Source organism: Nicotiana tomentosiformis, chromosome 3 (genome assembly GCF_000390325.3).
Source record: "Nicotiana tomentosiformis chromosome 3, ASM39032v3, whole genome shotgun sequence".
Lineage (NCBI taxonomy): Eukaryota > Viridiplantae > Streptophyta > Magnoliopsida > Solanales > Solanaceae > Nicotiana > Nicotiana tomentosiformis.
This window is the reverse complement of record NC_090814.1, coordinates 19,044,752-19,116,840: the sequence shown is the minus strand read 5'-3', so window position 1 is coordinate 19,116,840 and position 72,089 is coordinate 19,044,752. Positions and strand designations below refer to the sequence as shown.

Below are 72,089 nucleotides of genomic sequence, written 5' to 3'. Positions count from 1 at the left end.
CGAAGGTTTTTTCACACGAGAAGGTCATTTTTGAGTATTGGTCTAGCTTCTTTGAGGTAAGTATATTGTCTAACTTTGTATGGGGAAATTACTCCGTAGGATTCGAGTCGTTGTGCTATTTGTGTCATGTGAAAGCCGTGTACACGATGTGACGAGTAGGTACTCGAGCTTATATATGAAAATTGACCGGTCTAGACTCTTAGGCATCTTTCATGTACTTATTTGGAATTGTGATCACATGTTATATCTTTTATTTGTCATGCCTGCTATTACATGATTTATTTGGGAAACTCGTTACATGTCACATTCTTTACTTGTCGAGTTTTCTCTTATATGCCTTATTTGGAGTTGATACCACTTTTACTATTACGTGATCTCTTTTATTGTTGAGTTACTCTTCGTTGAGATTATTGTTACATGATATCCCTTGTTGCCAGTTTATTCTCATGTCTTTAGACGTAGTGCTAGCTCATGTCATCCCTTTCAGAGTTAGCTTAATTCATATACTAGAATCCGGAGTTTTCTATATCATGGAGATACTTTCACCATTGAGATTATTCTTAAACAATTAATTGGAATTGAGGTTATCGAGAGTCATTAATCTATTTTAATGGAAGTTTTGTTTAAAGGAGGTGTTGTTCCTTGTTGAGTTACTTTTCCATTCATTTTATTGTTATTGAGATTCTATATATGTTGTATTGAGCCGTGGGCTATTTGTTGTGAAAATATTAATATCGTTGAATCCGTAGAATGGTTGTGGCCTACGAGCACTTGTGATACGAGTGATATGTTGCGTTGTAATGATAGCACGTGTGAATTGTTGTGTGATTTGGTTGTTGTTACGCGAAGTCTAAGGGTGGAATTTCACCGTTGATGTTATACGGGACATAAGGGTGGCATCTCACTATTGTTGAATGTACGAAGTGATTCGGGTGGCTATTGTGTTATTGTCAGGGCGGAGCGATAATAGTGGCTATTATACGTAGTGATATGGGTGGCTATAAGAGAGATAAGGGTGGCTAATGATAATGTCAGGGTAGAGCGATAAGGGTGGCTATTATACAAAGTGATACGGGTGGCTATAGAAGAGATAAGGGTGGCTAATGATAATGTTAGGGCAGAGTGATATGGGTGGCTATCAGAGAGATAAGGGTGGCAATGTCAGGGATGATGTGTGATGGTTGGAGACATTGTGTTGGTGGTTTTCGTGTGATGGTGTGCTTTTCCTTGTGTTTTTCATACACCTTGCGTGACTTGTTTTGCTGTTTCAATGAGTTATTTGATGTCTTTGATATTAGTTATTCACTGGGATTGAAGAAATACACTCGCACAAGCATATACCGTAGCATGCCACTTATACTAGTTCACGAGTATGAAATTTGGCATTTATTGATCATGCCCATGTGTTCTTGTAATATCCGTTTTCATGTTGCTATTAAGCCTGTGACCATGCCAGACGGACTGTGATTGTGAGCCTGTGATTATTCCGGACGGATATTGATTGTGAGCCTGTGATCATGCCAGACGGATTGTGATTGTGAGCCCGTGATCATGTCGGGTGGATTTGATTGCGAGCCTGTGACTATGCCTGGCGGATTGTGATTGTGAGCCTGCGACTATGCCGTACGGATTGTGATTTTGGCACGTGAGTTGTCCGTGTGGTTGTGATTCGAGACGTGGGCATGAGGTACCGTGAGTATATGATAGTGGGTTGAGGCTTGGGTCTTGTGACTATGACATGAGGTATCACAGAGTGATTTCGTTGTGAAACTTGTGAAACACAAGTTGATTTGTTGGTTGTCTTTTGTGTTTCTTACTTGGTTTGGACGATACTTTATGGTGTTCTTATTATTTTACTGTTTATATCACTTGTTGATTCTTGTAGCCATTTACTGATTTATGCTTTCCATTATTTGCTTTATACTTCTACACTGCACATGTTATTTTGTCTAGTGAGTGTCTTGACTTGTATCTCGTCAATGCTCCATCGAGGTTAGCCTTGATACTTACTGGGTACCGACTGTGGTGTACTCACACTTCACTTCTGCATATTTTTGTGTAGAGCTAGGAATTGGAGATATCGGACCCGACATAGTTAGTTTGTTGATCGCGAGGATTCAAGGTAGAGCTGCTTGGTCATCGCATTCCCTTGGAGTTCTTTCCTTCTTTATACTATCAGCTTGTATTTGAACAATATTGTATTTCGATCCTTGAGATCATTGCATGTATTTAACGAGAGTTCATGACTCTATATCACCAGTATTTGGAAGTTGTTATGATTATTGTCGCGTAGGCTTATTCCGCTTTTGTCTCGACACTTATATTAAACTATGTTTCAAGTTATCATTGTTAAGAATTGGCTTAATCGTTGTTAGTAACCGGCTAACCTAAACTTAGAGATTAGGTGCCATCACGACATCCTACATAGGGATGCCTGGATCGTGACAAAACACTACCCGATGATTGAGGGTTATTCCTATTTTGCGGAACCTCAATATTTCGAACGTCTTCAGAGTTGACGTACATTTCCAGTATTTTTATCACAAGAAGTTCCCGGTGTTCATCCGGAGTCCTCAAAAAATCTTTTAGAGTTTCATTATCATCGATGTTAAACTCAGCATAACAAGCAACCCATTGCGGAGTAAGAGAATATACATATCTTCCGGTTATTTTAATATTAACTGAACGTTTTCTCACACTCATTCTTTTACATATCAACGATACCAAACTATCGTACTCCAATGTAAGTAAAAATTTAACAATACACTGTGGAGATAGTATACTGAGTTATTCTCCACGACAACCTCACCTCCAATATAATGCAACCTTAATTTTTCGCTCTTCAGACATTATGGCAAAATGCAGAAAAAGTTAAGTAAATAAATATTTCGGAATGAGTAAAGAATAATAAAAAGGATGCAAAAGACTGACTTTTTCGGAATGGATTTTTGAAGAAAGGATGAAGCTCCTTAAATAAGCAAAAAACTTGTGCAGGAGTATAATAATTGCAGGGTATAACACATTTATCTCATATATATATATATATATATATATATATATATATATATATATATATATATATATATATATATATATATAGCAGTAAAGCCATGCGCTATACCCACCAATTATTGTAGGTCACTCAATTAAGAAGTATAGCGCATGATTTCTATGCGCTATACCTTAACAGACAAACGTGCCGTTAAGGTATAGCGCATGCAGTCCATGCGCTATATATAAAATGGTCATCAATTGTTTCTTTCACCTATTTTTATGCTTTAAGTCTAAAATAACCACACTTTAGTTCCGGACTCGACCCACGTATGGATGCACGACGTGGCTGTGGAGGATTTCAGAAGCTTGCTCCATGTAGCCTGATGCAATATTTTGAATTGCCACAATGTGTGGCACGTTGGCAGACATTTCATGTCATGCCAAAAAGTTAGAGAAGCAAATTTTGTGCTTTTGGTGGAATTTTGAGCAGCCACCTCACGTGGCTTATCGTGCATCATGCAATGATAGGCCACTTTATTAACTTTGAGCGTTTTTTTCCTTCCCTTTTTATATGCATACTCAATCCAGACTTCTGAGCTCGATCCCGATTTAATTCTCGAACTTTTACTCAGACTTAAAAGTTTTCTTTTCATTCAATTTAGCTTCAAAACTCGTCTTAACACAAAATTTTAACCTACACGATAGAAGATACATAATGGGCATAAATTATTCATAGTTTAGCTCAAATACAATTAAAGTTTAGCGAATAATAGGTGTAAAGTAACCAAAAACTCGTATTTCTAGCCTACCATCAACACCCCAAACTTAGACTATTGCTCGTCCTTGAGCAATACAAACTACACGTCAATTATGGACGACCTTTTCATGCAACTCTCCTAACTCATCATGCCAAGAATATTTAAAACATACAAAGCACCATGCCATAACATTCTAGCCTCACTACTCGACTCAAAAATACCTATTATTTTTCAAACTCGCTATCTTACTCTAACACAGAAGCCAAAGACATTACCTTTCCTTCGCAAGTCATGTTCCCTCATAATAATAGAGAGTAGTTCCACACCCAATAAATTCAAGAACAATTAGGAACTCAAGATCGAAAGAATTCGCTCACTCTCAGAACTAAAATTTATGCGGCACAAAAGATGTACCATAGGCTTGCGCATAGTATAATACTCTACTAATTTGAGCTCATTTAGTCAAGGATCAAGTAGGACATTATTTGATTGTAATGTAGGCTGCGGGACGAGTATGATATAATTTGGATAATAGTGACTACACCTCCCTAAATAATTTAATACATATATATTAGTATTTCAAACTCCACACTTATGTAAAACCAACTCCAACCTTCATAAAATAATAGCATCAACTCCCAATTTCTTTAAGCACAATTAATATAAGAGCTACCACCAATAAGGAATCAATTTTCTTTCTTTCTAATACATACACAAACTCTTTTTTTTTCCTTTCCAAAGTTCTGATTTTTTTCTTCTTTAAGCAACTACATTTTTTTTTTCTTTCAATTCCTTATAAGTAGCTTTCATAAATTTTCACATAGTACCTTTCTTCATTTTTTTCAGTTCCACTCAAAACTCAACCATACCTCCACATAACTTTTAACAAGCTCATAATAATTTCAAGTGCTCAAGAGAGATAATAAGTTCAAACAGATAGTCAATTCAAACAAAGGGGTCGGGCTTGTAGTGTGATTACTAAAGAAATAAGATTATAGGCTCAAAGGGGCTAACTAACATACATATAATTAGGTGGGTAAAAGGACATATATCTGGCTCAACAAAGAAATGTCTCTATCACTTTCTAGGCCGAATAAGACTACTATTTTGTGTTGCACCCTATTTTGCACAAGACAAAACAAACTACAACTTATAGTACTCTACAAGGTTACTTAAAGTTTAGAGTCGCCACCTAATATTTAAGGTATACTAGGACACCTAACTACACTATAATGTACATTTGATTATGGTGTGCGAAACCATTGAGATTCTAGATAAGAGTTCAAGTTATTTCGAGGAAAATGTGTTAGGCATCCCTCAAAATTCATAGAATATGGTTCCTGTGGACTCGATCAAATAAATGAGGGAAGGTTCAAAAGAATGATTAACAAATACTCACAACTATTGCAAAGAATAAAAGAATGATTAAAGTGTACCAGAATGAAAAATAATGATATTAAATCTGTGATGAATTATGTGCAGATGAAGTATGCAAGTATTTTTGGTATTTTTAAAATAAAATGATTAAAATATATTTATTTGTATGAAATATATGTAGAGTGGACAAGGGAATCGTATACCAAAAGATAAGATGAGTGCAAAGTGAGTTCTAGATAAAGAATAGTAGAATATTTGATAAAATATATATACAATAATATGTAGTATGTGAAAGAATAAAAGAGACATTAAAATGGTATTTTAGTGCAAATTGAATAATATAAAAATGAATTGTACCTAAAAAATGCATGTTAACTCAAAGTGTTTGAACAAAGTCTTGAACTTACAAGAATAAACATAAAGAGAAAACAACTCATAATTAGAGTCAACAAGTTTTTGATGGACAACTACAATAAGAGAAATTTTATACTAAATGATTGAGAAAAAAGAGAAAAGAATATTTATTTGCACATGGATAGATATTTAATAAGTATTTTGACCAAAGAGTGTTGAAGGAATTATCTCAATGTATAATGAGCAAAGTGAAAGAATTATTTTGACAAGTAAAGGATAATATATATTCATGGTAAGGCATAAAACTAGACATAAAATATGTAATTAAATATGCACAAAAAACTAGGCAAAATATATGAGAGAGAGTTGAAAAGCTTTGAAGAAGGCATGCTTTTTAATTATTGAAACACAAAATGCTATATTTTGACAAACAAAAATATTCAGATAGAGGTCTGAATTAAAGAATAAATCCATGACAGTTGACTCATGATTAACAACTTTGGGATATAATACGTGAAAGAATGTTTATGTTGGAATGGTCTTGAAAAGAATGGTAAATGAAGCTCTTAACAAATGCATGGCTAATGAAGAATTAGTCAAGAAATATAGACAAACACAATGGTTGTATTCACATGAATCTAATAGATGTACAATGTGTTCTGGGAAAATCTAACAAGAATACAACCTATTGTGTACAATTATATATGAACTAATCATATTAAATATCATTCAAAAATAAAAAAGTATTAACTATTATGAATTGTACCATACGTGTATTTACTTAAAGTGGAATGATTAAAGTAGGTAACTTTACAAATGGAGTGACCTAGAAATGTGACTAAATATAATAGCATACATGTGAGAAAAACATACAATTATCTTATTTAGAAAGAATATCATGCTTACGTAGTGAACAACTAGTTTAATTAATTAGGTTCATATCAATCCTAGTCAATTAATCAAGTTGTGAAAGTATATCTGATAATCTAATTATAAATGCAAGCTATGCATATATTTGGCATACATGTTGAATGTTTATTATTTAACTAGATATATTTTATCCTAGGTGTTGTCACATAGGGCTGTGTATTTGAATCGGATATCTGAAATCCGAACCGATCCGCTCAATTTCGGATTTCAAATTAGGTTTATTAAAATTTCAGATATCCGGATCAGATTCGGATTGGTATAATTTTAACCCAATTCGATCCGAAATCTAAAATTATTAGGGCATGTATAAATACTAAACTTTATTTTCGGATAGCCAGTACTTCCTTTGCATCTTCTTCCAAGTTATTACCTTTACAATTGCCGGATTTATCTACATTGACACCATAGTACCCTCATAATTGCAGAAACATAAATTTTTCTTGTTGTATTGCCTCTTTACAAAGAAAATATAAGTATGAGTTTTGCAACTTAGAGGCATAACAACTCGAACCTCCAGAGAAATATTTTCTTAGAGATGCAATACTGATAAAAGGGATGAAAAACAAAGAGATGTTTATATTAGCACATAACACAGAAGAAGCAGATAAGGTACATGCATTAGCCGATTAGATTAGCAATAGCCTTAATAATACGTATAATTCAATCCGAAATATTTATCCAATCCAAACTTTAAAATTCGATCCGATATTAATTCGGATCGGCTTCAAATTGCATTTTGTAGAATTCGAAATCCAAAATTTCAATCCGAAATATACTAAATCCGATTCGATTCGATCCATGGACAGTAATGTTACATATAAACAAATATTATGCAAGCATAAATAAATAATTAGATATGATATCTATCTACGATTTTACTATACTTATATTATGAGTACATCCGGGAACAGAAAGTACGAAGCGGGAAAGTTTGTCAAGGATTTTATCTTTTCATCTTTGAGTGTACCTCGCAAGACAAAAGAAGTGAAATTATGAGTAAAATAAGATAAGATAAAATAAATTAAACGACATATTTTTGAAATTGTTTTTGGTTTTAAAATTTTTTTGGAAGATTGCCTTTGAAAGTGTTTTTGAAAAATGTTATCGAAAGACTTTAGGAAAATAGTTAAAAATAATATAGGAAAATACTCTTTGAATAATTTGAAATGTTTTTGTTTTCGAAATATACTTAGGAAAATATATGTTTTTTGAGAAATTGTTTTTTTGGAAAATAATTTTAAAAATAATATAGGAGGCTCAGATACGTATTTTTAGATATCTGTCTAGACATGAGAACGGGAACGCGACTCCGGTGGCTAATTGTGTCGCCTTTCATAGGGTGTTGGTTCACGTTCTCGTCTTTTTCCCTTTCGATGATTATCATCATCGCCTCGTTATTTCGGGCCCAGTCCGAAGACCATTCGGGGCATCTGGCATGAGGGAGGACGTGGCCATGGCACAACGTCGGGCGTGACAGGGCGTGGCTATGGCCCGACGTTGGACGTGGCAGGATGGCATGGCACAACGTCGAGCGTGGCATGGCATGGCCATGGCCCGACATCGGACATGGAGATTCTACGAAGGGAGGACCGCAAATGCGAAACCTCTCGCTTTTGCGGCTTCATCAGTGCTTCTGCGCAGTCGCAAATGCGACAGAAATGTCTACTGATGCGGAACTTTGCCTGGCAGCCTGGCATTGCAAATGCGAGTCTTCCACGCCCGACGTCGTGCTATGGCCATGCACTGTCACGTCCGATGTAGGGCCATGGCCACGCCCTGCCATGACCGACGTCATGCCATGGCCACGTCCAGCCTCGTGCCATGGAGGCCTGCCACGCCCGACGTCGTGCCATGGCCATGCACTGCCATGTCCGACATCATGCCCTGTACTTCTCGAGACGTCGCGGGCAGCGAACCGCCCACATCGCCGCGATCTGAACATTTCACCGAATCATTCAATCGGTAGGAGCGACGGGCGGTGTGTACAAATGGCAAGGACGTAGTTAACACGAGCTGATTACTCGCCCTTTCTAGGAGTGCCCTCAATAACTCGGAAGTTATTTTCTCATCGGCCCTTGATTTAGCAAGGGTGGTATTTAACTTAAAAAATTTGAGTGGGAGAGCCCGGCAAAAGACTTCGTCAAAATGCGGTCAAACCAACGAAGAATTAATCAAATATCCCTAAGTCAAAGTAGCGGGGCGTAGATAGGCATCACCAGTAAAGAACAGAGTTCCACCATGAATGATCACACAACCAACAAGCCAAAATAAATGTCCCAAGTGCATTATCCAAAAGTAGGCAGAGAAAACCAACATTGTAAAAATATTAGTGTTTACCCGTAAAACGGTATAGTTGAATTTGTTTGTGATATCTAGACAGATGAATCAATTTGATCCCAAAGATAGTAAATTAATCGATTTAGATGTAAGATACTTAGCTCAAAATGTAGATGAAATGATAGATTCGAAGAGCCCGGGAACAAGATTTTCGGGCACAATGATGATAAAATTAACAAGCGAGAGAGAGAAAAAAGGTATCATATTACTGTGTAGAATATAGTCAATGTATTCTAGAAAAACCGTCCTTATCAATGATAGTTGAGCCTATTATTTATAGCTCAATGGGCATAATGGTCGGGCCCACCACTAATGACAATTATTGGAGTGTGATAATGGAAATCTAACGGTAAACATAAACGCTCAGATTTCTGTAATGAGCCATTACTCTTTAATGCTGTGGAATATGCTTCATTAAATGCCACCGGGCGCAGCATGCTTAATACCTTTATAAGTTTGCCTTTCTCGGTGACACACGAGGTCGTTGTGCCCGGTTTTCCATCCTCCTAATTTTAATTCCATGTGTCCCCCTCTTAGGTGGCCACATGTGGTAACGTATTTTACCCAATACAATTAGTGCTAGTAGTAAATAATAGGAACCCAAATCTAAAGCATCATGAACTAGAAACAATATACTTTTATGGAAGGCCCATTAAGAACACTCCAGCACTTCAGGAGGCACTTACTCGAACAGGTGCCTCCGGGTCTGCTTCAGGCACAAGCGTGTCTTTACGGATTCCTCGGCCAGAGAACAAGCAACCAAAAATAAAGCGTTCCTCTGCGGTCGGGAAAAAGAAAAAGAAGGCAAAGGTGGATGCTCCTGAGTCATCCCCGGTGGCAGCGATGGCTGGTCCTCCCTCCGGGCCGTTCATAGATACCGTAGTGATTGATGATGAAGAAGCTAGTGAAGAGGGAGCTTCTCTACATAGAAGACAATGATCCTTATCCTCTCAATAGGATGCTCAACCTGTTGATGTAGTCACATTCACCGAGGATGATGTCTCGACACTTTGGGCAGAGTTTGATTTGGTGAAAAATGCCAACTCCCGTTCTCGGGCCTCAATTACTGTACCCGATACTGTGAGGCAGAGTGTCGGGTCCTTGTCGTCCTCGGTTGGTGAGCACCCAACAATCAGTGCTGCCTTCGATGCATCTGTTTCCCGTTCTCCTTCTTTACCAGCTTTATCACCACCTTCTCTGCCACCAGTAGCTGCTACATCTTTTCCATCTTCATCCTTGCTTCCACCAACAACGTCATCTCCAACGGCCGCGCGTGACCGTGATGAAGGCGTTCCTCTTCCACAGTCCCCTGTTCATGGAAATTTGGGGCAAAATTATGTTGCCCTTTCTAAAGATCCTTAGAGGAGGAGGAACGTTATTTTTTCTGTCTCTACAAGGTGCAACCTTCTTTCCCGGCCGGTGGAGCTTGCAAATTATTAGAAGCCCTTGGCTTCAGAGAAGGATTGGGAAAAGATTCAGATATTCTCAAGAGAGTGTTTGTTGAACAATATCATGCATAATGCCGTTGCGGTATGGTTCTTTCTTCTTCTGTTATTTTCCAGCTTCTGAATGAGCGTATTTTAAGTTTTACCTCTTCTTATCTTGTAGGCCAATTTTCTTGCTTCCGAGGGCCTTCAAAGGTTAATCCGCGAGAAAGAGAAACTTTCTTCTAAAAGAGATCGGCTTTTGGCGGAATAGGACCAGACTGTTCTTCACCTCTCGTAACTGGAAACTAGGGCCACTGAGGCGGGCATTTTGGAAGCCTACCTGCAGCAAGGTGATCAGGAAGTAGAGATCCTTAGCCATGAAATTGGGCCGCTGAGTAATAGCTTTGATGAAGTCAAAGCTAAATGGGCTGAGGTTCAGGATGCCATTCTTGCTACCAATGACCGAGAGGCTACAGCTGCTGAAAGGGAAACTAACTTAGAAGCAGCCTTGAATTCTAAGGTCGAAGAGCTTACTGCCGTGGAGGCAAAGTATGCCCGGTTGGAGGAGAAGTATAAGAAAACTATCGAGCATAACAAACTATATAGTTCAACTGTCCGTGATCTCGATGTCAGTATTCGATCTGCTAGGTTCTCCCGGGACAATCTTTCTGCCGATATTACCGGGCTCAAAGAGGAACTCGAGCACCGAGAGGCTTCCTTCGTTGTGGAAAAAACTTACGCCATGTACGACATACAAAGAAAAACCTTGGAAGAAGCCAAAGCCCACTATCGATATTGATGCCAAAATTGCTAAGCTTGTAAGCTCGAGTTGACTGCAAAAAGTAGACTCCCGGTGCGGTCTGATGCTCCAGGTTCCTCTTATTCTGGTTTCGATAATTCAAACACTTAAGAGGAATCGGAAGGCGATGATGCCAAAGACCAAGCTGGGGGAGATGAGCCATCGATTGAGCCGTCTACTGCTCCCGGGGATATGGATACTTCTCTTCCTCCTGATTCCGGAGATGTTGCAGCTTAGCTTTTTCTTCTCCTCTTTTGTGTTTCTTTTGGCACATTTTTGTAAATGAAAACATTTTTTTGCTCAAATGTTTGATTGAGTCTTACTTTTGCTTAAATAACTGTGCATATTTTCATATATATGGTCCCAGATGCATTTTCTTCGATGCATATTCGTCCCGGAGAATTATCCCTTTTCACATGAGGGTTTCGATAAGTATTTGCGCAAGTTTAGTTTTTGTGTCCTATTCATATGTGGCTTCGGGTGATATTTTTCCCGATAGCATTTTTGGTTCTGGTCATATATTCTTCCGGAACCAGGGCCCTCTTATGTTTACGGTGCTCTTGAAGAGGACGTCTCTTGTTCATTACAAAACTAGCATTTGAAGTATTTGTTTAACATTCAAATGACAACGTTAGCTCATCGTTCAGACAGGAAACAAGATTATAGTAAAAAGGGTTTTACTTTATCCCTTCTTTTCTTTAGAACTTTATATAAGCATTTTGCTATGCAGAAAAGAAATTGCCATGACTTGTGGCTATATTGTACAACTTGTTTCCACGGGGCTGTCTGTGCAGTCCCCGGTCCCAGTGGTACATTTTGTAGCCGAATTTTCATTTCGGTAGACGTGGCATTCAGTGTTGCCGAGTATGCATTTTGTTGCCAGATTTTCGTTCCTAGTAGACGTGGCATTCAGTGTTGCAGAGTATTCTCATGCGGCTCCCCCCCCCCCCCCCCAGTGTTCTAATATGATAGGTAATCCCTCCATTTGATAACATATGTTGCTTCCCCTTAGGAGTCCATGCTATCGAGCAGAAGGATGCCTAGCAGCCTTTTAGTTGTCTATGCTTATGAATGATCGGGCAACATCTATCCAGCAACAGACTTAGCTTCCCGGTGGGAATATGCTATCGAAACAAAGATTATATTATCGTCCCCTAGAGAAAACTTGTTTACTTTCCTTATCATCGAAGGTCTCACCACTTCTATTTTCGTACTATGTTTTTCCGTTTGCTTGCTATTTGTAAGCAGTAATAGTTTTTGAGGTGAGACACGTTCCAGTTGCTAGGTAACTTGTCTCCATTGTGGTTTTTTAACTCCTATAACCCTTTATCGGTGATAGATGAAACCCGGTAAAGGCCTTCCCATGTAGAGACTAACTTACCGGTGTTGAGTTCTCGGGCGTTTTGAGTCACCTTCCTCAATACCAAGTCTTCTACTTTGAAGTAACGAAGGTTTGTTCTTTGATTGTAATACCACTCCATTCTCTTCTTTTGAGCTTCCATTCTGACATGTGCCAGGTCCCTGCGTTCCTCGAGCAGTTCTAAGTTGATTAGAATTGCCTCATTGTTTGATTCTTCATTTGCCTGGGAATACCTTAAAGTGGGCTCCCCTACTTCCACCGGTATCAAAGCTTTTGGCCAAACACAAGGGAAAAAGGAGTTTCTCCTGTGCTTGATTTGACAGTTGTTCGGTAGGCCAATAGTACCCCCCGGCAATTCTTCGGGCCAGCGGCCTTTTGCTTCTTCTAGCGTTTTCTTCAGATTTTGCACAATTGTTTTGTTTGTTGACTTTGCTTGTCCGTTTGCGCTTGGATGGTAAGGTGACGAGGTAATCCTTTTTATCTTCAAATCTTCAAGGAATTTTATAACTTTTGCGCCGATAAACTATGGCCCGTTATTGCATGCAATCTCCTTAGGTATTCCGAATATGCATATTATATTCTCTCCTAGGAATTCGACCACTTCGCGTTCTCCGATCTTTTGGTAAGGACCTGCTTCCTCCCATTTTGAAAAATAGTCAGTTAAAATTAAAAGAAATCTTACATTTCCTGGAGCCGGTGGTAGCGGTCCGACGATGTCCATTCCCCATTTCATGAATGGTCAGGGGGACAGAATTAAATGTAGTGGTTCTGCTGGTTGATGTACCAGTGGTGTGTGGCATTGGCACTTATCACATTTTCGTACAAAGTCCTTGGCATCTAGTTCCATACGGGGCCAATAATGCCCTGCCCGGACTAATTTCATCAGCAAAGAATCTGCGCTCGAGTGGTTTCCACAAATTCCTTCGTGGATTTCTCTCATGACATTGTTGGCTTCTGAAGCTCCTAAGCATCGGGCCAGCGGGCCTTGAAATAATTTTCTGTATATTTGGCCTTTCTCGAAGCTGTATCGCGTGGTTTTGGTGCGCAACGCTCTAGATGCTTTGGGGTCTTTGGGAAGTTTCCCGTGCTCGAGATAATCGATTATCTCATTTCTCCAGTCCTAGACCAGATTGGTCGAATTCACCTCATAATAACCATTTATGTCTAAGGCTGAGTTCATCAGTTGAACTATCGCCCCCCGATTCTGGTCCCTGAATCTCTGTTGATGAGCCCATATTTGTTAACGCATCTGCTTCCACATTTTCTTCCCTTGGGATGTGGGTTATTGACCACTCCCGGAATCGTGACAATAAGGCCTGAACCTTTATCACGTATTGTTACATTAGCTCATCTTTGGTGTCAAAAATTCCGTGGACCTGATTTACCACCAAGTGTGAGTCACATTTGATGTTGATTGCTTCGGAGTTGAGTCCCCGAGGCAATTCGAGCCCTGCAATCAAAGTTTCATATTTTGCTTCATTGTTAGGTAAAGTAACCGTCATGATGACCTGCCTTAAAGTTTCCACCAAAGGCGTGACCAGGACTATTCCGAGCCCGGACCCTTTCACATTTGAAGCTCCATCCATAAATAAGATCTAGACTCCCGATGCTGGCTCTGACACCATTATTGCCTCTTTGGCAGCCAAGGCCAATAACCCTGGGCTGAAATCGGCTACGAAGTCAGCCAAGACCTGCGACTTATTCGCAGTCCTTGGCTTATCCTCTATGTCAAACTCGCTCATTTGAATGGCCCATTTGGCCAATCTACCCGAGAGCTCGGGTTTATGGAGATATTCCTCAGAGAAAAAGTAGTCACCACCACTATCAGGTGGCAATGGAAGTAGGGCCTCAGCTTCCGGGCGGCTACCATGAGGGCTAAAGCAAATTTTTCCAGATGTGGGTAGCGAGTTTCTTCTCCCGATAAAATTTTGCTAACATAATATGTGGGGAATTGCGTACGTTTTTCCTCCCGGACTAAAACTACGCTTATCGCAACTTCTGAGACCACCAGGTAGACCAACAATGTTTCTCCCGCTTTAGGTTTCGATAACAATGGAGGGCTTGACAAGTATTTCTTCAATTCTTTCAAGGCTTGTCGACACTCCGGCTCCCACTCGAAGTTATTCTTCTTTTTGAGCAATGCGAAGAAGCGATGACACTTTTCTGATGATCGGGAAATGAATCTGCTCAAAGCCGCTAATCTACCTGCGAGTCTCTATACTTCCTTTACGTTGAATAGCTGATCCGGGATATCCTATATGGCCTTGATTTGTCGGGATTCACCTCGATTCCTCTTTGTGAGACCAGGAATCCTAAGAATTTACCTGAACTGACCTCGAACGCACACTTCTCGGGGTTAAGCTTCATATTATGCTCCCTCAGTGTGTCAAATGTTTCTTGCAGGTGTGTCAGGTGGTTACTTGCATCCAAATACTTAACGAGCATATCGTCTATAATATACTTCTATAGTTTTTCCTATCTATTTTTCGAACATCTTATTTACGAGCAGTTGGTAAGTGGCTCCGGCATTTTTTAGTCCGAAGGGCATTACGTTGTAATAGTATGTACCAAAATTTGTAATCGAAGTCTTTTGTCGATCTTCTGGGTTCATATTAATCTGATTGTACCCGGAATAGGTGTCGAGGAAACTCATTAACTCGTGCCCGGCCGTAGCGTTGATCATTTGATCGATATTTGGTAATGGTAATGCGTCCTTCGGGCATACCTTATTAAGATCTTTAGAATCTACGCACATGTGAAATTTATTCTTTTTCTTAGGAACTACTACCACATTAGCTAGCCAGTCCGGATATCTTACCACTCGGATTGAACCAATCTTAAGTAGACAGGTTACCTCTTCTCTAACGAATTTATTCATTGCTTCTGCAATATGGCGCTTCTTTTGCCTTACCGGAGGTATGCTCGGGTCCAAGCTTAACTTGTGCACGGCTATCTCTGTTGGGATTCCTGTCATATCCTCGTTCGACCATGCAAAACAATCGGCGTTAATTTTAAGGAATTCAATAAAATCTGACCTGAGCTCCGGGTGTAGTCCTGTTCCCAAATGGAATTTCCTTTTTGGGTATTTTTCAAATAGTGCAACCTGCTCTAGCTCTTCTGCCGTAGATTTCGTTGCGTCCGTTTCCTCTGATACCTGAAAATACCTTGGTATATGATATTGCTTCGACTCTCCTGCCCCCGGGGAAACTTCTTCTGGCTCGGGGTCGGAAGTCGGTTTCGGTAACTGCTATGCTTCAAGTTCCTTTCCCTTGCTATGGGAGACCGAGATCAAATTCATCTCTCTTGCTGCCGGTTGATCTCCCCTTATCTGCTTGATCCCCTCGTGTGTTGGCAATTTCAGCAATTGGTGTGTACGTCGAAGGCACAACTTTCATCTCGTGCAGCCAAGGTCTTCCTAGGATGATATTATATCCCATATCACCATCTACTACTTTGAAGAGAGCCGTCTTCGTTACGCCCTCGACATCCGTAAGTAGTAAAATTTCCCCTCGGGTTGTCACGCTTGCGAGGTTGAATCCAGCAATGAGCTTTGTTGTCGGGACAATGCTCCCGGTGAGTTTAGCTTGATCTAGAACTCTCTATTGTATGATATTGGAGGAACTTCCTGGATCCACTAAAACACGTTTAATTTTGAAATTTAACACATTTAAAGAGATTACCAGTGCGTCATTGTGCGACAGTAGTAATCCATCTGCGTCTTCATTCGTAAACGTGATATCATCCTCACGGAGCCTCTTACTATGGGTTGTCGATAGTTTTGTCTTCTTTGCGATCGAGAAGGTGATCCCATTAATCTCGTTCCCTCCGAAGATCATGTTGATCATTTGGTGTGGAGGTTCCTCTCCTGCTCTTGAGGTTTGCATGTCGCCCCTGTCACGACCGTAATTGTTTTTGGCTCTATCACTCAAGAATTCTATGAGGTGACCATTTATTAACAGCGTTGCCACTTCTTCACGGAGGTGACAGCAGTCCCCAGTCCTGTGGCCACTAGTGCCATAGTATTCACACTATATATTTGGGTCTCTCTGGCTGGGATCAGACCCCATCGGTCTCGTGAATCACACCTCTTTGATATCTCTCATGGCTGACACTAACTCCATCATACTGATGTTGAAGTTATATTCTGATAATTTTGGATGGGAAGGACCTCGTTGCCCCGGGGTCTCTCTATCCTACAGCGATCTGTTATTCCGCCCGCGATCAGTTCTCCTGTCATTGATAAACTTGTCCACCGACCGGAAGCTCCTGCCTTGACCTTCTGTCTGCACGTAGGGTAGAAATCGACCCCTTGAAACCCATCTATTTGAGTCGACATCATCTTTTATTTTTTCCTTGTTCTTCTCCAGTCCCTTTGCTGATGACGGGAAGTCAACCTGATCGTCTTCGATCCTTATCTTTGACTCGTACCAGTTGTGGACATCTGCCCAAGTTATTGCTTGAAACTTGAGTAGACTTTCCTTCAACTTCTGGGAAGTATCTGAACTCCTCGGGTTTAAACCCTTAGTGAATGCTTCAGCTGCCCATTCGTTCGGGACGGCCGGTAACAACATCCTTTCCTTTTGGAACTGGCTAACGAATCTTCGTAATAATTAGGATTCTCCCAGCGTGATCCTGAATATGTCAGCTTTTTAGGTTTGTATCTTTCTGGCACCGGCATGATCCTTGATGAACGAATCCATTAGTATTTTGAAAGAATCTATGGAATGCTCGGGCAATAATGAATACCATGTCAAGGCTCCCCTCGTGATAGTCTTACCAAATTTTTTCAATAACACAGACTCAATTTCATGAGGAGCCAGATCATTTCCTTTCACTATTGTTGTATAGGTGGTGATGTGCTCCTGTAGATCTGAAGTTCCGTCGTACTTTGGCACTTAAGGCATTCTGAACCATTTTGTATCAGTTCCGGGGCCGCACTCGGCTTGTACGGTAATTAGATGTATTTCTTAGAGATCGGGACTTTCAATACTGGAGGTGCGCCCGAGATTTGGTCCATGCGGGCATTTACTTCCTTTATGAACTGCAAGAGTTCCTCCTTGAATGGATCATGTTTGTTGTTGGAGCCAGATCTACTCCCCTAGCTCGGTCAGAGCTAGCTTCACCCCTGGGAGTGTGTTGTCAATTCTTTGCATTGTTTTGTTTGTAGGAACAGTGGGAGGAACTAGATCTCGCCCATTTGCATTATTTGAAGTGCCTGATAGCACCTGTTTTAACTCTGTCATAACCTGATCCTGCCGCGTGAGGTGGCCTAGAATGATTGCATGTTGTTCTTGTAGGATCCTTACCACATCTGCTATGTGCCCCTGGTGAGTATCATCTGGAGTCACCTCCCGTACTTGTCTGGGGTACCGCTCGCCATCGGTTGGTGAGCACCCAACAATCAGTGTTGCCTTCGAAGCATCTGTTTCCCTTTCTCCTTCTTTACCAGCTTTATTACCACCTTCTCCGTCACCAGTAGCTGCTACATCATTTCCATCTTCATCCATGCTTCCACAAACAACATCATCTCCAATGGCCGCGCCTGACCGTGATGAAGGCGTTCCCCTTCCACAGTCCCCTGTTCATGGGAATTTAGGGCAGAATTATGCTACCCCTTCTAAAGATCCTCAAAGGAGGAGGAACGTTATTCTTTCTGTCTCTACCGGGTGCAACCTTCTTTCTCGAACGGTGGAGCTTGCAAATTATATGAAGCCATTGGCTTCAGAGAAGGATTGGGAAAAGATTCAGACACTCTCGGGAGAGTGTTTGTTGAATAATGCCATGCATAATGCCGCTGGAGTATGTTTCTTTCTTCTTCTGTTATTTTCCAGCTTATGAATGAGCGCATTTAAAGTTTTACCTCTTCTTATTTTTCAGGCTAATTTTCTTGCTTCCGAGGGCCTTCAAAGGTTAATCCACGAGAAAGAGGAACTCTTTTATGAACGAGATCGGCTTTTGGAAGAACGGGACCAGACTGTTCTTCGCCTCTCGAAACTGGAAACTAGGGCCACTTAGTCGGGCATTTTGGAAGCCCGCTTGCAGAAAAGTAAGCAGGAAGTAGAGATCCTTAGCCATGAAATTGGGCCACTGAGGAATAGCTTTGATGAAGTCAAAGCTAAATAGGCTGAGGTTCAGCATGCCACTCTTGCTGCCAATGACCGAGAGGCTGCTGCTACTGAAAGGGTAACTAATTTAGAAGCAGCCTTGAATTCTAAGGTCATCGGCGAATCATAATACAACCAGATTTGCTTGTATTCATCACAGTTAACATCAAAATGAAAGTAACAATAAAGGCAAAAGATGGTAATAACAGAACACCAAACACGAGATCGCCGAAAATGTCACAAACAAATTAAGATGGCCAGCCATCGGTCATTACTTCTGGCAGTGGCATAGCAGCCAACAAGAGAGAAGAAGTGAGGGAAAGAAGAGCGTGGTTGGATTTAATGGAGGATCGCCGGAGATACACGTTCCGGTCAGATATGAGCGATATCTACAAGTATCAAACTGAAAATGGTAGTTTTAAATGGGGTCGCCGGTGTTTGAGATGGAGATGAGGGAGATAGAGGAATAGATGTGACTGCTTTGGTATACAATCAACAGCCGACGGTCAACACCGGCCGATGTCAGTAGCTAAGGGAGTAACTGATGATTGAGAGCCCTCAAAAATGAGAGAAAGCCATGGGAGGTGGCAGACGGATTTCTTGAGAGAGTGCCCCAAGAGCTGTTGTAACAGAAATCTCTATTGAGAGATAGAAAACAAATGAGAGATTTTAGGGTTGGGTGTGATGACCCGATAGGTCATATTTAATTTTAACCTTCATTTATGTATTCCGAGACTTTGAATAGCTCCATTTAGCCATCCTCGATTTGCATGCATAGTCTGTGTCTTAATCAGAGAGATTTTATGTGAAAAATAGATAAAAATGTGAAATTGTACTTTAAAACTCATTTGAGTTGACTTCGACCAACGTTTTGTGCATACGGACCCGGATTAGTATTATGAACGATCCTAGTGGGCTCGTATTGTGATTTGGGACTTGGGTGTATGACCGGAATTAAATTTGGAGGTCCCTAGCTTGAATTATCGCCATTTGTTGAAAACTAAAAATTTAAAGGTTTAAAGATTCCAAAGTTTGACCACAAAATGACTTTGTTGATATCGGGCTCGGATTGCGATTCTGCTGGAATAGCCTCATTATGTCATTTGGGACTTACATGCAAAATTTGAGGTTATTCCGGATTTATTTGACATATTTTGGCGCGAGTTATAGAATTGAAAATTTCATAAATTCATTATATTCGAATCGAGGTGCAATTTGTAGTTTTGACGTTGTTTGGTGTGATTTGAGACCTCGTGTAGGTCCGTGTTACGTTATGGGACTTATTGGTATATTTGGACGAGGTCCCGAGTGGTTCGAGTCAGTTTCTGACGAGTTTCATATCATTTTTGGTCTAAAAGGTGGGTCTGGTTCTGGTGCGCCGCACCTGCGAAATTTTGAGCACAGGTGCATGGCCACTTCTGCAGTATTTTGGTCGCTTCTGCGATGTAGGCACTGGCCTGCTGCTTTGCTTCTACGGAGCAATTTGGTGCAGGTGTGCAACCACCTCTGCCAAGGAAGAGCCGCTTATGCGGGAGTTTGGTCGCACCCGCGATGTCGCAGGAGCGACATTTTATTGCGCATGTGCCGTCACTGGGCTAACTGTTTGGAATCGCAAATGTGAGCCACAGCTCGCAAATGCGAGCTCGCAGGCGCGCATACAATGTCCGCATATGCGAATGAACTTGGACAAAAAGCTTAAATTCAGGGGTTTGGTATTTTTGGTTCATTTGTGAGTTGGAGCTCGAGTTTCGGGCGATTTAAGAGAGACTTTTCACGCGTTTGAGTTGGGTAAATATTCTTTATCCGAAATTAGTTATATTTCATGATTTCATACTTAATTACATCATTAATTAGTGAATTTAATGGAAGAAAATGAGATTTTTGTAAAATTTTCCAAAAATAAAAAATAAGGATTTGAGGGGCGATTCGATATCGGAATTAGATAATTTTGTATCGTTGAACTCGTATCGGAACGGGTGTTCGGATTTCATGATTGTTTTTCAGGTTTCGAGATGCGGCCCCCACATTGACGTTTGAGTTGACTTTTCAGATTTTAAATTAAAAACTTAGCATTTTCATATGGAATTGATTCCTACAACTTGTGTTGAGTATATTGAATTATTTGTGACTAGATTCGAAGGCTTGTTCGAAAGGAAAGGCCGTGGTCAAGTGATTTCTTGAGTGGCAAAGCAAGGTAAGTGTTGAGTTTAACCTTGATTTGAGGGAATTATGAACCCTTGAGTTATGTGCTATGTGAATTACATGTGTAGTAGCGTATAGGTGAGGTGACGAGTGCCTATACTCCATCGAATTTCTATTTTCCATGCTTTCCCGTATTTTATTAATTACTTTATTTCACGATTTAATAGTTATTTTACTTGTTGGCCATATCTCCATGCTTAATATTATTTCTTGATTCCATGCCTTAATTGCTACTCCCTCCGTTCCAATTTATGTAAACCTGTTTGACTGGACACGAAGTTTAAGAAAAAATAAAGACTATTGAAATTTGTGGTCCTAAGCAAGTCAAAAAGGGATCTAGAGTATCTGTGTGGTTATAAAAGCTTCCCATTAAGGGTAGAATTGTAAGTTTAAGCTAAATTGTTTCCAAATTTAGAAAGGGGTCATTTTTTTTTGACGGACCAAAAAGGAAATATGTTCACATAAACTGGAACAGAGGGAGTACATGCTTATTTGACTTTCATGTCATAATCGCTACTTGACATTTAGCATTTTTTTTGTATTAAATTGCCCATCCCCTCCCTAATTCCACACTTATTTGTTACTTGTCCTTATTTGTTTCCCTCGTATATCGAAATTTGTCGTATGCCTTGTTGCCTTACGGTTTTGTATTAATTGTTGTCTTCATTGAAGTAGTTTCACTTATAAATAAATATTGTTAATCTATATTATTTGGGGAGCGAGTTGCACGCCGCAATAGAAATTGAAAGGAAATGAATTGAAAAGGCTGAATAAGGATGGATTATGATATTGACAGATGATTATATGTAGTGATCGGGTTGCGTTCCGCAATGAATTTATTTAAAATTTATATATTGTGGGATCGGGTTGCACGCCGTAACAAAATTATTTAAAGTTTACACTGTGGGATCAGGTTGCACGCCGCAACATATTGATAAAAGTAATAATTGATTGAGACTACTGAATTGGCCTCGATTGTTGAGATAAGTTATATGACTGATTATTTAGAGTTATCTGCTGGCTGATTTGAGCTTTGTTGATATCAGTTATCTGCCTTACCTCTATTCCTGTTTTTCTGTTATTATTATTACTGCGTACAGGTTAATGTAAGAGACCTGCCTTAGCCTCGTCACTACTTTGTCGAGGTTAAGCTCGGCACTTACATAGTACATGGAGTGGGTTATACTCATACTACACTCTGCACTTTTTGTGCAGATACCGGAGCTGGTCCCAGCGGCATACCATTGACTTGCTCGGATTCAGCTACCCAGAGGAGACTTGAGGTATAGCTGCACAACATCCGCAACTCTAAATTCCCCTTCTATTTTATCTTAGCTATGTATTTTCTGTCAAACAACTTTACTTTCATTCAGACCTTTATCTGTATTATTCTAGTAGTTCGTGCACTTGTGACACCAGATTCGGGGATGTATTTATATATTTCAGTTGTTATGGTTTTTCGTACTTTATTTCAGTTTCATCATAGTTATTTCAGTAATTGACATCTGTTTAATTTGATTTATTTAAAAATAGCTTAAGATTATTATAAGGTTGGCTTGTCTATCAAGTTGAATGTTAGGCGCCATCACGATCCCGCGGGTGGGAATTTTGGATCGTGACAGGTGGTATCAGAGCACTAGGTTGTTTAGGTCTCACGAGTCACGAGCAAGCTTAGTAGAGTCACAAGTTACGAGCAAGATTACTCTATCGTGCGATTTGTATCCTATCATTGATGATTGAAACCTTCTATTCTTGTCCTCTCGCAGATGGTGAGAACACCCACTACATATACCGCTGGACAGAAGCCAGAGCCCCATGTGACAGCTACGATTATTCTTGTATCCTATCATTGATAATTGAAACCTTCTATTCTTGTCCTCTCGCAGATGATGATAACACGCACTACATCTACCATTGGACAGGATCCAGAGCCCCATGTGACAGCTATGACTAGGGTAGAGGCGAAGGCAGAGTCAGGGCTCAGCCTAGAGCTCGAGCAGCAACACCCGTAGTGGAGCCTTAGGTGGATCTTGAGGAGGAGGTTCCAGTTCAGACTGTACCCGTTAGACCAGCTCAGGTACCGGAGGGGTTCATAGTCACTCCAGTTCTGCAAGATGCTCTAGTAAGTTTGGTGGGCCTTATGGAAAGTGTGACCCAGACCGGTATGTTTCCAGTGGCACCAGCTGTCTCACATGCTGGGAGAGGAGTACAGACTCCCACTACACCCACTCTGGAGCTGATACCTCCCCAGTAGCAGGCTCCAGCAGCCCCGCCACTTGGGGTAGTCCAGCCAGTTGTCGCGCACAGGCCGGTGATAGGCCCGCTTTGTCTTTTGAGGCTATGCTAAGGTTGGATAAATTCACCAAGATATTTTCTGTTCATTTCAGTGGCGCATTTTCTGAGGACCCACGGGATTATCTGGACTATTGCCACGAGGTGTTGCACAACATCGGTATAGTTGAGACTAATGGGGTCGATTTTGCAGCATTTCAGCTGACTGGTTCTTCCTGGAGGTGGTTGAGAGATTATATATTGACTAGACCAGTTGGTTCGCCTGCACTTACCTGGGATCAGTTCTCACAGCTATTTCTAGAGAAATTCATCCATGTTACTTTGAAAGAGGAGTACCGTAGGGTGTTCGAGCGTCTTCAGTAGGGTATATGACCATCACCCAGTATGAGACTCGATTTGTGGACCTAGCTCGCCACCCCACCATCTTGCTTCCTACTGAGAGGGAGAGAGCGAGGAGATTTATTGATGCACTCACTTACACTACCATGCTTCATATGGCCAAGGAGGCATGGAGCGATATTTCCTTCCAGACGTCCGTAAATATTGCTATACAGATCGAGTTAGTTCATGCTCAGTAGAGGGGGCCGGTGTCAGATAAGAGGCCTCATCATTTTGGTGGATTTAGTGGTGCCTCATCTGGAGGCAGGGGTTCTTTTGGTAGAGGCCTTCATCCTAGGCCATTTTAGTCAGCTCTTCAGGTAGCCCATGGTGCTTTGGCTGGTCGTGATTCTTACGGATCTCATCCTGAGCAGCCAGCATTTAGCACACATTCAACTACTATCAGTGCACCACCACTTTAGAGTCACTACAGTGGCTATTCGGACCGTCAGGGTCAGTCCTCGTTTCAGCATCTTCAGCCGCCGAGGGATTTGCTTTGAGTGTGGGGGCATATATCACATCAGAAGGTATTGTCCTAGATTGTCGAGTAGTAGATCTCAGAAGGATTCCCGTGCCATCATATTGGCACTGATTGTTTCGCCGCCCGCGCAGCCAGCTAGACGTAGTGGTCAGGCAGCCAGAGGTGGAGGTCAGACCTTTAGAGGTGGAGGCCAGCCAGCTAGAGGCCGTCCCATAGATGTAGTTTAGAGTGGTGGGGCCCAACCCTGATTTTATGCTTTTCCAGCTAGGCCTGAGGCCGAGTCATCTGACGTTATGATCACAGGTATTGTTCCAGTTTGCCATAGAGATGCTTTAGTTCTATTTGATCTGGGATCTACTTATCCTTACGTGTCATTATATTTTGCTTCGTATCTGGTTGTGCCTTATGATTCTTTAGGTGCTTCTATGTATGTGTCCAAACCGATGGGAGATTCTATTGTTGTAGATCGTGTCTATCACTCGTGTGTGGTTACTATTGGGAGTCTTGAGACAAGCATAAATCTTCTACTTCTTGATATGGTAGATTTTGATGTTATCTTGGGTATGGATTGGCTGTCACTTTATCATGCTATATTGGATTGTCACGCCAAGACGGTGACCTTATCCATGCCGGGGTTGCCTCGATTAGAGTGGAAAGGGACTCATGGTCATTTTATCAGCAGGGTTATCTCCTATGTGATAGCTCAACGTATGGTCGAGAAGCGTTGTCTAGCTTATTTGGCTCATATTCGCGATTCTAGTGTGGAGGTTTTTTCCATTGATTCAATACCAGTTGTTCGTGAGTTTCCAGAGGTATATCCCGCAGATATGCCGAGGATGCCACCCGATAGAGATATTGACTTCTGTATTGATTTGGCTTCGGGCACTCAGCCCATTTCTATTCCACCATACCATATGGCCCCACCAGAGTTGAAGGAATTGAAAGAGCAGTTACAAGATTTGCTTGATAAGTGCTTCATTAAACCTAGTGTCTCACCATGGGGTGTGCCCATGTTGTTCGTGAAGAAGAAATATGGATTAATGAGGATGTTATAGACTATCGACAGTTGAACAAGGTCACTATCAGCTTCAGAGTGCCAAGGTATTTTCCAAGATTGATTTGAGGTCTGGCTACTATCAGTTGTAGATTAGGGCATCTGATGTCTATAAGACAGCTTTTCGGACTCGATAGGCATTATGAGTGCCTAGCGATGTCATTTGGGCTGACAAATGCCCCAGCAACATTTATGGATTTGATGAACCGGGCGTTCAAGCCCTATTTGGATTTTTTTGTGGTGGTATTCATTGATGATATATTGATCTACTCCCACATTCGAGAAAAGCACGAGCAACATCTTCGGATTGTACTCCAAGCCCTGAGAGATAACCAGTTATATGCCAAGTATTCAAAGCGTGAGTTTTGGCTAGATTCAATCGCCTTTTGGGGCACGTCGTATCGGCAGAGGACATAAAGGTGGATCCTAAGAAGATTGAGGTAGTTTAGAATTTGCCTAGACCTACTTCAGCTACAGAGATTCGAAGTTTGCTGGGTTTGGCAGGTTATAATCGCCGGTTCGTGGAAGGGTTTTCATCCATAGCAGCCTCATTGACTAGGTTGACCCAGAAGGGTACCCCATTTAGATGGTCGGGTGAGTGTGAGTTGAGCTTTCAGAAGCTCAAGACTTCTTTGACTAAGGTGCCAGTGTTGGAATTGCCCACAGGTTCATGATCTTACATGGTGTATTGTGATACATATTGTATTGGGCTCGGTGCGGTATTGATGCAGGATGGCATGGTGATTGTATATGCATCGTGGCAGTTAAAGGTTCATGATAAGAATTACCATTTACATGACTTAGAGTTGGCACCCACTGTTCACGCGCTGAAGATTTGGAGGCACTATCTTTACAGCATGTCATGTGAGGTGTTCACGGATCATCGGAGTCTGCAGTATTTGTTCAAACAAAAGGATCTCAACTTGAGTCAGATGAGGTGGTTGGAACTATTGAAAGACTATGATATCACCATTCTGTATCATCCCGGGAAGGCTAATATGGTGGTCGATGCCTTTAGTAGAAAGGCTGTGAGTATGGGCAGCCTTGCGTATATTCCAGTTGGTGAGAGGCCGCTTGTTGCAGATATTCAGGCTTTGGCCATTCAGTTCGTGAGATTAGATGTTTCAGAGCCTAGTCATATTTTAGCTTGCACAGTTGCTCGGTCTTTCTTGTATGAGCTCATCAGAGAGCATCAGTATGATGATCCATATCTGCTTGTCCTGAAGGACACAGTGCGGCACGGTGGTGCCAAGAAGATTACTATTGGAGATGATGGGGTTTTGAGGATACAAGGTCATATTTGTGTGATCAATATGGATGGACTTTGTGAGTTGATTCTTAAGGCCCACAACTTCCAGTATTCTATTCATCCGGGCGCCGCGAAGAGGTATCAGGATTTACGGCAGCATTATGGGTAGAGGAGGATGAAGAAGGATATAGTTGTATACGTAGCTCGTTGTCTAAATTGTCAGCAAGTAAAATGCGAGCATCAGAGGCCTGGTGGTTTGCTTCAAAGGTTAGAGATTCCGGAGTGTAAGTGGGAGCGTATCACTATAGATTTTGTTGTTGGACTCCCACGGATTCTAAAGAAGTTTGACGCGATATGGGTAATTGTCCACAGACTAAGTCAGCACATTTCATTCCAGTGACAGTTACATATTCTTCAGAGCGGTTAGCTGAGATCTACATTCGTGAGATTGTCCATCTTCACGGTGTGCCCATTTCTATCATTTCTGATCGAGGTATACAGTTCACCTCGCACTTCTAGAGAGCTATACAATGTGAGTTGGGTACATAGGTTGGGTTGAGTACATCACTTAGATATCGGAGGATATGCTTTGCGCTTGTGTTATGGATTTCAGAGGTTCTTGGGGTCAATTCTAGCCGCTTGCGGAGTTTGCCTACAACAACAACTACCAGTTGAGCATTCAGATGGCTCCCTATGAAGTATTATACGAGAGGTGGTATCGTTCACCAACTGGTTGGTTTGAGCCAGGAGAGGCTCAGTCGTTGGGTTCAAATTTGTTACAGGATGCCTTGGATAAGGTTAAAATTATTCAGGATTGTCTTCGCACAGCTCAGTCTAGGAAGAAGAGTTATGCCGACCGTAGAGTTTGTGATGTTGCATTCATTGTTGGAGAGATGGTATTGCTCTGGGTGTCACCTATGAAGGGTGTGATGAGGTTCGGAAAGAAGGGCAAGTTGAACCATAGGTATATCAAACCCATTGAGATTATTGAGAGAGTGGGTGAGGTGGCTTACAAGCTCGCATTACCACCTAGTTTATCAGCAGTTCATCCGGTGTTCCATGTGTCCATGCTCTAGTAGTATCACGGTGATCCGTCCCATGTGTTAGATTTCAGCTCAGTCTAATTGGACAAGGATTGGACTTATGAAGAGGAGTCGGTAACTATTCTAGCCCGGCAAGTCCGACGGTTAAGGTCTAAGAGTTATCCTTCAGTTCGAGTGCAATGGAGAGGTTAGCCGATTAAGGTAGCCATATGGGAGTCCGAGTCAGACATGCAGAGTAGATATCCACACCTTTTTACCAGTTCAGGCACTTTTCTATTTCTGTTTGAGGACGAATGTTTATTTTAGAGGTGGAGATTGTGATGACCCGATAGGTTATATTTAATTTTCACCTTCATTTATGTATTCCGAGACCTCGAATAGATCCATTTAGCCTTCCTTGATTTGCTTACGCAATCCGTGTCTTAATACGAGAGGGTTTTATGTGAATAATTGATAAAAATGTGAAATTTTGCTTTAAAATACATTTGAGTTGACTTCGGTCAATGTTTTGAGCAAACGAACCCGGATTAGTGTTCTGATGGTCCCGATGGATCCGTATCGTGATTTGGGACATGGGCGTATGACCAGAATTGAATTCGGAGGTCCCTAGATTGAATTATCGCCATTTCTTGTAAATTAGAAATTTAAAGATTCTAAAGTTTGACCACAAAATGACTTTGTTGATATCGGGCTCGGATTGCGATTCTGTTGGAATAGCCCCGTTATGTCATTTGGGACTGACATGCAAAATTTGAGGTTATTCCGGATTGATTTGATATGTTTCGACGCGAGTTATAGAATTGCAAATTTCATAAATTCATTTTGTTCGAATCGAGGTGCGATTTGTAGTTTTGACGTTATTTAGTATGATTTGAGACCTCGTGTAGGTCTGTGTTATGTTATGGGACTTATTAGTATATTTGGACGAGGTCCCGAGTGTCTCGAGTGAGTTTCGGACGAGTTTCAGATCAATTTTTGTCTAGAAGGCAGGTCTGGTTCTGGTGCATCGCACCTGCGAAATTTCGAGAGCAGGTGCGTGGCCGCTTCTGCAGTATTTTGGTCGCTTCTGCGACGTGGGCACTGGCCTGCTGCTTTGCTTCTGTGGAGAAATTTGGCGTAGGTGCGCAACCGCCTCTACGAAGGAAGAACTACTTCTGCGTGAGCAGACTGCTTCTGCGGTCGTTTGGTCGCACCCGTGATGTCGCAGGAGCGACATTTTATTGTGTAGGTGCAGTCACCGAGCTAACTGTTTGGAACCGCAAATGTGTGCCACAACTCCCAAATGCGAGCTCGCAGGCGCGCTTACAATGTCCGCATATGCGAATGAACCTAGGCAGAAAGCTTAAATTCGAGGGTTTGGTATTTTTGGTTCATTTTTGAGTTGTAGCTCGGGTTTTGGGCGATTTCAGAGGGATTTTTCAGGAGTTTGATTTGTGTATGTATTCTTTATCCGAAATTAATTATATTTTTTTGATTTCATACTGAATTACATCATTAATTAGTGAATTGAATGGAAGAAAATGAGATTTTTGTAAAATCTTCCAAAATGAAAAATAAGGATTTGAGGGGCGATTCAATATCCGAATTCGATAATTTTTGTATGGTTGAACTCGTATCGAAACGAGTATTCGAATTTCGTAAATTTTTATCGGATTCCAAGATGGGGCCCCATATTTATGTTTGAGTTGACTTTTCGAATTTTAAATTGGAAACTTAGCATTTTCATATAGATTTGATTCCTACAACATGTGTTGAGTATATTGAATTCTTTGTGACTAGATTCGAAGGCTTGTTCGAAAGGCAATGCAGTGGTCGAGTGATTGCTTGAGTGGAGAATCAAGGTAAGTGTTGCGTTTAACGTTAATTTGAGGGAATTAGGAACCCTTGAGTTATGTGCTATGTGAATTACATGTGTAGTGGCGTATAGGCAAGGTGACGAGTGCCTATAAGTCGTCGAATTTCTTGTTTCTATGTTTTCTCGTATTTTATTAATTGCTTTATTTCATGATTTAACTATTACTTTACTCGTTGCCCCTGTTTCCTTGCTTAATATTATTTCGATTCCATGCCTTAATTGCTACTCCCTCCGGTCCACAATAAGTGACCAATTTATCTTTTTATTTTGGTTCAAAATAAGTGTCCATTTATATAATCAAGAAAAAATTCAATTTATTTTTTCAAAACTACCCTTATGTAGGTATCCCTAAAAAATCTTCTTGTCACGACCCAAAATCCGACTAGCCATGATGGCACCTAACCTCACCTTTTAGGTAAGCCAAACAACAATAGTACGATTCAATTAATATTTAACTGACTCTAGTACGCTCCCCAAGGACTGATAGTACAAATCATGAGTTTCTAAGATTAGAATTTGCAAAGCTGGTATGAAATAAATACATCATCTGTTTGAAATGTATATAAACAGATTTTATAAATCTAAGGCTACCATGAACAATAGGCAGCTACGACCAGAACACAGGTACATCTTCAAATCCAGCTCCCGTCGATCACAGCAACATCAACATTCAATATCTGCAAGCAAGGTGCAGAAGTGTAGTCTGAGTACAACCAACCCTATGTACTCAATAAGTAACAAACCTAACCGTAAGTTGAAAATAGTGACGAGCTTATACCAAGGTCAGAGTCCTCATCCATATCCAACAACATCTCATAACAATAAAATTGAGGCAACACAAAGAATAACTCAATAATAAGATGCTTAGCTCATTCACAGTTCCGAAAAATAAACATTTTCTTTTCAAGTATAATAGTAAAACTCAATTCTTTTCACTGAAATCACCAAAATATGAGTAAGTCTGAAAACTGTGATTTTTTCCAAAAACTTTCTTCCACAATAGGAAATTTCATTTTCAAATGGCATGAGGAAAGTACATCTCTATGCCTACATGTCAATGTGCATACCAATGCAATACAACATAGTAATAAAACCATATGCATACTCTCAGAGTATCAATTCACTCAGTCCTCCCAATCACTCAATCCTCTCAGTCACTCAGTCCTCCCAATCACTCAATCCTTACAGTCACTCATGCCTCACTGTCACTCAATCCTCCCAAATCACTCGGCACTTGCACTCGGTACTCGCACTCAGTAGGTACCTGTGCTCACTGGGGGTGTGTACAGACTCCGGAGGGGCTCCTTCATCCCAAACGCTATAACAAGCCAATCATGGCATAAATCAGTCAACCATGCTGCAGCGTGCAGCCCGATCCCATAAATAATAATATATATGTAAAGCCAATATGGCCTGCTGCGGCGTACAACCCGATCCCATAATCATCCTCACAATCAGGCCCTCGGCCTCACTCAGTCATCAATCTCTCCAATCTCTCGGGCTCACAATGTCATGAAAATCAGCCCAAAATGATGGTATTATGAATCAATAAATAACAATAGAGACTGAGATATGAAATGACATGAATGAACATGACAGAGTGTGAAATTACAATTTGAACATATAATTCAACCACAGAAATAACCCTAGTGGTATCAATAATAACCACATATGTCTAAGCATGATTTTTAATACGAGTCTCAACTCAATTTTTCTCTAACACATAGAGAATGTACTGGTATCAACAGATTATTCAACTACACAGTTTCATAGAATTTGATCAAGTCACAATTCCTACGGTGCACGTCCAAACGACCGTCACCTAGCATGTGCGTCACCTCAAAACCAATCACATAACACATAATCCGTGGTTTCATACCCTCAGCTCCAAGACTAGAAGAGTTACTTACCTCAACAAGACGAACCCAACGTCGAGCAAGCTAATCAATACTCAGGAAATTCCATTCCGTGCGTATCCACCTCTGAATGCCTTCTTGTGTCCTCAATTCAATGCCAACGATCCGAACTTGAAATTCACCCCTTAATGATACTATAGTGATCTACTATACTAAGCAACTTCAATCTACAATATCAACATCCATTGAGACCAACATTAGTAACCCATTCCATAGTTTAGGCCATTCAGACAATTTACCAAACACCTAGTGGGCATACATTTATACATTTCTTAACCACAGAATTAGTTCTTCCAACTACCATCATTTACCAACAATTCATCCCACCATCGTTCTTTAACAACTTATAATCCTAACATCACATGTGTGACCAACCATTCTCACCCAACCAACAAAATTCCATCAAATAATCACCTTTCAATCTCTACAATGGTTATGTATTTAAAATGGGAACTTATGGCTTCCAATCATTATACCATGAGTTCCTATACTTAATGCATACTCATATTCCCACAATATATCCATACATGTAAGTCTAAGGGTGTAGGATTACCTTTTGGAAGAAATCTTGCAAAACCCTCCTTTGAGTTCTTTAAGAAATTTCTTGAAGATCTATGTATTTTATGTGTAGATTTCATTAATACTAGTGTAGAAATGATAAAATTTCACACCAAAATAATGGGGATTGCTTACCTTAAAGAAGAGGGGAGTTGGTTGTCTTGAGAGAGTGGAGAAGATCTCCAAAATTCGTCCAAATGAAATGCGAAAAATGAACCCCGAAATTGTATGTATTTATAGGCCCAGATTTCTGGGTTTCGGATGCTGCCCTGGATGCTTCGCATCCCCACTTCACTCCTCTTTGAAGTTCGGATGCGGACCTGGATGCTATGGCAGCACTTCACTGCCAGCCTTTCTTTCGGACGCGACCTCGGATGCTTCGCATCCGCAGGCTCCTCCTCCAACCTTTGGTAATTTAGTCATAACTTCTTGTAGGAATGTCCAAATGACAAACAGTTTGAAGTGTTAGAAACTAGGTTCGAAGATCTTTAATTCTATAAGTAATACATTACATAACTCCTTATACATATGTAGATATAGGCGTCCAAACTTTGGTCATGTGCGTATTTATTTGGAACTTTAGTCTATCGTGAAATTCCAACTTGACTTGGACTTAGGGCTCTCCTTAGACCCCACATCACTTATAATATGCCTCGTACACTTATTATTATATCCAATTGATATTTATTATATTAATAGTCCTTGTTTGCACACAAAATAATATAATGAGTGCACATCAACTTTTTTACTAGCGCTCAAGTACTTCGAAATTTTTTCGGGGTGTTACACTTTTACTCCTCACATTAAATTATGCTGCAACATTTAATTAAGGGTAGTTTAGTCACACTAACTATTTTTGTCTAGAATTTAGTATTTTCTTAATGAGTGTGCCCAAGGCAAATTGGTCACTTATTGTGAACCGGAGGGGGTACATGCTTATTTGGCTTTCATGTCATAATTGCTAGTTGACATTTAACATTTTCTTGTATTAAATTACCCATCCCCTCCCTAATTCCACACTTATTTTTTACTTGTCCTTATTTGTTTCCCCCGTATATCGAAATTTGTCATATGCCTTGTTGCCTTACGATTTTGTATTAATTGTTGTCTTCATTGAAGTAGTTTCACTTATAAATATCATTAATCTATAATGTTTGGAGGGGGTTGCATGACGCAACGGAAATTGAAAGGAAATGAATTGAAAGGCGGAATAAGGATGAGTTATGATATTGATAGATGATTATATGGAGGGATCGGATTGTGCGCCGCAACGGATTTGTTTAAAGTTTATATATTGTGGGATCGGGTTTCGCGCCGCAATGAAATTATTTACATTGTGGGATCGGGTTGCACGCCACAACATCTTGATAAAAGTAATAATTGATTGAGACTGCTGAATTGGCCTCGATTGTTGAGATGAGTTATATGACTGATTATTCAGAGTTATTTGCTGGCCGATTTGAGCTTTGTTGATATGAGTTATTTGCCTTACCTCTATTCCTACTATTGTTGTTGTTGTTATTGTTATTGTTGTTGTTGTTGTTGTTGTTGTTGTTGTTGCTGTTGTTGTTGATGTTATTGTTGCTGTTGTTGTTGTTGTTGTTGTTGTTGTTGGTCCCAGCGGCGTACGATAGACTTGCTCGGATTCAACTACTCAGAGGGGACTTGAGGTATAGCTGCACAACGTCCGCAACTCTCAAGTCCCCTTTTACTTTATCTTAGCTATGTATTTTCTTTCAGACAGCTTTACTTTCATTCATACCTTTATCTATATTGTTCTAGTAGCTCGTGCACATGTGACACCAGATTCGGGAATGTAATTAGATATTTCAGTTGTTATGATTTTTCGCACTTTATTTCAGTAATTGACATCCGCTTAATTTGATTTGTTTAAAAATGGCTTAAGATTATTCTAATATTGGCTTGTCAAGTAAGTGAAATGTTATGCACCATCACGATCCCGCGGGTGAAAATTTCGGGTCGTGATATTGGGGTACTAAAAAAATCTAATGTTCCCCCTAGGTTAGATTTTTTGGACTCTTTATATTAAAACACAAAACACCCTTTTACCCATTGTACAAAAAATGTCATGATTACTTTCTAATTTATCCCATGATTATTATCTAATGGATAAAAGTCATGTTAAGTCAAATCAAAGGGTCATGTCACGTTAATGTTTAGTCATGTCAAGTATCTAGTCACATCAAATACATCGTCACATTGGACGTTGTTGTGACATTGAATTTGACCGGACTTGGTCTGTATTTTAAAATTAATTCTAATGGCTTTCATGTAATTAAATAGACTGTGCTATGAAATAAAATATGATTTTTAATTAAAAAATCACATCGTATTTATTTAAAATATAACTACTACAATAGTGTTGTAGTTATTATTATTTTTATTTTTTAAAAGACAACAAATTGATAGAATATTCTAATATTTGAAGAATAGGACAATTATCAATAAATTATTTGAAATTTATAAAAACGCACAAAACAGTAGTATTTAACTAATTGCAATAAAATGATAGAAATTCTCATATTTTGTAAAAATAAGAATAATTATCAATAAATTGCATTAAAGTTAAATAATGTGCAAAAACTATATTTTTATCATTTTTTGTCTAGGAAGCATGTAGAAGTTACTTCTAAATACGGAAGGTCAAAATTGACTGTCAACATTTTGTATTGCATACACGCGAGGCAAGTTTTAGACATCAACTGACATGCACAGAATATCAGCAAACCATCTCACTCATACATTGGCACATAACGCACTCAGGACCGGATCTATCCTAACTCTTTAGTCAGAGCAGTTAAGCATAATCAAAATCAAATAATTTAAGGCACTTATAGATGAGTCAAGAAATGAGTTAGGGCATCACAACTAAAGCACCCACCGCTCTCGAGGCACAACATGGTAAAAAAAACATTGTCTCCAATTAGTACAATGAGACAAGATTCTCTTATTCCTAAAAAAAAATTAACTATATCCGGTTCAAGCAAAAACCCTTGAAAAAGAACCACGGTACAAAAAAAAATTCAAGGGGGAATTATTACACTACCTAATAAAATAAAGAAAATAAAAGACATATTTTTAATTTTTTTTGTGTTTATGTTTCGACTTTAATCCCTTAAGAAACCGGTCGAGGAGATCTATCACCGAAAAAAATCTAAAGAAAAAAAAATACATATACATATTTACATCCCCACTCCACACTTTAAATCGTGGCATATCCTCATGACACACAAGTAAAGAGTAAGAGGTAAAGGAAACTCCCCTGAATTTATTCCGTTTCCGAGAACTTATGAACTTCACCCCTAATTCTGAATTCATTCCTCGTTTTCGCTTCTTGGGATTATTTATGGAGCTCATTAGGCCAAAGTCTCTGCGGATACATGCAAGACCCGCTCTTTTTTTCTTTCTTGGCCTTTTTATGAGTGGTGAATTGTTCTTGTAGGATCATCCTCAGCTTGTTCCTGCATTCTTTTATAGGATCAATCCACGCATCTTCCTGCAAATCTCCAAAAATAAAACCTATATGATTAAGGTTAGAATAAGAAAATAAATAAAAAGGTCATGTGAATATTCCTCTGATATGTCCAAGACCAATTCTTTCTCATTCTCTTCTACTAAAGGTTATAAATGTGAAAAGGTGGATGGGGGTTTGAGCTCTTCTTTTATTGCTTCACAATCAACCAAAGCCTCATCTTCAGTCATCTAAATTGAATCAGAGTGTTCTTGCAGAGTGAAAAGTTCTCTCTGTGGATGCTCATCATCTTTGGTAGGCTTATTCTCATAGGGTATCTCCGCCATATATTCACCATCACAACGCAATGAGTTTTCTGAAAGTATACTTACTATTTAACTAACTTGCGTTGTTAGGTTCTTAATGGCTTCATCATTTTGTATAAATCTCTCTTCAACACTATTCATGAGCTTATACATAAGCTCGTCTAAACTGTAATTCTCCTCTTGAGGTGGTTGTCTTATTTTGCTTCCGTTCCAGTCATAATCAGAGTATTCGTTCCATCCAAATTTAAGATTGTGGCCATATGAAACCTCATGCATGTAACAACTAGAAACAGAGTGTGACTTTTCAAAAGACGAACCATATGAAGAATACTTACCTGCTTGACAGTCAACCCATAGGTGATTTTCCCTACATTTAAAACAAACAACAGATTTGTGATAATTTTTAGCTGCTAACTCTGCAACCATTTTCTTAAGTTGGTTGTGCTCCATCTTCACAATACTTGAGTTCAACGTCATGACTATTTTCTTCAAGCTTTCTCCCTAGCACTTTTCAGGTGTAACAAAAAAAATCTTCAAAATAAGTTAACTAATAAAAAAGATTAAAAAGAAAAAATAATTCTCGAATTAGCACCAAAAATTACTTTGAAGACTATTGATTGTCAATCCCTGGCAACAACGCCAAAATTTGACGAGCGCAAAATACAACACAAAATTAATGCTCGCTAGTCAAAGATAGTATAGTTAATTCAGCGCCTCCACAGGGATTGGATTTATATAATGTTCAATTAACTTATGGTTTTCTGCTATTCAGGATGATCAATACGTGATTTGGGATAATTACTAACTACAATTAACTACTAAATTAAGATTACAACAAATTAGACTTGACCATATAAAATGATAATTAAGCTAAAACGGTTTGTAAACAATATGAGAAATAAGGGTCGCGACAGGATAGGTGTAGGATAGCTATTCAAGATCTCTTTTTAAATTTACTTATAATGTTCTAATGATTCTCACGAATTCACTTGATAATTAGCTTAAACGTAAGGTCAAGATTCCTCTCTCGATTAAATCTGAACTATACAAAATAAACTAATATGAAGCACTATGAAGATATGCAATAATACGTGAACGGACTAGTCTTTAGGAAAACGTCTTTCGAATATTCTCCTAACTTGGTTTAATCAATAATTCAAAAGGCTCTTTCATTTACTTAGAAGAATCACTAAATTAAACCAAATCAAATAATGCAAAAATAATCACCATTATATTCCTCTTTCGATTAAATAAACCAATGAAAAATTTCGCAATCAATTCAAAGCTCCATAAACGTATTCAAACAATTAAACTAGAGTTAAATCTACAAACAACACTCAAAATACCATATTCGTCAAAACCCTAGGGAAGAACTACTCCATAGATATGAAGAGAATCATCACAAATAAGTTTAAGAACATAGAGAACATCAAAGATAACTTTTCGATACAAACTTCCATTTTGCACCGATTATTAGCAAGAGAATTGATGAAATTTTGTGTCTTCTAGCCGTGATAGCTCTCCAAAACTTTCCTGGGTCAAATCGCCTCAAAATTTGTGTCTACTATATATTTATATTGTTTAGGAGTAATCTTGGACCAAAATATCCTTAATGGAGTAAAATAAAATATCAGTTGGCCGAAAGTACACTGCCACGCCGTGACCCACGTCGGGTTGCATGTCGTGGCTGTGGAGGATTTCAGAAGCTTGCTCCATGTAGCCTGATCAATATTATGAATTGCCACAATGAGTGGCACGTTGGCAGACATTTCATGTCATGCCCAAGAGTTAGAGAAGCAATTTTAGTGCTTTTGGTGGAATTTTGAGCAGCCACCTCACGTGACATCGTGCATCATGCCATGACAGGCCACTTTATTAGATTTGAGTGTTTTTCCTTCCCTTTTTATATGTATTCTTGGTCCTCGATTCCGATTTAATTCTCGAACTTTTACGCAGACTTTAAAGTTCTCTTTTCATTTAATTTTGCTTCAAAACTCGTCTTAGCACAAAATTTTCAACCTACATAATAGAAAATGCATAATGAGTATAAATTATCCCTATTTTAGCTCAAACACAATTACAATGTAGAGAATAATAGGTCCAAAGTAGTCAAAAACTCGTATTTCTAGCCTACCATTAGTGGATCGTGTTGTACGCCGCAACGGCGCTTAGCTTTGGTACCATCCCTCTGGAGTCAGGTAATTACCCATGTTACTTTGGGCCCTGTGACGCAATATACTCAGATTTGTATTGGGTTGGGCACTCGGTTAGTGTCAGATATATAAAATTGTGCGGTGAGAATTACTATTGAATTGTGAGCATATATTGTAAACTTAGACTCATGTAATAGCTCTTATATTTATATGATTGTTGACTGAGTCATATCATGATTATGAAAGATTTGAGATATTTGATATTTTGTGCTATCTCTTATTTGAAAAGTATATTTACATAGATATTTACTATGCTTTTACTTGTAGAATTGATAATAATACCATCCTTTATTCCATATGTGATTTCTGTCTCTTTTGATTATTGGGATGATTATTGGGCTGATAATAGCTTTAACTATTGGTAACGGGGTCTCGAGAGGCTCGGGTGAGTTTCGGATCACCCGGAGCAAATTTGGAGTTGGCTGATTTTGCTGGTGTCTGGTGTTCATCGCGTTCGCGAGAGGAGCCTCACGTTCACGATAAAGGATTTGGTGTTGGGGATGAGTTCTTCTTCGCGTTCACTCCAGGAGGCTCGCATTTGCTATGAAGAGTGGGAGCTGGGGGCTTTGGCCTTCGTGTTCGCGAGGGCTTGGTCGCGTTCGCGAATGGGCTGTTTGGTCTTCATGTTCGCAATGGCTATGTTGAATTCGAGGAGTACATTTTGGGAAGAGTCAGATTTTATGCTTCACGAAGGTGAGGCTTGGCCGTGCTCGCGAAGAGTAGTGCTGGACAAACTACTCAAGATGTGATTTCGGGTCTTTTACACACTTTTTTCTATTTTGTGCCTTAGACCTAGGATTTTAGATATTTTTGAAGAGACTTTCACCCACTACTTGGAAGTAAGGATCTCTACACTAGTTTTGATAATAAATATTATTTTTTCATGGATTGTTACACATAGATTATGGTACTTGAAAGAGAAATTTGGGGGTTTCGTCTACAATTTTAGAGAGTGTAAATTGGGGATTTAAAAGTTTATCTTGACTCGATTTTGGAATCTAATCATATAATTAGACTCGCGGGGTTATGAAAAATCGAGATCTATCCCTTAACTTGAGTTTTGACCATGTGGGCCCCCGTGGACTTTTGTTGACTTTTGGAAATTTGAGTAAATATTCAAACTTTTTTATTTGAAATTAATTTCTATGAATTTATTTGACGTTATTGGGTTGTATTTGACTAGATTCGAGCTGTTTGAAGTTGGATTTGAATGACTTGGCAAGTTTTGATTGATTTGTAGCTACCAGGTGGAGGTAAGTCTCTTAGCTAACCTTGTTAAGAAGGAAACCGCCTAGGATTAACTTGATTGCTCTGTGTTTAAGGTATCGGGGGTGGTGTACATACAGGGGGGGCGAGCGCATATGCTCCTACCAAGTTATATTATGTCCGGAGTAGAATTGAGATACTTTATGCCTTGCTTTGATTATGCCTTCATCTTCATTCATGATTTGTTTGGCTTATATGACTACATTGCTCTTATTCATGTTAGAGATCATGCCGAGGTTTATGATTATTTATGAAGGCGTGAGAGCTTATTCTTGATATGTTGAGTTGTTTGAATCATCTGTAGTCATATAGAAATCCCATGGGCACATATCCCTATGATTATTATTAAGTCCTTGTGTATCCTTTATCTATAATTCTTGGGTATATGCATATGTATTTTATTTGGATACTTATTGTGGACTGAGATCGTGGCATGAGAGGTAAGGTCGTGCGGATGAAATATAGTTATGGCACACAAGATATAATGAACGGATATTAGATTATGAGTGAGCTTCAAGATCTTTTTTGCGCTTGGACAAGGATCCATCCCTCCAGAGTTAGGTGATAACCCATTTGGGCCCTGTAAGCGTGGCCGATACATGGATTGTGTATCGATCGATACATGAATTTTGTATCGAGTTTCAGTAATACATGGATTTTATATTGATCTTGGTGATACATCGATTGTGTATCGCGGTACACGAATCTTGTACTGATTGTGGTGAGTGATCGAGTCTTGGGCATGCATAAACATCCCTGACTCATTAGAAGCATTCATTTAGATGATAACTATTGCATTTCACATATATATCTTAGTTGGGAGCATCGACTCCATTGATTGAAGCATGCCATCTTTGAATTCCATATCTAAGCAGTGTAAGGATTATCTCTTGAACTGCAAAAAACTGCTTTATATATTTCGACTATATTACATTGTTGATTTCTGTTGTTCGTGAGATTATTTATTGCTTAGACCCAAGCTCTCTTATTTGTATTTGTGCTGCAAGTATCCTGATGCATTTATCCTCACCACTACTTCTTCGAGGTTAGACTTGATACTTATTGAGTACCAATTGTGGTATACTCATACTACGCTTCTGCACGTCTTTTTGTGCAAATCCTCAAGGGGCACTAGCGGAACCTCTCGTTGAGCCTAGGCGGTAGCTCAGAGACTTATTGTAAGGCCCCGTAAAATTTTGCCAAGGAATTCAAGTTTTATAGTGTCGAGGTAGGGTAATGTCCGCGGTACAGACTTTTTGGGTTGTACAGTACGTCTGGGAGTTGAATAAATGATTTTGTAGAACATGGTATTTTTGCAGTCAATTATACGACCGCAGAACCATTATGTGGGCTGCAGATCTGCCGCAGAGTTAAGCAGAGAAATGAGCCAATTTCAGAGGTTGTTTTGCAGTCAGTTATGCGATCGCATAAGCGTTTTGCAGGTCGCAAATCCGTTGCAGAACCAACATGAGAAATTTCGAAAGGAGGTTTTGCGGTTCATTATGCAACCGCAGACCTGTCGCATGCCTACACATAAGTGCCTAGTTCTGAAAGGCCGTTATGCGGTCTATTTTACGGACCACAGAAGTGTTATGCGATCGCATATGCGACCGCAGATCTGCATCGGGATTTTATTTTTTTTAATTTTATAACCCGACCCTATTTCGTTTTATCTAGCGATAGGGATCATTTTTGAGGGATTATCTGATATTTTAGAGAGAAGGAAGAGTTATTCTAGAGAGGGGGGAGTATTGAAGGATTTCACTATTCTACTCTGATCAAGCCTTGGAATTTCATGAAAAGGAACTTGCTAGAGTTTCTAAAAGGTAAGAATTTCTTTCTTCAATTCTCCAATTTAGGATTTAGGTTGATTATGGGTGAAGAGATTAGATTTATCACATGCATGAGCTAATAGGGTTTGTGGTGAGGATGTTTGGAAATCTTGGGTGGTTTTATTGTTGAATTGGTTTAGGGAAAGGTTGGGCCATCATTGTAGCAGCTCTTGCCATACCAATTCCTCTAATCGTACTTGTAATTCTCTCCCCTTCTATAGATTGACATCGTTAGGATTTTCGGGACATTATTGTTACACCACGGAAAGCTCTTTCGAGTTATGTTGGCTAAACTCCCTCAGTTGAGTCGAATTCCATGATGTCCTCGTATGTTTCAAGCGTGGTTGGCTCAAGTTCTTATTTTCTCATGATTCGGGTCATTCCTAAAATATTCAGTTATTTCAAATAAGCATTGTGTCGGAAATTATATGCTCAAAATATGATTCAATTGCTCCTTTCACATTATGCTCTCCCTCGGAAATGTGTTCAAGTGTGGTTTATATATCAAAATGTTATGAATTCAATTCATGTTTCAATCAATGTTAAAATTAGATAGGAAACTCAATTATCTTATTATCGATAACCTATGATGCTGCTTGAAAGTGAAAGAAGCGAGTATGAGATGTAGAAATGTGGCCACCGTGCCAAGAATGAGAATTACATTTGTGGCCAATAGTGCCAATGAAATGAAAGAATGTGTGAAAGATTATGAAATGAGTTTTGACTCTTTTATATAATAAATATTATTAATGTCCTATGATCACCCATGGCAAGTACAAGTAAGTGATAATATGAACATGAACTGTGGCCGCTTGCCAAAATGAGAATCATGAGGCATTGTATGCTCCAATGGTTTCAATTATAATTTGTATGTTTCTAAAATAATAAATATAAATAACTTCAATGTTAAGTCACCAAGAATCATGAACTTAGATAGTGACCTTAAGATGACAAGGAGGTATATAATGAGGTGGAAGAGAGACGTCCTATGCTAAATGATGATGAACCTTAAGAAACGAAATTGGGTCCGTGCACCATTGAAATCTACTTATTAATTTGCCATGCATGTGTTAATGTAATAAGTTGTGTTTCTCCATGATGAGCATGGACATGAAGTATTCCAATGATCTAGGAACTTACGACCTTAATGGTAATGTTAATCATGTCGCTTGAGTGTATATATGGTCGTGTGCATGATGGTATAATATGTGAACCTATGGACGGTCTGTGAAACGCATAGGTGTATAATATAATATGTGAACGCTATGGACGACCTATTAAACGCATAGGTGTATAATATAATATGTGAACCCTATGGACGGTCTATGAAACGCATAGGTGTATAATATAATATATGAACCCTATGGACGCTCTATGAAACGCATACGTGTATAATATAATATATGAACCCTATGAATGGTTTATGAAACATATAGGTGTATAATATGAATGAACCCTATGGACAGTCTATGAAACGCATAGGTTTATAATATGAATCCCTATGGATGATCTATGAAACACATAGGTGTATAATATGAATGAATCCCTATGGACGGTCTATGGAACACATATAATATGAATGAATCCCTATGGACAGTCTATGAAATGCATATGTGTATAATTAATATGTGAACCCGATAGACAGTCTATGAAATGCATAGTTGTATAATATAATATGTTAAACCTATGGGCGGTCTATGAAACACATAGGTGTATAATATAATATGTGAACCCTATGAACGGTCTATAAAATGCATAGATGTATAATATAATATGTGAACCCTATAGACGGTCTATGGAACGCATAGGTGTATAATATAATATGTGAACACTATAGATGGTCTATGAAATGCATAAGTGCATAGTAAGAGAGGGCTATGGACGGTCTATGAAATGCATAAGTGCATAGTAAGAGAGGGCTACGGATGGTCTGGTGAGACGCATAGGCAACACGAACAATAGATGCCATTTCCATTGCCCTTGTTTGTATATGTTGGTACTTTTACATTATATTTTGTATTCCACATATGGCACGCTTGATCCCAAAAGAAGTTCAGAATGATGTAAGTATAATAAGACTTGATATGTGATGTTATGGGTCATTCCGTAGTTTCTTGACGTAATTTCTTTGCCTCTTATTTGAGTTGTCGTATTTCCATATATTGTTCTGTCTGCCTTACATATGAGTACTATTCCACATGTACTCACATCTCTTTTGCCAGGGGCACTGTATCTTTTAATGGATGCAGGTGGTTCCATAGCAGGTGACATCGATCAATGATAGTAGTACATCCTCCTCTCAGCTGACTTGGTGAGCCCCACTTCATATTGGGGTCACGTATCTTTTGTTTCTCATGTATTGTATTTTGAGGTATAGCCGGGGCCTTATCGCTGCCACTATTCTAGTATTCCTTTGTACCCGTTAAAGGCTTCGTAGACATGGTATGAGCTGTATGTTGGTATTGGGAAGGTCAAACTAAAGATGTTGTAATTGTATCACATGTTCCACTTCTAAACTATGGATGTGTAATGTAATATTTTGTGGACTTATAAATGAAGTAACTAATAGTAATGAATTGGTGTTGTATACATGATCTCCTTACTGTCTAATTAATAAAAATATATCTTCTCGTTATTCATGGGTGAGTTTGGATAAAATGAAATCTAGCAGGCTTGCTCGGGAGGGTTATCCCAGTTGAGCGCCAGTCACGCTCCCCGAGGTCGGGGCGTGACACTTAGGGTGAGCTGCACTCCATGGATTCATTTTGCAGTGCCTGAATCCCTGTCTTTTATTATTTCCTATGTATTTCGTTATCTAAGATAGTGCTGATCATGAATTCAGACTTATACTTATTCGATGGTTGCTCATATACTTGTGCCACTTAATCCTTGGGAGTTGTACTATTTTTGGTCGTGTTCTGACCATGTGATGATTATATCAGATATTATGCTATTTTGAGACTATTTCTGTCTTTATTTATATTATAAATCTATTAATTAAAGGAATTTGGACTATTTTATGTTGATTGTGAGTTGTCTTACTTAGCAAGTGTGGCTAGGAATTATCACGACCTAAGATGAGATTTTGGGTCGTGACATATCCTTACTAAAAAGAACCCGCTTTGATACAAACTGATAATTAATGATGCACCAAGAAACAAGACTAGGAGGGATTAATTGTGTCGTACTCGATTTTTGCGAATTAAAGAACCTGGTTCTTTACCCTATCTAAACATACGTAAACTGTAAAGTAAAGTACAGAAAATAAATGATACAATAATTTTACGTGAACTCCTTGCTCTAGGGAGTAAAACTACGACCTACCTCGTAGGATTGGCCTTAAAACTTTATTAACTTCAAAGAGCAATTTGAGTTTATAACTCAATACCATGGAAACTATAAACTCTAGTTTTCAACTGTAGCTACCCTTTTAAGACTATAAACTTTAGTCTCAAAAGCTAACCAAAAACTCCGTAATTATTTACCTACAACAATACTTCTAGAAAGTAAAATATGTTACATTTTATTTACCCGAAAAATGGATAGAGTTGAATTTGTACGTAGTTCTAAGGATATGTGGTATGGCTTAATACAACTCGTAAGGACAAATAGAAATATCAAATATAGATTACAAAGAATGCAAAATAAGCAAGGTTGGAAAGAGGATGATTTTTGGGACTAAGCAAAATGAATCAATTAATGAAGCCTAAACGAACAATATTTCAATATAGGAGAATATGATGCTGGTCGGTATCGCTTCTAGAGCTCGAAATCATCTCTTTATAGTTCGATTCGGACCCGAGATTGATAACGATTTTGAACTCGGTATTTGACCTATACCTGAAATTTGAAGCTCGTTCATACCATCTTCGGAGTCCATTTTGATATTACGAAGCCTTTCTTTGATCCATTATGTTTCGATCTCGATCAATAGTATGAAGGCCGAAATCTATTTCGACCGTATACAGATAGTCCCCTCGTTTCTCGGGAAAGGATGTGGCAAGAAACGATATGATTTCCCAACAACTCGATCAGATATATGCCGGCGTTTGCACCGATACCGACCATGACGTACGTGATAGCTGTCCCATCGGTTCAGTTTTACCAAGGCATTTAATGTGTGTCAGACGGTAGTCGGCCATCGCTGATATTGAACAGTCATTGCTTCAATATATAAATAGCTCTTCCTTCCACCATTCATCACTTTTACGTCTTCAATATTCCAAATTTTCTAAGTTCCTTTTCGCCTTTTTCCGAGTTTTCCATCTGCAAATTTGTGAGTTTTACTACAAATTCTTCCTTAAAACACCAAATACTCCCGTTCTTTGTTCACGGAATTTTAGATGGCAAAGACGTCTAACTGTTTCGCAAAAAGAGACCGCTTCTTCATCTCGACCTACCGGTGGTGAGGATGTGGAAGAGCCCCGCCCTGAGAAATCCGTTCCGGTAGGGTGCTCGACTGTAGGCAATTTTAAAATTGAAAAGCCTTCTCCGATAGCGGGTTGGTGTGAGCCGATGTCGAGGTACCAATGTTCAACTACCAAAAAGGTTCTTGAGAAAGTCATACAAGAATGCAACTGGGATAATAAACTCGTAGTAATCCCATCGCCCGATGAATCAATTACTACCCACGTCGAAGGATTCTTAAGTGTTTACACTTATCCTTTCACGTTGGGCACTCTAGACCATGTCATCGTTTCCTTCTGTAAGAGGTACGATGTGACCCTCGGCCAGATCCACCCTTCCTTTTGGAGGATAGTGATTCTTCTTCGATTTTTCTTGAGCAAGGTCGAAGGGCGTATCTTCACCCTCGATCATCTTATGCGCCTTTACAGTCTCTGACTTTATCGAGAAGGGTTGATCAAGCTTGCTTGCCGAGCAACCAAAGCGCCATTCTTGAGCATAGACGAGACTCGGGATCGGGGTTGGATGGGCCATTTTGTTCGAATCAAAACCTCGGACCTGATCCCTGCCGATGACTTGCCATTTTCTGAGAAAATATGAGCCGTGAGTAAACATTTCACTTTACCCGTTTTGAATTCGTGATTGCCTTTCAATTTGTTGATCCATTTTTCTATCACAGCTGCAGCTCGAATGCCGGAACGGATCCCGGATCTTAAATAATGGGTCGAAGGTCTGGTGTTGCAGAGACCGTACTCCGAGCATGCTTGGGTCAAATTATCAAAGGGTCGATGAGAGGCCCGCAGTCATGGTAAATCTTTTTATCGATTTGTTTCTTTATCAGTTCGTCTGGTAAATCTCCCTTTCCCCTTTGTAGAACTCGGTAAAGATGTAGTCATGAGGCCCCCTTCTGGTGGTGAAGAAGTTCCTGCCCTGAAGCAGGTAAAAGAAAGGAAGAGAAAAGACGTATCGGGCTCCCCGAGCTCGAAAAAGAAGAAACCGGCCAAGAGATCTCGAAAGCCGAAGGGGGGCTCTGGTGTTATGTCTTCGGAAGTGGTCCTCCATTTAAGGGACGATCCTGGAGAAGGAGAGGAGAATTTAGCATGTGTACGGGCTAATGTTGTGATTCAACAGTCTTCCAATTTGGTGGAATCAAATCAGGGAACCCTGTCCATAATCCCAAAACAAGAAGAAGCCGAGATTATCCCTTCTCGAGCTAAGATGATTGAAAGGGATACTGAGGGTGTGTCTTCTCAGACAGCAGAAGATATTTCAAGGGATGAGTTCGGGATCGTTGACATTAGCGGATCCGCTCAGATTTCGGATGCCATGATTCGCGAGGCCAGCATGTTGGAGGATCGGTCCTATGGGGGCATTCAGGAGTCGGCCAATATCCACGATTTTCTGGAGGGGCTTGAGTCAGGTGCCTCGGAGGAGGTTACCAGTTTTGGTGGAATGCCAGTACCCAAAAAAGCACCGTGGTCGGGTTCTACCGAGCCTTCATTGGTTCACAAATTGGTGGACCGATTCCAAGCCCCAAGTGTCGATCCCGACCATAGGCGGAAGATAATGCTCTCCGTACCTGAGGATACCCGAATTGTTTCTCCCCCTATGAGGATTGCCAGTTACCTTTGGTCCTTGGTGACCGAAGAAGATCAATCAGTCTCTTCAACAAGGCCCAACATGCTTTGAATCGGGTAACTCTAATGGCATTTTTGCTGCTTCTTTTACACTTAGAGTTATAGGTAATTCTAATGTTTCTCCTTCTGTTTGTAGGCTTTGGTGTTGCATCACGAGGACTTTTTTCGAATCCGGGAGTTGCATGATGCCGAGGTTCGGAGCCTCACTGAGAAGAGTGACTCGTACAAGCTCCTTAGTGAAACACTTCGAGCAGATTTGACAGCAGCTCGGGAAGAGCATGAGGAGATGGCTGAGCAGGTATTTCGAATGTTACATGACAGTGAAGATGAAAAAGATATAATCACTAACGATCCGATTCTACAAGTTCGGTAGAGGATCGAGCAGATTGGACGGCTTAACTCACAGGTAGATGCGCTACTGGCCGAGGCAGAAGAATTTAAAAAGTGTATGGATATCCTTGCCTCGAAAAAGGAAGCCGTTGAAGCTCAGTTGGAGCTGTCTAATGCCCAACTTCGATCTGCGAAAGAAAATGCTTCGGGGCTGATCGAAAAGATGAAAGAGCTTCAACATCGATTGGATTTGGCCATTTCAAATAAAGCAGATTTGGCTAATGAACTTGAAGTGGCCAGATCTGAGGTGATCCAGGCCAATAAAATAGCCGATGCCAAAGTGGCTCAGTTCAGGATCGATGTTGAGGTTAACCAAGCCAAAGCTAAGAGCATGGTCAAACATGGAAATGGAAAGCTTGGAGAGAAGCTCTCAAGGAGGTCAGAGCTCAGGGCTTTGATATTGGGGCCGAGATTGAAGTTGCCAGGGCAGAGGAGAATAAAGCTTGAAGGTTGGCCTTTCCTGAGGAGGATTCCGATGATTCGGGTGAGTCTGAAGATGAGGAAGATGCCGAGAACACGGCCTCCGATGAAGATTGAGCCATTTAGGGCCTTAGGTAGTTTGTTGCATTCTTTTGATACCGCTTTCGGTCTTCGTATAAAGAACTTCCTTTTGGCTGAGTTGCCTTTGTACAAAAATTTATAAATACAAATCTTTCTTCCTTTTGAAGCAAAAATAGCCTTTTAAGCTATATAAATAATTTGAATTTTAATCATTGTTTCCTTCGGGCCTTATGGGTAGTCCCCTTTGCTTTATCGGGCTCGAACAACCTTCAACTTTAAATAGTTGAGTGTTCGTTTGAACTCGAAATAATGAGTAACTTACTCGAAATAATGTAGCCTGTAGGCATTGATTGGTTGAGTGGGTGATTCACCCGAACTTGAAGTAATAGTTAGCCCATAGGTTTGGTAGTCGAGTGAATGATTTGAATTCGAAGTAATATAGCCCGTAGGTGAAATAGTCGAGTGAGTGCTTGCTCAAACTCAAAATAGGAGTGGCCCGTAGGTGAAATGGTCGAGTGAGTGCTTGCTCGAACTCGAAATAGTGTAGCCTATAGGCGAAATGGTCAAGTGAGTGCTTGCTCGAACTCGAAATAAAAGTAGCCCATAGGCTTAGTAGTCGAGTGAATGATTCGAACTCGAAGTAATATAGCCCGTAAGCATAATGGTCGAGTGCTTGCTTGCTCGAACTCGAAATAAAAGTAGCCCATAGGCTTAGTAGTCGAGTGAATGATTCGAACTCGAAGTAATGTAGCCCGTAGGCATAATGGTCGAGTGAGTGCTTGCTCGAATTCGAAATAAAAGTAGCCCGTAGGCTTAGTAGTTGAGTGAATGATTCGAACTCGAAGTAATGTAGCCTATAGGCATAATGGTCGAGTGAGTGCTTGCTCGAACTCGAAATAAAAGTAGCCTGTAGGCTTAATAGTTGAGTGAATGATTCAAACTCGAAGTAATGTAGCCCGTAGGCATAATGGTCGAGTGAGTGCTTGCTCGAACTCAAAATAAAAGTAGCCCGCAGGATTACTAGTCGAGTGAAAGATTCGAACTCGAAGTAATGTAGCCCGTAGGCGTAATGGTCGAGTGAGTGCTTGCTCGAACTCGAAATAAAAGAAGCTTGTAGGCCTAGTAGTCGAGTGAATGATTCGAACTCAAAGTAATGTAGCCCGTAGGCATAATGGTCGAGTGAGTGCTTTCTCGAACTCGAAATAAAAGTATCCTGTAGGCTTAGTAGTCGAGTGAATGATTCGAACTCGAAGTAATGTAGCCCGTAGGCATAATGGTTGAGTAAGTGCTTGCTCGAACTCGAAATAAAAGTAGCCCGTAGTCTTAGTAGTCGAGTGAATGATTCGAACTCGAAGTAATGTAGCCCGTAGGCATATTGGTCGAGTGAGTGCTTGCTCGAACTTGAAATTAAAGTAGCCCGTAGGCTTAGTAGTCGAGTGAATGATTTGAACTCGAAGTAATGTAGCCCGTAGGTATAATGGTCGAGTGAGTGCTTGCTTGAACTCAAAATAAAAGTACCCCGTAGTCTTAGTAGTTGAGTGAATGATTCGAACTCGAAGTAATGTAGCCCGTAGGCATAATGGTCGAGTGAGTGCTTTCTCGAACTCAAAATAAAAGTAGCCCGTAGGCTTAGTAGTCGAGTGAGTAATTCAAACTCGAAGTAATGTAGCCCGTAGGCGTAAGTACTTGCTCGAACTCGAAATAAAAGTAGCCTGTAGGCTTAGTAGATAGTCAATGAATGAGAATGGTTGCTTGAACTCGAGTCGGGGTAGCCCTTAGGCTTTGTATAATAGATCTCAAAAATAGAGGATTTTTTCTTGGATATAAGATATCGGTAAAGAAGAAATTTTTCTTTATAAGTCATTATACATGTGTTCATTTTTTTTTTCAAGTCTCGGAACAACTACATGGGCATGACTCGTTTGACCATTTGGCCCTTACAATGTTTTCTGTAGAGACACTGTTGCCATGAAATAACGAAGTAACTCCCTTTGCACCGAACTTGATAATCATCACAGATATGTTCAATGACAATGCTCCCCAGTATTCGAGGTTGATTATAAGGAGGCCTCAGATACCGTTGAATTGTTCTAAGTTAGTACGATCAATGGTTGCATCGTTAAAAAATCTTACCGAAAAACCTATTTGGGACAAAAACCATGTGCTCTGGCCTAAAGGCTTCGAGTTGAATAATCCGTCCATCTTTGGTCGAGCACTTGCAAGGGTTAGTTTCGAAATATGATTGAACAGAGGGGGGGTTGTACCTTAGCAGTAGTATCGTTTTAGGCATTACACATTCCAATTGCTTGGTGGTTGATTGCCATTTTATCAGACCGAGCTTGTAGGATTTCCGCTATATGGCCGGTATCGGTCTCTGGTCGACCTTTGGTTGGTAGTTCTTTTAGTAACAGATCTAGAAACCTACTAGTCGTCTTCGACTTTTATTTTGAATTAATATCGATTGTGCACATCGGCCCAAGTAATAGCTGGGTACTCGATCAGATTATGCTTCAGCCACCGTGAAGTCATCGAGCTTCATTCGTTTAGACCCTGAGTGAAAGCTTGAACAGCCCAATCGTCTGTGACTGGTGGCAGATCCATTCGTTCCATTTGAAAACGAGATATGAACTCCCTTAGCATCTCGTTATCCTTTTGTATTACCTTGAACAGGTCCAACTTTATGGTCTCGACCTTTTATGGCCCAGACATGTGCTTTTATGAAGCAATCTGCAAGCATAGAAAAAGAATCAAAAGAGTTAGATGGTAAATTATGATACCATATCATTGCCCCCTTTGACAAGGTTTCACCGAATTTTTTCAATAATACAGATTCGATCTCATCATTTTCTAGATCGTTTCCTTTAATGGCATATGTGTAAGAGGTGACATGTTTGTTGGAGTCGGTTGTCCCATTATACTTAGGAATTTCGGGCATGCGAAACTTCTTTGGGATTGGTTTAGGGGTCACGCTCGGGGGGAAAGGCTTCTGTATGAATGTTTTGGAATCTAAGCCTTTCAATATCGGGGGTGCCCCCGAGATTTGATCAACCCTGGAGTTGTACGCTTCCACCTTTTTGTTGTTTTGTTCGATCCGTTTTGTCAATTCTTCGAACATCTTAACAACTCCTGGATTAGTCCCTGATTCTTGTCCGTTTGACCTTGATACAACTGGCTCTGTTCTGTGGGTGATCTCTCGGGGTGGAGTGGGCTCTGGTCTGCTCGGTACCTGTGTTTGACTCTGCAACGGAGCTATCGCTACCTGTTGAGCTTGCAACATTTCGAAAATCATACGCAAGCTGATTCCGTTTTCCTCAATGTTATGGGTGTCTCGAGGTGCAGATCGAGTACCGTCATGAATGCTATTTTCAGGTTCAGAAAGTAGGTTTGCCTCAATAGCCACATGCGAATTGATGTCCATCGGTACTTCGATTCGAGCTCCAGCGGCGTTGACAATTTCGGTACTGGGTGTCAAGTTGTTGTTCTCATCTTGAGGACCAGCTTCGTTGTCGTTAGGTAAGGCCAATTGATTGATAGTTAATCGTTTCTAATCCGAAATCCAAGATACTTTCGGAAACAAGCGCAAAACGATGTGTTTTTGCAGATTCGTATCAAATAACCACTGTTATCCTTAGCCCTACGGTGGGCGCCAAACTGTTTACCCGAAAAACGGATAGAGTTGAATTTGTACGTAGTTATAAGGATATGTGGTATAGCTTAATACAACTCGTAAGGACAAATAGAAATATCAAATATGGATTACAAAGAATGCAAAATAAGCAAGGTTGGAAAGAGGATGATTTTTAGGACTAAGCAAAATAAATCAATTAATGAAGCCTAAACGAATAATCTTTCAATATAGGAGAATATGGTGCTGGTCGGTATCGCTTCTAGAGCTCGAAATCATCTCTTTATAGTTCGATTCGGACCCGAGCTCGATAATGACTTCGAACTCGGTGTTTGACCTATACCTGAAATCTGAAGCTCGTTCATACCATCTTCGGAACCCATCTTGATATTACGAAGTCTTTTTTCGATCCATTATATTTCGACCTCGATCAATCGTACGAAGACCGAAATCTATTTGACCGTATACACATTCATAAATCAGCAACTCAAGCCTAAACAACTTAAGAACTTTTCTTTCGTCAAACATCTTGAACCTTCCAAAGCACCTTCTTGCAATGATTATTATTTGACAAGAGTGATTTCTATGTATGTGTGAAATAACAATAGTGTTCAACAGCCGCAATGCGGTGCCTTTTATAGGAGTAAGTTGGCCGACTTATTCTTAAGTCAAAGGCGGCCCAACGAGTTTTGTGGCCTAAATCTAAACTTTACGAGGGGCCTTAACTTTCTTTTTCACAAAAAAAATATGATTTATTTGAAGTTTATTTTTCTAGCTTTTCTTAGATACAAACTTATTAATAAATTTTTTTAATCAATAACTCCTAATAAGTCTTTTTAATTGACAATATAGCTAATCCATTTAACCTTTCTTGAGAAATTATTAATCTTATGTAACATTTTATCAATTTTAATTTTAAAAACTTATTTTTGCTGAAGCGACGTTAACTAAAGTTATTAACATAATTCCATAAGCAATAAAGGCATTTGAAAGAGAATCAAATCTTTTTATTTGACTGAGTGTATTAATTAAATTGTTACCTTCTAATTGTAGTATATTTCTTCATACTTTTAATTCAGAAAATAAATCTAAACCATTAATATCGAATTGATTATTATGCTTTAAGGAACATTCAAGATTAAGGCAATATTTTTTTTAAATTTTCATCTAGTGATCTTAATTTTTACCGCTAAATAGAAAATTAAAATATTTTCATATGCTTCGAATTGTTCAAATTTATTTTTGAAGTAAAAAAATAGCCTTGTCTACTATGCATAAAAGTAATCAACTCCAAAGGACTCTTCGAAAGATTTTAAGATTTATTATCAAATTGTTTGATTGTTTCTCATCAAATTGTTTATTTCTTTATATCACACGCGGGTTCAATATTCATTTCAAGTGTAATTTTCTTGGCAGACATCATAGCAATTGCAAATCATTCTTCTCTATATTTATTAAATAAAGAAATCATTTTTTTTATTTCATAGAACCTTTTTTTAAACTTATACATAGCCTATTAACTGTAACAAAAAATGGGGTATCCACAAATGTGGAGCCTAAAGCAGTTGCTTTACTTGCTTTATGGAAGGGTCGCCTGCTTCAAGTGATTGAATAATTTGGTTAAGGAAAATAATCTTATCAGGACATGATTTCCTCAAATATCTCAAACTTATTATACTCCTCCTTTTATGCAAGTGTAGCAATTAATGATGCTTTATTATACACAGGTTCCTTCGGGTAGTAACATGTTTGCAGCCCAAGCAACAAAACCTTCACGGAATCCTGCTTGCATTAGGAATTATAGTTTTATCTTCTAATCAACGCACTTCACGAACCTGGTTCTTTTAATATCTACTTGTCAGATATGCAACCCTTGTACGTTAAACAAATAACTTCAAGAGGCCTGGTTCGTAGACAATTATTTGTTAATCTATCAAAATTAGTTCTAAGCTCAATTCCACAAAAACAATTGGTTAATTTTGGTTAAGTACTACTAATCATAATTAAGTAAGGTGACAAGTGTTATTTGGTGCGGATAAGTTTTTACATAGTAAATAAAGAGAAAGAGAAAGACGTATTAGGTATAAGCCTCTGCACGATTCCTTATTTTATGCTAATCCTTTGTACTCCATCCGTTCAAATTTATGTAAACATGTTTGATTTGGCACGAATTTTAAGAAAAAATGAAGACTTTTGGAATTTGTGATCCTAAACAAGTCAAAAAGGGACCCAGAGTATTTGTGTGATTATAAAAGCTTCTCATTAATGGTAGAATTGTAAGTTTAAGCTAAATTATTTTCAAATTTAGAAATAGATCATTATTTTTGGAACGGACCAAAAAGGAAATATGTTCACGTAAATGGGAAATGAGGTAGTAATAGTTTAAGGCAATTTTCAGCGATGGCTAAAGAAACCATGTTACTACTTAATTACTGCCCCTTGATTTTTGAGCTCCTATATATTCCTTTCTTTGATTTACTCTAAGTAAGAAGTACCAATCATCTTTTATATCAACCTTCATCTAAATCACCTCCTAATATACCTTGATTTGAGCTCCTTCTCTTTCTATCTTCATTTCATTCCTTGAAACCACCATTCACCATTTATATACATCAACATTCATTTCGTTACTACCCTTTGATTTGACCTCCTCCTGTTGCTTAATTTCTTCTTTCCTTTGCTTGATACCATCAATCACAAAAATGGAAGTCGGGTATATCGCATCACCAGTAATTCTAGGACATGAGGACGAAGCGGAAACGCTCCTCAAGCGACTTGTAGGAAGACCAAAAGAATTAGACATTGTACCTATTGTCGGAATGCCTGGATTGGGCAAGACGACTTTAGCTACAAAATTGTATTCTCATGAAACTGTAATGGGGCATTTTGATGTCCGTTCATGGTGCTGTATTTCACAAGTGTATGACCGGAGAAAGGTACTATCAGAGATTTTGAAACGACTTGACAAGCAGAATACAGCAAGAGAAGAAAGTGATCCCAGCGAATGGGCCGATGAGCTACGCAAATTATTGAAAGGAAAGAGATATCTCATTGTAGTAGATGATCTGTGGAGCATTGATTCATGGGATGACTTGCGAACAATTTTCCCGGATGATAACAAGGGAAGTAGGATTGTTTTGACTACTAGGCTAAACGATGTCGCTTCCTACACCTCAAATAATCCTCACCATCTTCGACATCTTACAGAAGAAGAAAGTTGGGAGCTATTGAAGAAGACAGTATTCGAGGAAGAAAGTTGTCCCGATGAACTTGAAGAGATCGGAAATGAAATTGCAAGCAGTTGTTTAGGTTTACCTCTTGCAATAGTTTTGACAGCAGGGCTTCTTGCCAGGGGAGAAAAGGAAGTGGGTTACTGGAAAGAAGTCACTCTAAATTTGAGTTCAAACCTTTTTCATGATGCGAAATGGTTAATGGAGGTAATCGAATTGAGCTACAAGTATTTGCTTCATCATTTGAGACCATGTTTCCTGTACTTTGGAACATTTCTCGAGGATGAAGAAATACCAATATGGAAGTTGATACAATTATGGATCTGCGAAGGATTTATACCCCACAATGAGTTCATTGAGTTGACAAGCTTGGAACATGTTGCGACAAGTTACTTACTGGAGCTTATTGGGAGTAACCTTGTAACGGTTGCCAAAAGAAGTTCCTTGGGCAGACTCAAAGTTGTTCGTGTTCACGATCTCATACATCAGTTTTGCTCGAAAAAAGCTCAAGAAGAAATACATTTACTACAGATTTATGGGTAAGAAATATACTCTTCCTGATCCTTGGCTCTATTCTTTCTTCCTTAATTTTGCTTCTCATCTACTTACGTTATTGTTATTGGTAGATCCCGCAGTTCTGGCTATAATAATCCTCAAGTTGCAACTGATATGACTTCTTGGCGCATTGTTTGCTCTGATATACATAATTTTATGATGTGGAATCCTCCCACGGAAGGTACTCATTCTTTGCGCTTCACTGTCTCTAGTAGCGCCATCCGCTCAACAGAACAATTTGAGGACTCCTTAGAAGCTTTCAAATTATTAACAGTGCTGGATTTGGAGAATGTTAAAGTCATTGATTCATTTCCCCAAGGAATTCTACTCTTGATTCATTTAAGGTACCTGTCAATAAGTGGTGCTTTTCGTGAAGTTCCATCAGCTATAAACTTTCTTGTCAATTTAGAGACATTGATTTTGAAGAGTGTTGATCGCTGGGTTAAGCTACCAAAGACCATATGGGATATGGTTAACTTGAGGCATTTGCAACTATCTGGTATATCTCGTTTTTGGTGTTCATCTTTACCTGAAAATTCACAAAACCCTTCCCAATTAGGAAAGCTGGAAACTTTATGCACAGTTAGGTTTCATCTTCCTTATGACAACCCCATTATAAGTCATATACTACGTAATATTGTAAAATTGGTATGCGTGATCCGTGATGATGATTTCGAATCCCAGTCATGCCAACCAGTTTTTCAGTCTCTAGATCGACTGCAATCACTTTCTCTCAATTATTATAGTCATAATATTGCACTTTCTCGACGAGAGTTTGACTTCCCATCAACTCTCAGAAAATTGACACTGCTCTATTTCGACTTTCGCGATCCATGGAGAAGAATTTCGACCATTGGAGAGCTACCTAACCTTGAAAACTTAAATCTAGATAGTTGCCACATTGAGGAGGACAAGTGGGATGTCAATGTCGGGGAGTTTCGTAATCTTAATATCCTGAAACTACAGTCTCTGGGAATTGTCAAATGGAATGCCTCGGAGGATGCTTTCCCGAACCTCAAGCGGCTAGTGTTGCGTCATTGTGGTAAACTAGAAAGCATACCTTCTAGTTTTGAGAGCTTGTATTCACTACAGTTAATTGAAGTGGAGAATTGCAGCCAATCTAGCACGAATTCTGCTATGGAAATTAAGGAAACACAAATTGAAGAGATGGGAAATGCCCAATTCAATGTCATTATCTCAGATTCATGATGCAGCAACTAAGAGAAAGATTCTTGATCTGGTGATCTCATTACGTACGTAGTGGTGTCTACTACATACGGTATATTGACATTGGTGTAACCTTACGGTGGAAAGCCAATTTACTCGCTTTGCTTTCATTTGTTGTTTCGGTAGTGAAAGAATTAGATTCCGGTTGACGCAGATCCATGTCAAAATTTGATTTAATATATAGTTGACATATATTTGAATCTTAAAATTAATAAAGAGGAAGAGGCACGACGGTAGGACTCTTCCTAACGGTTGCATCGCTTAATTAGAGTATTAATTAAAAGAAGTTGGTGAGGAAACTCCCGCGCACAGAACTTGTATCCTTCTTCTCTTCTCAATTCCTTAGAGAGTTCTTGTGAAGATTCTCGTGAGGATTTCTTCCTCGAAAAGAATTAGAATAGTCTTCTGTAACAAGGTACGATTTTATAGATTCTGAGCTTTTTCGGTATATACATGTAATTGCACTATTTGACTAGTGAAACAAATGTAAATGGATCTTTTCAAACTATGCCTTCTTAATTGTTGTTTTTCTTCATTGGTTTTCTTCCTACTCTATATCTTCATTCTTTCGTGACATTGCGGTGACAAAGCCAAGCCAACTGTAGACGACAATGACACTGGAAAAAGGAGTCCGAAACCTAATTGTGGTGTTTTTGGACTCAAGCGACTAAAATAGGTAAAAAAAAAAAAAAAAAAAATAGGCACCATTTTATATATAGCGCGGTGAATAACGGCACATTTGTCCGTTAAGATATAGTGCGGTGAATAGCCGCGCTATATTTGAACTTAAAATAGGCGGGAAGGTATAGCGCGCATAAATACCGCACTATACTATAGCGCGTATATATGCGCGCTATACCTATATAAAAAAGCGTGCCTTCTTCTTCCTTCCCCAGAGACGCTATCCCCTCTTTCCCAATTTTATATTCCAGCTCCCCCCTCCCCTCCCCCCCCCCCCCCCCCATTTTTTAACGAAAAAAGCTCGGTTGGAGCCCACCGGTCCTACAAAAATTGTAGATTCTCGGTATTGTAGCAAGCTAACATCGTATCTAATGCGTTATTGCGTAGTGAGTTACTCGTTTCGGCTCCAAATCATCAAATCTTCAACTTTAAAAAAAAATTAAAATTGAGGTATTCCGACTTATTTTTTGTTAAATCTCATGTATAAAAAATGCCTATTAGTTATTTTTACTGTGTTCTATATTATTTCGTGATTGTTTTTGCGATTTAATTAATTTATTATTTTTTATCCGGATTATATTATTAGTGTGCTAAAAAAATTAGTAAAATTGAGAAATTGTATTTATGAATAATTAATGTTTTTAGTTGTTATAAAAAAAATGGTAATTAGTTATTTTTTACTGTGGTATATGTATTTTCGTGAATGTTTTGTGATTAAATTAATTTATTATTTTTTATCGAGATTAGATTATTTATGTGCTAAAAGATTAGTACAACAACAACAACAACAACAACAACAATAACGACCCGGTATAATAATCTCACTAGTGGGATTTGGGGAGGGTAGTGTGTACGCAGACCTTACCCCTACCTTGGGAGTAGAGAGGCTATTTCCAATAGACCCTCAGCTCCCTCCCTACAAGAACTCCCTATCTTGCTCTTGGGGTGACTCGAACTCACAACCTCTTGGTTGGAAGTAAAGGGCGCTAAACACTAGTGGATAAATTGTTAGTAAAGTAGATAAATTATTATTTTAGGAATAATTAATCTTATTTAGATGTTATTGTTGTACATATATTAATATGTGACTTTAATGTTGTTTAGTTCCATGTAATGTTATGTTGTGTCTGTAATTGTAATGTAGTGCACTTTAGCGTAATAAAATGTAGTGCCCTTTTGTGTAGTATCTTTATAGTTATTGAAATTAATCATTTAATTATCTGTTAGCCTAATAAATATCTAAAAAAGATGATAGTTCAAACATAAACTCGCTCGAATTCTAGTAAACAAACGTAAGAAAATAACATTAAAAAGCAACAATATTTGTCAAAGTATTTTTATATGAATATTTAATAATTAAAGCATCTATTGTTATGAAAATTATTTATTTAATTCTATTATACTAAAACATAAGTGACTAAGAAAACTAACATATATAATAATAAAGTAACATATAAAATAAGAAACAAACATATAAAATAAGAAACTAACATATAAAATAATAAACATACATATAAAATAGTAAACTAACATATAAAATAATAAAGTAACATATAAAATAATAAATTAACATATAAAATTATAATATAGAAAATGTATCAACCTAAGTAACAATTTAGTAAAAATATCGAATAAATTTTGATATTAAAGATATTGCAATATATTTAAAGATGTTAAGCAATTAAAAAAAAAAATACTTTAATTAATGTTGTTCAATTTATAGTCATCGTCATGAAGTTTCTGCTTGTGCATCCCGGACCTACATCGCTAGAGCTACTGTTGCTACATGCCGAGCATAGGTCTTCATACATATGGGATGGGAAGTGTTTGTCCCAGACATTCCGCGGTAGACGTATAGACGATATGTGAGAGTTTATTAGGGCCCACGCACTCCATCCATGTATAGTTAGACGCCTTCAGGATACGGGTTTCTACAGGATCATAGAGATCGGCCGGTTGCAGTTCAACTGGGCGTTGATCACGGCTATGATAGAGCGGTGGCGACCGGATACGCACACGGTTCATCTACCCATCGACGAGGCTACCATCACGCTTGAGGACGTGGAGGTTCTTTTTGGTCTGCCGGTTAATGGACTACCTGTAGCTTACCCGCATGCTCTTAGAGAATATACGGGATTGCATTACCTGCAGATGTTGCAGCGGCTCACCGGTTTCCAACCAGCGGAGGAGGCTACATTGAGTGGGGCCAGTCGTTTGCAGTTGACGCCCGTCCGGCAACATCTGGAGGCGATGGATGCGGGCATTGCGGATGATTCTCCGGCAGAGGTTATCGACCGGTACATGAGATTGTTGATGTTGCTGATGTTTGGTGGTGTATTATTCCCGAACACTCTGGGAAACCTAGTCACCTTGAGATTTCCTCATCATCTTGAGCGGTTAGATGATTTACCTAGTTACAGCTGGGGTGCAGCTGTTTTAGGTTACCTGTATAGGCAGATGTGCCGGGCGAGCATGGGCACCTAGAGAGACGTTGCCGAATTTTTGCCGCTGCTGCAAGTGAAAATATAGTCAATTCATTTCATGATTATAACATATATAGTAAAATAATAACTTAAATTTTACGTCCACAATGTATATTAGGTTTGGGCCTGGGAGTGGTTCCTGCAGTTCCAGCCACCTCTACCACCTATCACTCCGGATGCACCACCTCCACAGTTTCTCTCTTTAGCTAGGAGGTAGGTTGATAGGCAAGGCTACAGACGGGAGGTCGAGGCTCGACATCATCTCCCCTATTAGAGGGATTTGTTGGATTTGCTTGAAGGCGCGCAGGTACATGTATACTTAAGTTTACTTGGCCTGGTTTTATATGTGTTGCATTTACTCACGATTTTTGTGTTTAATTAATAGTTTATATGATGGCAGCGACGCACTCATAGCTGGTTTGCCCGATTATTTCTCCCATGAATAAGCTATGTGGAGCTCTTCTGTCCCACCGATATGTCTCGATATTGTCGAGCATCATACCACCGAACGAGTCCTTCGCCAGTTTGGTCGACTGCAGCTTGTACCTATTCCACCCGCTTGGCTTAGGACACATTACCAGCGGGATGATTGTTCCAGGTTTGACCAGACATACATGGACTGGCTAGAGGCCCAGATTCAGGTTTAGGACCAGAGGTATGACCTGATTCCTCCACCCCCTACACCTGAACGTATGGATGGTGAGCATGAGCATATGGGCTGGTACCGCAGCGTTACCCAACTTCATGTCGGGAATCCCGTTCATCGCGCTGGTGGTCGGTATATTCAATACGTTGGGAGGCATGAGGCACTGGTATGTTATTTGTTATACTTAATTATAATGTTAAATTATTTGACATTTTATACAGGTTATTGGATTACATCAGTTCCACCAGCTAGGACTGTAGATGATGCAGTATACCGGCGAGGGAGCGGCAACTTTGCACGAGTATGGCCATCAGGTTATAGATCTGACTGCCCAGACATTGAGGCGTGCCCGAGATGATAAGTGATTAGGATACGAGGCTGCTTATGTGCCGCCATAGGACTACCATCGGGTGCCACCAGTGGAGCCTGAACGTGGTAGACGTGAAAGGCGTGGTCAGAGAGGAAGGGGTGTCCCGCGAGGTCGTGGTGGCCGGCGAGGACGAAGTCCCCCGCAAGGGGGCGTTGAGGCACCCGTGGAGGATATTAGAGATGATCAGCCAAGTGACCACCCTGAGCCACACGATGCTCCTCATGATATGTCGTCATTCAGCCTTCAGCTATCGCCAGGGACTTCACAGTTGGCCCCGTCAGCTCCATTGTTGATCGCGGGCACGACCATTACGCAGCAAGAGTGGAATCAGTATTTTTCTGATCGACCAGGGACATCGACGGTTGCTGAGGATCGTCCGATACGAGAGTTGCATAGTAGGCGACGACTGAGTTATGGCTCATCATCGAGGGCTGCTAAGGATGTTTCACATACTTCATCTACTCCAGTGCACCCCGATGTTCTAACATAGCAGTGTGTCGCTACTCCGGCATAGGTTTACTTTTATTACTATTATTTCTATTTGTTTTTATCTCATTAATTAGTCATCAGTATCTAAAGCGTTTTTATTTTTTTTAAAAACATCACCATCGCCCATCACGGAGGCCACTTTGTGCGATACTGACATGCCGGACACAGATGATTTGATTCAGGAGCCCACCGAGACCATGGTATGACCATTAAATATTTTTAGCTAACACGTACGTTAGTAATTTATATTTCATATACTAAAATATCTTCTTATTCCGTAGGTTACTGCTGGACCGATGACTGCTTCTACCGAGTCTGCCAGCTTTACCGACAATCATGCTGCAACGCATCCTCCGATAAAGAGGCGACGCGATGAGGATGATCCTGATAGCGTAGCCGGGCGAGATGGGATGCGCCTCAGGCCAGCCAATGCTTTAAAGCATACAGGTTGTGGGACACATTGACATTTATTATCATCTGTATATATGCATTAAATATATAATAGTAATATTATCTATGTTTTACATAATTTACGCATGTGTTTTTGTTTCTTGGGTTATTTATTAGTTTAATACTACAACACAAAAAAAATGACAACTTATCATAATTTAAATTCGGTAGAATTAATGATAATACATGACACGTAAAACATAAAGATAAAATACTATACTCAACACATCCATGTATTTATTTAGTCACTATCGCCCATTATTCTGTGCTTCAACCACTTAAATTTCTCTTCTAACCTATTTTTTTCTTCTTCTGCCTCTTTTAGTTTCTCCTTTACTGCCGTAAGTTGTTGTTGTAGTTTAAAGATCTGGAGTTCGTATTCACCGGTCATATTCCAAACATAGTGCAAACATGATTTATAGTATTCCTGGTCAATGGGTTCATCATATCATTCTTGAAATTCACATTGATTTTCGTCCTACCAATGAGGATTATAAAACAATACTATTAATTAACATGTTATATAAAAAATATTAACAAACGTTTTTTCTAATATAATAACTTAAAAGTTGTTGACAGATCCAGCGTCTGCGCCCCAGATTGCAATTTGACCAACATGGCTTCAAAATCGCACGTTTACCACAATAATACCTTGGTACGTCATTGCGTCCAGATATTTCGTAATGCAAGAAAAATGAAAAATTAATGGAAAGTTTTTCTATTTGTTTCGTTAAGCGCAAATAATAACTAAAATGCGTTAGGCTTTTATAGGCAGCTAATACACATAACACATATTGGTGGCGCGCTATGTTTCGCGTGATAATGATTCTTTAGGGTATAGGACAACTTTTCCAGAACGAAAGCTTTTTCAGGTCGACAAGATAATACACATAACGCATACTGGTGGCGCGCTATGTTTCCCGTGCTAATGATTCTCTGGTGGCGCGCTATCGGCCAAATATGAATTTTACAAGTTATGAACCAACGACTAGTTGGAAATTGGTGTGTTGGATCATGGTGGTCCATCCGGGTGTCATCATCAACAGGATAATGTGCATCATAGGATATCAACACACTATGATTTGTAAGTGAAGTGATAAAGTGTATATGTAAAGTTTGGATGAATTTGAGAAACTCATTTTTTTATTGGTTGTGCAGTGAAAACGAGCAACTTGAAGGTCATGTCCTTACTCAATTTCCCTAAGACGACGTATTTAATTGGGATCTGGCAGATGCGCAGAGTCAGGAAGATAATAGTGATTATGACAACAATATTGATGAGTCTGGAGATGACACACCCTTCCCTGATGAGGGTGATGATGACCATGACGAGAATGCTGAACCTGATTTGACGATGGAGCATGCTCCACCTACCATTAGACCAAGAGTATACGAGTCCCATGTGCCATTTCATTCAAGGGAGATTCCCTACCTTAATCATTTGCCAAGTATGCCGGATGTGGATGCCCTCACAAGGGATCTTGACGAAATTTGGACAGCAATGTAGGATGAATCTAGAGCAACGGTGTTGTCAAAGGGCATGCTTTTGCTGATAAAGCATGCCTAAGCAGGGTGGTGTGAATGTATAGCATAAAAGAGTGTCATGAGATCGTAGTTCATGAGTCATCTCCGGAAGTATACACGGTTATTTATCGTAGATGGTTTCAAGGTTGTAATTGGATGCTGCGTGCGAGGAAGTTGAGTGGGTAAATACATCTGCACCCACAATTGTGAAACGGACACATTCAGTGGGAATCATTTTAACTTGAATGTTGACTTGATTTCTCTTGTCTTGATTCCACACATTGAAGCGTCCATAAGGTACAAGATCAAAGAGTGTATAATATATGTCTACCAGGTATATGGATGTGACATTACTAAAAGAAAGGCATTTCTCGGGTGCAAACGTGCGTTTGAAATTGTTTATGATAACTGGGATAAGTCCTTTGCTTCTCTACCCAGGTACATGGCCACATTGCAATACTTTAACCCCGGGACTGTTGTTGAATGGAAACTTGAGCGGAGTCTGAGAATACCAGATATGTGTTCTGGCCATTTAAATCAGCCATTGATGGTTTTGTGCATTGTCGGCCGGTAATATCCATAGATGGCACTCATGTCTATGGAAAGTATGATATTAAGTTGTTGATCACCATTGTAGTAGATGCTAATGGAATTATATTTACCCTAGCATTTTCTATTTGTGCAAATGAAAGCCATGAGACGTGGACATTATTTTTTAACTACTTGAAGGAGCACGTTGTCAGACAACGTTCATGTATTTGTCTAATATCTGATCGGCATGACTGTATTTTAAGTTCTGTATAGAATTTGCGTGCATGGCAAGAACCGTATGCCTACCATCGTTACTGTGTGAGGCACCTGAATGCCAACTTCCAGAGGGATTATCCGAACAAAGACTTGCATGATTTAATGTGGATGGCTGCAATAGATCACCAAGAGTTTAAATTCAGGAGGGAAATAGAATTGATCAGACAGGAAGACCAAGGAGACTATAGTTGATTGATGCGACATGAGCTTGACAAGTGGATTTTGCATGCAGATGGTGGAATAAGATGGGGAATTCTGACTACAAATATGTCAGAATCTTTCAACGCGTTATTGAAGTCTGCACGTGGATTGCCTGTCACTGCCACGGTGCGGATGTCATTCAAGCAGATGGCAGAGAGGTTTGTTGAAAGATCTAGAGGTGCATCGTCATTGATGGAAATGGGTGTTGAATTTATGCTGTCACGACCCAATTTCAACTATAGGTCATGATGGCGCCCAACACAATAGCTAGGCAAGCCAAGTTAATAAATTAAGCATATATTGACAAAATTTAAAACTAAGCAAATAATAAAACCCAAATTCTACCAAGGTGTGTGCCAAGACCTGATGTCACAAGTGTATGAGCATCTAGTAGATTATACAAAACCTCAAATACTGTCTGAAATAAAATAGACAGAATGAAAAATATAAGGAGAGACACTGGTAGCTGCAGAACGGCTCATAAAGACAGCTCACCACCATGTCCCTAGATAGCGTGGGTGTAAGACGATAGGTCCCCCACTAGTATTTGTCTCATGTCCTGCACAAAAAGTATAGCAAATGTAGTATGAGTATGTAAACAATATGTACCCAGTAAGTATCAAGCCTAATCTCGAAGTGGTAGAGACGAGATGGCCGACTTTGACACTCACTATGGGTCAATGATAATAATGGAAATACAACTAGGATATTTAAATCAGCATGATTTACATAATTTAAAATAATTTATTTAATCAGTGAAAATAATCAAATTCCTTCAAATGCATCAATCCTCAGTATATTAATTAAATTCCTTCAATTCAAATAATTTCCAATTTATCAAGTAAATATGATTTACAGGAATATCAATTAATTCTTTAACAAGAAAGAATAATAATTCATTAAATTCCAAGGATTTTTCAATTTATCAATTAGCTTCGCAAACTGAAATAACTATTAAAGTATCGTGTAATTATTATTATTAAGCACGATTTCTGCCGAGAACGTACGGCCCGATCCAGAGTGTCATGTACACTGCCGAGGGATGTGCGGAGCGATCCATAGATGCATCTATCCTGCCGAGGCATTCGGCCCGCTCCACAAGAAAGGAGGACATTTTCTCATGTGCCTCCGGAAGGAGAGTATATTTATTATAAGATAAATTCAGGAGGAAGAATAATTTCTTTAATTAATTAATTAATTAATTAAACAGAAAATCAAGCATATGAGATTTTCATCCTTTAATATATTTATCTAACAATTCGCAATATATTCATATATGTCAATTAATATTAATTAAATAAAAAATATAATTTACATAAGTAATTCATGCTTTGAGTCCTAAACTACCCAAACTTTAGCATTAATAGTAGCTACGCACGGACTCTCATAACCTCATGCGTACGTAGCCCCGGCAATTAGCAACAATTATTCAATTTAATCCCTATGGGATAATTTTCCCCTCACAAGATTAGACAAGAGACTTACCTCGTCTCAAAGTCCACTTTCCGATTATCGCGTCGCGTAAAATTCTCGATTCAATGCCGAAAAATTCGAAACTATCCAAAAGTTATATAAAATAATTATATATGTTTAATAATTCAAAATTCATCTATTAATTAAATTACTCTATCCAAAATGGTAAAATTCCTAAAATTCACCCCGGGATCACGTGCCCGGATTTCGAAAATTTTCGGATGAAAACGTTACCCATAATCTCAAGAACTCAAATATATAATTTCTATCCAATTCCATAACCATTTTCGTGGTTAAAAACTCATTTTTATAAAAATCTAGGTTTTTTTTTACCTAAACCCATGATTTTTAAGATTTACTAGTTATAATCTACTTATAATCTATGTATTTAACTCAAGGAGTGTGGAGTTAACTTACCTCCAAGTTGTTAGTTGAACTCCCTTCTCAAAAGCTCTAAAATCGCCCGAAAATGGACGAAAATTGGGCTCAAAATGTCTGAGCCCCGATTTTTAACCATTCTGCCAAGCAGTGGTTTCGCACCTGTGGAAGGGGTACTGCACATGTGGCTTTCGCACCTGCGGAAATTCCTCGCAGGTGCGAGTTCCACTCGCCTGGGCCACGGTCGCATCTGCGCAAAATTTCTCGCACCTGTGCGTTCTCAGATGCGCCCAATGTTCCGCACCTGCGATAGTATGCCTTCTTTCCCCTTTCCGCTTCTGCGATTGAAGCTTGCATCTGCGAGGGATGCACCTGCGGCGGTGCGAACGTACCAGAAGCAGAAAGCTTCAGCATTTTTCTCCCAAGTCCGAAATTGGTCCGAGCCTCGTCCGGTTAACACTCGGGACCCCCGGGGCCCTGCCCGAACATACCAAGAAATCATAAAATGGACTAGCTCGAACTCACGTAACGTGTAAAACAATATCAAATTTAAGAATCATACCCCAAACCAAATTTATTCAAACTTAAAATTTTTAAGTTCTTCAATTTACTTCCAATGCGCCGAAATATACTTAACCTACTCGGAATTATACGAAATTTTGCGTGCAAGTCTTAAATCACTATACGGAACTATTCTCAAACTCGGAATTCCAAACGGACTTCAATTACTCAAAATCCTACTCCAAACTAAATTTAAAGAAGTTTAAACCTTCAAATAGTTAATTTTTACTACTAAGCGTCAAAACGCTCTCGGGGTTATCCAAAACCCGATTCGAATATACGCCCAAGTCCAAAATCATCATACGAACCTATTGGAACCGTCAAATCCCGATTCCGGGGTCGTTTTCTCAAAATATTGACTGAAGTTAAACTTGACCTTTTAAGGCTAACTTAAGGAACCATGTGTTCCGATTTCAACACAAACGCTTCCAAATCCCGAACCAACCATCCCTGCAAGTCAATAATCATTAAAAGCACATACGGGAAATTTTATTTTAGGGAACGGGGTTCTAAAAGTTAAAATGACCGGTTGGGTCAATACATTCTCCACCTCTTAAACAAAAGTTCGTCCTCGAACGGGTTTAGAATAATACCTGGAGTGTTAAATAAGTGTGGATATTTGCTCTGCATGTCCTCCTCGGTCTCCCAAGTCGCTTCCTCAACTGGTTGGCCCCTCCACTGGACCTTTACTGCAGAAATCCTCTTGGACCTCAACTGACGAACCTGTTTATCAACAATGGCAAATTGATCTTCTTCATAACCCAAACTCTTATCTAGTTGAACTGTGCTGAAGTCCAACACATGTGATAGGTCAGCATGATACTTCTGGAGCATAGATATATGGAAAACCGAATGAACTCCCGATATACTGGGAGGCAATGCAAGCTCATAAGAACCTCCCCAACTCATCTCAACACCTCAAATGGGCCTATAAACCTTGGGCTCAATTTCCCCTTTTTCCCAAATCTCATGATTCCCTTCATCGGCGAAACCTTCAAGAGAACTTTGTCACCTACATAAATGATAAATCACGCGCTATCTGATCCGCGTAACTCTTCTGCCTGGACTATGCTATACGAAGTCGCTCCTGAATCAGCTTTACCTTTTCCAAGGCATCCTTTACCAAATCAGTACCATATAACTTAGCCTCACCGAGCTCAAACTATCCGATAGGTGAACGACATCGACGACCATATAAAGCCTCAAATGGAGTCATCTCGATGCTGGATTGGTAACTGTTATTATAAGCAAACTCGTCCAAAAGCAGGAAACGATCCCACTGAACTCCAAAGTCAATCACACATGCCCTGAGCATATCCTCCAAAATCTGAACTGTCCGCTCTGACTGCCCATCGGTCTGCAGATGAAAGGTTATGCTGAGCTCTACACGGGTCCCTAATTCACTCTGTACTACTCTCCAGAAATGTGAAGTAAACTGAGGGCCTCTATCTGATATGATGGAAATTGTCACACCGTGTAACAGAACTATCTCCTGAATATAAATCTGGGCCAACCTCTCTGAAGTATACGTAGTCACAACAGGAACAAAATGTGCCGACTTGGTCAACCTGTCAACAATGACCCAAACTGCATCAAACTTCCGCAAGGTCTGTGGCAACCCAACTACAAAGTCCATACTAATTCGTTCCCATTTCCACTCCGGTATAGTCATCTGCTGAAGTAGGCCACCTGGCCTCTGGTGCTCATATTTAACTTGCTGGCAATTTAGACACCTAGCTACATACTCAACTATGTCCTTTTTCATTCATCTCTACCAATAATACTGCCTCAAGATACGATACATCTTTATAGTACCTGGATGAAAAGAATACCAAGAACTGTGTGCCTCATCCAGGATCATTTTCCTCAGTTCATCCATATTAGGAACACACAAATGATCCTGGAGTCGCAGAACACCATCTACACCAATAGTAACTTCCTTGGCACCACCTAGTAGTACCGTTTCTCGTAGAACCATTAAGTGTGGATCATCATACTAGCTAGCCTTGATATGCTCAAACAGTGAAGACTGAGCTACGACACATGCAAGTACTCGGTTGGGCTCTGAAATATCTAGTCGCACAAGTCTGTTGGCCAAGGACTGAATATACGAGGCTAATGGCCTTTGCTCTGCTGAAATGAAAGCCAAACTACCCATACTCTCTGCCTTTCTGCTCAAGGCATCTGCAACCACATTTGCTTTGCCCAGATGATACAGGATAGTAATATCATAATCTTTTAGTAACTCCAGCCATCTGCCCTTCCTCAAATTTAGGTCCCTCTGCTTGAACAAATGCTGCAAACTACGATGATCAGTATAAACTTCACAGGACACCCCATAAAGATAATACCTCCAAATCTTAAGAGCGTGAACAATCGCAGCTAACTCCAAATCATGTACCGGATAATTTTTTTCGTGGGGCTTCAACTGACGTGAAGCATATACAATAACTCGCCCTTCCTGCATTAATACACAACCCAAACCAATGCGCGAAGCATCGCAATACACTGTATACATTCCCGAACTGGAAGGTAACACTAACACTGGTGTTGTAGTCAATGTTGTCTTGAGCTCCTGAAAGCTTGCCTCATATTCATCGAACCATCGGAACTGAACACCCTTCTGGGTTAATTTGGTCAAAGGTGCTGCAATAGATGAAAAACCTTCTACGAATCGATGATAATAACCTACTAAACCCAGAAAACTCCTGATCTCAGTCGCCGAAGTGGGACGATGCCAATTCTGAACCGCCTCAATCTTTCTGGGATCAACCTTAATACTATCACCCGATATAATATGCCCCAAAAATGCTATAGACTCTAGCCAGAACTCACATTTGGAGAACTTAGCATATAGTTTTTGTTCCCACAATGTCTGAAGCACTACTCTCATATGCTGCTCTTATTCCTCCTTACTACGCGAGTCGATCAAAATGTCATCAATGAAGACAATAAGAAATGAATCAATATATGGCCTGAATACCCTGTTCATCAGATCCATATATGCTGTCGGGGCATTAGTTAAACCGAAAGACATCACCAGAAACTCATAATGACCATATTTAGTACGGAAAGTAGTTTTTGGAACATCCGAATCTTGAATCTTCAACTGATGATATCCCGACCTCAAGTCGATCTTAGAGAACACCCTAGCACCCTACAACTGGTCAAATAGGTCATCAATACGTGGCAACGGGTACTTGTTCTTAATAGTAACTTTGTTCAATTGGCGATAATCAATACATATTCACATTGTGCCATCTTTCTTCTTCACAAACAATACTGGTGCACCCCCAAGGCGATACACTCGGTCTGACGAACCCTTTGGCTAGTAATTCTTCAAGCTGTTCTTTCAACTATTTTAATTCTTTCGGAGCCATCGATATGGTGGAATAGATATAGGCTGAGTATCTGGAGCCAAGTCAATACAAAAATCAATATCACAATCAGGTGGCATACCTAGAAGATCTGAAGGAAATACATCAGAGAACTCCCAAACTACAGGCACTGAATCAATAGCCGGAGTCTCTGCGGTGGTATCCCGAACATAAGCTAGATAAGCTAAAAAACCCTTCTCAACCATGTGTTGAGCCTTTATAAAAGAAATAACCCGATAAAATGGACTAACTGACGAACCCTTCCACTCCAGCCTAGGCAAAGATGGAATAGCCAAGGTAACAGTTTTGGCATGACAATCTAGAATAACATTATATGGAGATAACCAGTCCATGCCCAGAATAATTTCAAAATCGGTCATCTCGATAAATAAGAGATCTGCTCTAGTTTCATAACCACATAACATAATAATACAAGACCGGTAGATCCGGTTCACAATAACAGAATCGCCTACAGAAGTGGACACATAAATATGAGTACTCAAGGACTCTCGAGAAACACCCAGGAATGGAGCAAATAGAGATGACACATATGAATACGTGGATCCTGGATCAAGTAATACTGAGGCATCTTTGCCACAAACAGAAATAATACCTGTAACCACAGCATTTGAGGCCTCTGCATCTGGTCTAGCCGGAAAAGCATAGAACCGAGCTGGAGCACCAACTGGTTGGCCTCCGCCTAGCTGACCTCCACCTCTAGGACGGCCCCTACCCACCTATCCTCCACCTCTTAGTGGTCGGACTACCGGTGGAGCAACTGGTCCGGTAAGCATAGGTTCACCCTGTTGTACTGGTCTACCCCGAAGCCTGGGGCAAAACCTCTGCATGTGACTGGGATCCCCGTACTCGTAACAACTCTTCGTTGCGATGGGCTGCTGACTAAGAGTCTGGCCTTGGGGACCTAAATACCCACTGGGAGGACTCTGAATAGCTGGTGGGCGGTAAGAACTCTCTGGTATAGCACTGAGATAAGGTCTCACTGGAGCACCTCGAAGAGGTGGTGGTGCTAGAAATGGGGGTCTACTGGACTGCCCCTTCACGAACTGACCTCTGCCCCCAGACGGAGCACCTCTGAACTCTCCAGAATACTTGAACCACTTATCTCTCATAATCTGCTCTCGGCTCCGCTGACGTACACCCTCAATCCTCCGGGCTATCTCCACAACTAGCTCATAAGAAGTACCTATCTCAACCTCTCGAGCCATAGTGGCATGAATGCCAGTATGTAAACCCGCAACAAACCTCCGCACTCTCTCTGCCTCAGTAGGGAGTATCATAAGTGCATGGCGAGATAACTCAGAGAACCTCGCCTCATAATCGATCACTGACATCTGACCCTGCTGGAGCTGCTCAAACTGAAACTGCAACTCTTCCTTCTGGGAGGGTGGAATATACCTGTCCAGGAAGATACGGGTGAACCTGTCCCAAGTCATGGGAGGAGAATCTGCTGATCTGCCAAGAACATAAGACTGCCACCATCTACGGGCTCTGCCCTCTAGCTGAAAAGTAGCAAAGTCTACCCCATGAGACTCTAATATCCTCATATTGTGCAGTCTGTCCCTGCAATGATCAATGAAGTCTTGTGGATCCTCATGTCGCTCACCCCCAAAGACAGGAGGATGCAGTCTAGTCCATCTATCCAATAGCTTATGAGGATCGGCGGCTACAGCTTACCTGGGCTCAGGTGTATCTGCTGCCACTGGCTGGGCTCCACCCACGGGTAGTGCACCCTGGGTCTGATATATAGCAGCTGCCTGTCCATGAGCCTACGCAGTAGGGGTCTGTGCTCCCCCACCCGCCTGAGATGTGGCTGGGTCTACCGAAAATAAACCGGCCTGAGTCATATTATCCATGAACCGCAGCATACGACCCATGACATCCTGAAATCCCGGTGCAGATGTGAAATCCGCCGGATCTGTCTCTTCCACAAGCACCTCACCCTGCTCCTCAATAATGGGATTCTCTGCTGAACCCACTGGCGGCATAACTGGATCAGTCCTGGGACGTCCTCGCCCTCTACCACGGGCTGGAGCCCTCCCTCGGCCTCTAGCAACTGGGGGAGTAGCTCTTCCTTAGTCTGGAACCTCATTTGAGCGCGTTCTCACCATCTGAGAGAGAATAAGAGAAGGACATTTAGAACTACATCAATTGCACGATGGAATATGAAGAAAGGTAATTTCCTAACACCCTATAGCCTCTCGAAGATAAGTACAGACGTCTCCGTACCGATCCGTAAGACTCTATTAGGCCTGCTCATAACTTGTGAGACCTACATGAACCTAGTGCTCTAATATCATCTTGTCACAACCCAATTTCACTTATAGGTCGTGATGGCGCCCAACATTACAGCTAGGCAAGCCAAGTTAATAAATTAAGCATATATTGACAAAATTTAAAACCAAGAAAATAATAAAACCCAAATTGTAACAAGGTGTGTGCCAAGACCTGGTGTCAGCATCTAGTAGATTATACAAAACCTCAA

The 72,089-nt window shown here is 39.9% G+C and overlaps 3 protein-coding genes across 4 annotated transcripts; all 3 read left to right on the top strand.

The window, feature by feature from the left end:
* Window positions 1–10,269: 10,269 nt before the first annotated feature.
* Window positions 10,270–10,976, top strand: LOC138907444 (uncharacterized). Its single transcript, XM_070198041.1, has 2 exons — window positions 10,270–10,280; window positions 10,487–10,976. Exons 1-2 carry the CDS (start codon window positions 10,270–10,272, stop codon window positions 10,974–10,976), a joined length of 501 nt encoding a protein of 166 aa, XP_070054142.1.
* A 13,110-nt stretch (window positions 10,977–24,086) lies between these two features.
* On the top strand, window positions 24,087–24,848 carry LOC138907443 (uncharacterized). Its single transcript, XM_070198040.1, has one exon. It carries the CDS (start codon window positions 24,087–24,089, stop codon window positions 24,846–24,848), a length of 762 nt encoding a protein of 253 aa, XP_070054141.1.
* A 28,790-nt stretch (window positions 24,849–53,638) lies between these two features.
* LOC104103801 (putative late blight resistance protein homolog R1B-16) lies at window positions 53,639–56,631 on the top strand. 2 transcript variants are annotated; one of them, XM_009611738.4, is made up of 2 exons: window positions 53,639–54,903; window positions 55,000–56,631. In XM_009611738.4, the coding sequence occupies exons 1-2, from the start codon at window positions 53,837–53,839 to the stop codon at window positions 56,126–56,128; spliced, it is 2,196 nt and encodes a 731-aa protein (XP_009610033.1). In that variant the 5' UTR covers window positions 53,639–53,836; the 3' UTR covers window positions 56,129–56,631. The 2 variants fall into 2 exon arrangements, with proteins under 2 accessions (XP_009610033.1, XP_009610032.1); XM_009611737.4 differs by having other exon boundaries at window positions 54,991–56,631.
* Window positions 56,632–72,089: the final 15,458 nt, after the last annotated feature.

Bases quoted from the DNA above. Each gene is read 5' to 3' on its own strand.
- LOC104103801 (XM_009611737.4), top strand. From the start codon at position 53,837: ATGGAAGTCGGGTATATCGCATCACCAGTAATTCTAGGACATGAGGAC. The intron at 54,904-54,990 runs GTAAGAAATATA...TGTTATTGGTAG, and splicing joins CATTTACTACAGATTTATGG to ATCCCGCAGTTCTGGCTATA.
- LOC138907443 (XM_070198040.1), top strand. From the start codon at position 24,087: ATGATCACAGGTATTGTTCCAGTTTGCCATAGAGATGCTTTAGTTCTA.